The sequence below is a fragment of the Sceloporus occidentalis genome, unplaced genomic scaffold, assembly GCF_023333645.1.
Source record: "Sceloporus occidentalis isolate IW3139 unplaced genomic scaffold, rSceOcc1.0.p SCAF_30, whole genome shotgun sequence".
In the NCBI taxonomy this organism is placed as follows: domain Eukaryota; kingdom Metazoa; phylum Chordata; class Lepidosauria; order Squamata; family Phrynosomatidae; genus Sceloporus; species Sceloporus occidentalis.
Window position 1 is genome coordinate 7,559,437 of NW_028317010.1, and position 72,089 is coordinate 7,631,525.

At 37.9% G+C, this 72,089-nt stretch overlaps 1 protein-coding gene across 1 annotated transcript; it reads left to right on the forward strand.

Annotated features, from left to right (window-relative positions):
* Positions 1-6,488: 6,488 nt before the first annotated feature.
* On the forward strand, positions 6,489-40,445 carry LOC149299001 (transmembrane protein 26-like). Its single transcript, XM_089486820.1, has 8 exons — positions 6,489-6,514; positions 22,489-22,678; positions 25,852-25,961; positions 29,272-29,347; positions 35,242-35,340; positions 35,612-35,826; positions 38,002-38,078; positions 40,018-40,445. The coding sequence occupies exons 1-8, from the start codon at positions 6,489-6,491 to the stop codon at positions 40,443-40,445; spliced, it is 1,221 nt and encodes a 406-aa protein (XP_089342946.1).
* Positions 40,446-72,089: the final 31,644 nt, after the last annotated feature.

Here is a 72,089-nt window from a genome sequence, read left to right on the forward strand (position 1 = left end):
TAAATTGTGTTAACATTTTTAACTTGCCATATGCAACCTTTTAAGTATTTCAACACAGAAGAAGGTTTCAGTTTGCCCTGCATAATGCATATGTAGTGTGGAGGACTTCTTTGAACTATTAGCACTGATTCAAATAGAATTATACATGCGATATCAAAAAGCTCAAATGTTCTTCAAACTCTCTCTGTAATGAATTAACCCAAAATTTGTAATTTGTGTTTAACATCCAAGAAAATTCTCCATAAAAATGCAGTATAAATAAAAGAAGCCTTCCAGATGATTGTTGGTTTAAAAGACACTTATTTCATATCACCATCTTCCTTTTTTGTTGAAATTATAAATAGTGATGAATAGATACAAATGACATGAGAAGTGTTTCGATAATTATATACATATGTAAATATGCTCTTGCAATGTAATATTTACTCATATATCTATCTATATATATATATATATATCAAATACATAATAATATCATTATAATATTCCTCAGTAACAATATGCAATATTTGGCAAAACTTAAAAATTGGCTTTCGCTCCATAGGCACTCAGTTATTTCCTGTATATTCTGTCTGAGCCCAGCGGAATTTAAATATGTAGGAGAAGAAGAAGAAGAAGAAGAATCTGATACAGTTCAAACATCTCAATATATCACTAGATACAGTTTGAGATCGCGTTTGAAGTTTCTGTCTCTGTTCTTTTTGAACTATACTTGTTACAACATGTCCATTGGATATTTAGTGCCACAAATGTCTTCAGATTTTTGTATTAGTAACTTGTATTAGGTTTGTATTAGGTTTGGTAATTCTGATTAAAGGGGAATTTCCACAACACTTTTATATCATTGTGTTATTGTTCTATGGGTGTCCCAAGGAATAAGTATGTAATACTTGTTGCAGCAATTTGCATATATAATACATTTATCATTTGTTTGTACATTTCATGTGAATACTCACCTAATCGTTAACTTCTAGTATTTGAGAAGCTGGTTCTCGTGACCTGATCATAGCATGGCACTTATTGCATCACGCACAATGCCGAGTTCAACATAATATTTATGCTGAAAATGATGTCAGAAGATCTTAAAAAAAGTATTTTTGCAAAATAGCAAAATGTGTTTTTGTGACTATACCCTGGTCAAGTTAGTTCTGCCGCTTATTGCCCAAAGTCCAGCTAGGAAAGCCAGCGCACAGCTGCAGCAGACACTGTCTTTAGTATTACCACAGGAACTAGGGGACATCAATGCAAAACTTCATATAAGTTTTTCCTGCTCTTTTGCTTCAGTTGCTAGGTACCATACTGACAAAAATGCCACATACGAGGGGAAAAAACACTCCTTTAAACCAACTCTATTACATAGAGAGTTTCCTATCTAATTAATATTCTGCAATGTTGTTGATAATCAAAGCAAAACCAAGTAGTTATAGCACCATAGCATTGTCCAAAATGTCTTGGTATGTCCCCTTTTAGCTATTCCAGCATGACTGTGCCCCAGTGCAAAAAGCAAGGTTCATAAAGACATGGTTGAATGAGTTTGGTGTGGAAGAACTTGACTGGCTGCGCACAGCCCTGACTTCAACTCTATCAAACACCTTTGGGATGAACTGGAATGTAGATTGCGAATCAGGCCTTCCCGCCCAACATCAGTGTCTGACCTCACAAATGCTCTACTGCATGAATGGGCAAAAATTCCCACAAAAACACTTCAAAATCTCATGGAAAGCCTTCACAAAAGAACGGAAGCTGTTATAGCTGCAAAAGAGGGGGCAACTACATATGAATGTCTATGTATTTAAAAAGCAATTTCATAAAAGTCCCTGTTGGTGTAATGGGCAAGTGTCCCAATACTTTTGTCCCTATAGTGTACATTAGCATTCATAGCAAAATGAATACAGGCATAACATAGGGATCATGACTTATAATTGAGGAGCTTGTGATGGTTTTCACAGTTCTCTTGAGGAATCGCTCTGATTCCTGCTCCAAAAAGGCAGGAACAACAAGTCTAAATGTAACTCCTAGGACACAGTGATAAAGAAATCTGTCCAGAAGGCCAGCAACAAGAATAGACATTGATGAGGCACAGCAGGATGAAGATTATTTTTCTACTTAATGAAACAAGTAAAATATGATCTGTGTATTCATGAAGGCAGGTAAAACCTGCACTATTTAGATGTTTATATATATATATATAATATATGGTGTGAAAATACAACTTGTGGCTGATATGCACACAAATAGAACATATAATTCAATGTTTTTATCTGTATTCTACTCTTAATGTTGTTTGACACAGATTATTGTTTTCACATTATATGCTTCTTTATTAGGATGTAGCTCCTAATAGTTTGTTATGTAACTCCATGATGATATGTAGCATGAACTATTCTAAGTCCTGACATTTATGCAGGATGAAGGGAACAACCTTATTTAGAAGCACATAAAAAAAAGGTCACGCTAGGGCAGGAAAAACGGGCAGGTGTAATGAGTCATCTTCTCGGCCATTGCTATACTACTAATTTACCTTATTGTTTGGGTGCACTTTATTTAGACAAAATCAATTGATTACTCATAAGTCCTATTATAGACTGTCTCTTAAAGGGATCATATAATGTCTGAGGCAGCCTCCTCAAAAAGGAAAGCTCAGCTCTTCTGCACTTGCACTGGGGGCTGAGCTAGCACTGGAGTTGACTAGTGGTAAGTATATCATAATGTAGTGGTGGTTTATATGGAGGATTCTGTAGAGTGTCCATTTGAGAACTTTGAAAAATAAATCACCTTATTCCTGATATATAGCTATCACATATTTATGTGTGCAGTGTATATGTTTCTTAAGAAAAATTGTGAATAAGCACATCTGGTCTGCCCAACTAGATTTTGAACACCATTTGAACACAGGAAACAAGGAACAGGAACACAGAGCAAGGCATACAGCAAAGCACACAGAGAGCATCAGAATAACGGAACGTCACTTTCAGGGAACTGGGAGGTTATATAGGGTTGCTGGGGGCGACCTCACATATGATGCTGCTGACCCCACCCCCTTGGACTTTTTACTGGATACCGTTGTCAAGGAGCAGTGCAGCATGATTGGCTGTAGGCCATTTTATTCAGATTAAATATCTGATATATAGTCTAATTTTGGACTGTATGTTTTCAATGGAGAGTATGTTACAGTTTTTCTAATTTGGGCAATACATTTTTAGTAAATTAAATTTTTAATGTTTTGGGGTTGTAGCGGTAGTCGTTTTGCGCATGGAGGGGTTCAACGAATAAACCTGCAGGCTGTTTTTTCTGTTAACCATTTCACGCCTACGTCCTCTTCAACGTGGAGCAAACAGGTAGTGGCTCCCTCCTGTGGGTCTCTGTGACAACCTATGTTCCCATGTCACCTCTGTATGAAGACCCCTCCATTAACCTGCAACATTTTTCCTCTCCCCAACAAATATCACACTACAACTCTATGGCTAAATTAAGTTCTCTTGAGATAGTTCTGAGCCTAGGTGGCCACTGCAAGTAATTTGTAGAGTTATTAAACTAAAAAAAAATTAAACAGACTTGACATTTCGGATATTGAAATAAATCCATTATTATGTTTCTAAGATTATTTATTTACAGACCAAGCAACCACAAACACATAAAACAGGATTCCCGGGATCATAACTATATTCCTCCTCTTATTTAAGCAATGTGTAAGACCCACTGGTGGGTAAGTAGGGTTTTGTTATTTTGTAACTGAACTCTCCCACAGGGCACAGCATGGGGTTTACCCTATTTTTAACCCCACTCACCCTAATGAGCAGAGGGTGGAGGGGGACAGGTGTCATCTTAATGGTAATTTATTTTGGTTTAAACACCCATCCCACCACAAAAATTATTGGGGTTAGGGGGAGAGGCATGCTTGGGATCGTTGCCTCAGATAGCATTTTTTTATTATTAAATTGTCCATCCCCATGAGAAGGGGCTGTGGAGAGGGGTATGTAGCATAATATATCCTTTAATTACCCTTCACACCACCAAGATTATGTTGAGGAAGGGGGGGCAATTTTCAGCTCTCTTAGTTAATAGGGGGTCCTAGGGACCACTGTTTATTTTTATTTATTGAATTCTAGTAGTGGAGAGGTGTAATTTTATAAACTTTGAGACAAGGCATGTGAGTTCACATTGAAATTGGATGCCCTTGTCTGTAACTCACAAAATTTAAAGTCACATGCCTTTGCAAGCAACTCAAATGTTGCCTTTAAGTCAGGATCTCTTGGGCAAAGGAGGGAGCAACATCAAATCAGTAAATGATAATATCAAATACATTGTTAATATTATTAAATGCAGTTAAGTTGAAATGTGAAATCATAGTGTTGTTTTGGAACTGTGGCTTTTATCTATAGTTGTAATGTGAAGAAAAAGGAGACAAGAGTGGTTTTCCATTTTCCTTTACAGAATTCTTCACATTAAATCTTAGTAATCTCTTGTCCAGGATGGGAGTCAATCTGTTTCTATTTCTAGCTATCAATAAGAAACATGGAAAATTCTGTGAGAACAGTATGTATACATAATCCCAACATTTCATTTTGTTCACATCATACTTCACAGATTTTTATATCAAACTAATTGAAAAGTAAAGAACAAAAGGCTAAATAACGTATATGTTACTTTTTTCACCAATATACTGTATATTTTACAGTTACTTAACATATCTTGGATGATTACAAGAAGGTTTGCAAGTTAAGACACAGGACTCTGAACCTTTTCAGAGCTAGATGAAAAACATTTAAGTGTAACAATAAATATTAAAAATTATTTTTAACTGCATAAAGCCAGAGGTCAAGTGTAGGCATCACACTGGAGAAGCATGCAAGCACACAACAATAAGTCTCCAGGTGGTTACAGAGTAAAATGTTGAACATACATTTTGATTTGAGATGTAGGGTTATTGATTAAATACTATATAAATTGAAACCACCGTTTCCCATACAGGGATTTATATAAGAATGTATACAGGAGGCTGAGTACTGCAAATATATCATTACAAAGTCATATGTAAAAGCTACAATGGACAATGTTATACATACAGCCATGAACTTAAAAGCTCTAATTATTTAATCAGGATAGCTTTGAATATATCATATTTATGAAAATAGCGAGAACATTGATTATATATGCTCAGACTTCTTAATGCAGGGGCAATATGGCACTTTACGCCAGTTTGAGGTGTAGCCTGTAAATTACATTTTGTATGTTATGTGAGATGTATCATAAGTTAGTTTCATGTTACAATACACACTTTTAATGATGTTAATAAAGTTTATATTTATAAATAAATATTTAAGAGCAGAATCATCTCTAAGTTGCTTTTGCTTTAAAAGAAAATGTGGACCATGAAATCACTTCTAGTTTTTTTCTCCTCTTGCAAGTGCTGAAACACATGGCAGGGTGTGGACTGATTTAGTTTAACCTCGGGAGATTTGTTTATTAATATTTTTTTTGCATGAAAATCTGAGATTCGAGATATTCTGATGAAAAACATACACTCAATTCTATTAAATACGTTGCTTATTTTTAGGTTAGCTTTATGTTATGTTTTTATGCAGGTTACTGCATACTGAGCCTTCGTAAGTTTTACATGCCTAGGGAACTTAACTGGCAAGGGGCATTGACATGAGATTGTCTTTTACTTTAGCAAACAAGTTCTTGCAAGAGGGACATCAGAAATATAGTTTACTTAGGGCAGTCAGACCAACTAGCCTAACATCCATCAAATAGGAGGAGCAGGGCTTATGTTACCTAAATAGAGTTTCACATAAAAGCACTCTACAGAGAAGTGGATGATGGTCTGTGAGCTATTAGATTATTGCAAACAGAACAGTCATGTCCAAAGAAAATGGCATGATTGTTATTATTATTATTTATTAATTAATATAGCTCCATCATATTCTGCTTTAAACCTTTGAGTGCCATGGGTCGACATTTTATAAAGTTTCTATTGTCATAGGTGACAATTTTATGATTTGTTTACCTTTTACATAGGGAAATATGGCCAAAAGTATGTGTACTTATAATAATAATAATAGTAATAATACTCTTAATTATTGTGTTTAGGTGGTTCAGCCATACCCAGTACTAGAAGGTGTATAAAATAAAGCACATAAGCTTGCCATCTGCATAGACAATCTTTGGCAGTAGAATGGGTGTAGAGCTAATTTACATAAAATTTGGCAGTAGAGCTCATTTACATTAAATGTGGCACCGTCATAGGATTCCACTAACAAGCCAGTTCATGAAATTTCTGCCCTGCTAGATCTGCTCCAGTCCCCTGTAAGTGCCATTATTAAGAAGTGGAAGTGTGTAGGAGTAACAACAGCTCAGGTGTGATGTGGTAGACCATATACACTCACAGATGTTTACAGGGGTCAAAATCAATGTATTTATTTAATATGGATTGGGTAGAGGCCAGTCTAAATAAGGGAAAAAGAGCAAAGAAATTATTTAAAGTCATGTCGGGGTTTATTGACCTGCTCCGGTAAGTTAATAGGACTGACGAAGTCTGATTTTCAGCTAGGTTTTATTTTTGTTCTGGTTTTGTTGGGTTCAATGTATTGAATGTTAAAAGGTTTCTATCATGAAGACATAGGCTCAAAGGAGGATGATGTGTTTCAATCACACATAACTGGCCTTGACATCTGTTCCTACATTCGAGTTGCAGAAGACCTGCAAGTGAAAGGAAAGCAGCAGTAAATATTATGGGACTATGGAACAAATTGTAGGCCATGATCTGTTTTTTGTGTAATAACCATTTTCTTAAACAAAAGACATGGTGTGATGTGTTTGGGGTGGAGGAACCTAAGTGGCCTGATCCTTACCTCCAATGAACACCTTTAGGATGTAGTGTGTACAATATTTACAGTATATACCACTAATCACCTGATTAATGTCAAATAGGTGATAAAGGAAACATTACTGAACCAACAGACAGGTTTACCATACAAACAAACCATTCTAGTGTGTTTGGTCACATAATTGCTTCACCTCTTTCTCTATAGCAGAGGCAATATCCTTTATATGTTTTATAAATAATTATCACATTTCAGTAAAAGGTCCCTTAGTGACCAGAGCTTCTTAAGTGTCGTGCAGGGGATTGTGTTGTGGAGAGCACCTTGAGGACTACAGGATAACTTCCCGCATAGCCTGCATCAGAATCTACCACTCTACCACAACCAAACCATTGTCAGCACATGGTGTGGCCCTTTCTTCATTTTGTGCTTCAAAAAGATTAAGATTTTCTTCAGCAGGGTCTCATCGATATTAGTAATACATATTGCTGTAGGAACACTTTTGTAATCTATCATACTCAAAGATTCAGAGCTATGTGTTCATGCTGTTCCACATCCAGGTCATCTAACCCATTCTCTAAATTATTTAACGAAATAGTTGTTTTTTTAACATTCTTGCCTAATACAATTGAATACTTAAAATCGTATCTTCTCCCAAGTTTGGGTTTAAACACTTTCTGCAGTGTTGTTTGTCAAAAAAAATCATTATCACTTAAATTTACTTTGTATATAACATATATTTTCTCAGCACTCTTAGTAGAGTTAGTTTTTTGTGCATCCTTTTAGTTCCTCAAAGTATTCAAAAGAAATCAATTTAGACTTCAGCTAAACAGCAGGATAAACACATAGTAAAAAAACATTTTGTGACCTTCAGAGATATGTGTAATTTCCCTTAATGTTTAGGAATTTTCTTATGTGTTTGAGTTTATGTACGTGAGTCAAATTCATTGCATGTTTCTGAATCAATTGTGTCCATTCACCAAACATTAGGCTGTGGAGGATGAAACATTTCCTGTCAGTGGTTTAATAATGCATGTCCGTGGAGCCCTTCTAAATGTGTGGTTAATGCTGTGGGATAAAATATCTCACAAATCAAGGGTGCAATGAATCCACTGTTGTTCCTCAGGTCTTAGTTTCACTGTGGCAGCTTGTCATTTTTTTCACAAACCAGATAGTTCTGTGAAAGCTTACTGTATTTCTATTCAGTATCCAAAAATATAACTGGTCAGTTGGCACAAGTCAGGCTCAAGAGCACTGGCATTGAACCAGTGTAAGCTCTTCCTCTAATTGAGTGCTTTAGCGTTTTTCTCAAGTGGCTTATATGTGGCCCGACAAGCCAGTTCTGGGTTCTAGTTTACCCCTGGATCAGTTTGTGCTGTGTGACACAGGCAGTGGTGTATTTATCTTTGGGCCGCCCTAGGCCTGACCTTTGAGAAATGAGACTTCGAGATATGACATCATCTCTTGGCGTGACATATCTTTAATGAGGTCTATGGAGGCTGTGCTGAGCGTAAGTAGGCCAGTTGGAGAGCTGAAAGATTTCCCTTGTAATCGGCTTGATTGCCCGAGAGGGAAGTCTGCTCCCCAGTTTTGAACTCAGTTAGCCTAGGCTGGAATTCGTCACAGGCTGCTGGACTTCTAAAGAATGTAATAGGGCTCCAGCAGCTGCTGTGATGCCATGAAAAGGCTCTCCACAACTTGCACTGAGGAAACATTTTCCTCAAATTGCTTTAAAATGTACATATATCCACTATACCAACTTTAGCCATCTCCAGACCGCCACGGGATATTCTTTGTACACAGCAATAAATATAATGTCATATCTCAATGCTCCTACAGAAAAGATGCAAAGGAGGTCTGCAGCATAAATGGCCCTGTTTCACTTGAGCTTTTTGATTGCTTTAACCTGCTCGTTGAAAGCTGCTACAGTCTGGTGGGGCTTATCATCCATATGGAAATCGGCACAAGTCAACCTGTCGCCATAAATCTAACTGGCCTGAGCCAGAATATGCCACTGCCTCCTTCATATGTGGAAATGTTTTATGATGATTGTACAGTTTAAGCTTCATGTACATGTAAACATATTTTAAGATAGCTCTGCTTTACTCCTTGAAACGAGGTTCTTATATCTGCATTTATTAAAGTTCTTCTATAATAAAAACACATAACAGGAGTGATCTGAGGATACCTATTATATTATATATAACTTTGAAAATCGCAGCTTATACACTCAATTGCAGCAACCATAGAGACAGAGTGGGAGATGTTGTTATACATGTTTTAATGTACTTAACTTTACTAATCCATGCCATGTTTACACTTGGACTATTGAATTGGATTCTTGCCATGTCTAGTTAAATCCCAACAGACAGACTAGACACTCTAGGGGTTTTCTGAGAGGCCAAACGCTTGTAGAAATTGGTTAATAGCTAAACTGTCATACAATTCTACTTCCAATAAATAGGACAAATGAGTTACTAGAACATTACCAAATATTATCTCCATATAAATACTCATCTGCAGTCATCATATTTGGTGCACATGGGTACACATGATATTCTCAGAAGTTAAGTTCCTCTGTGGCAGATAGTATAGTATACATTTTGAAACATATTTACTCTTGCTTCCCTATTTACTGTATAACCTCCTCAGTATAAATTAGAAAGCCTATATTGGCTTATTTAGGATAATTCACTGCCAGGCCCTCATTCATTTCCAGGTCCTCACAGTTACTGTGACCGAGGGAAGTTTAATTATAACATTGCTAGTGATGGAAATAACTCATTTTGAAAAACCAATAGACACAGAAGTGCATTGGTATCAGAACATTCTGAGTTTACATATATACCGAGTATATTAAAATATAATGGTTTTCATAATATGTAACATATACAAACCAGCTATTTTTTTCATTAGATACGTTAAATATAACACTTATTATACATGATTACTGATTTCCTCTGTCTTCCAAATTTACTCTTACGACATTAATTATAATGGGTTATCTACCTTTCCTTGAACAGGCAAAATAGAAATGAAAACAGGAAACATGGAGGAAGTATGAGCAGGAAATAGGGCTTTATCACTGGTTTTAACAATCTCTACAGCATCATAACAGTACTTTCAACGAAGATGAATGTGATCATTGTACAGCAATAGGAAAGGTAAAATACTTAGGTTGGTTATTATAATAATCATCAAGTAAAGTGATTTGGAGGACCATTTGGTGTCAGTGAAAAATCCTAAATTGTAAAATCAAATTTACATTTTCTTACTACAAATGTTAAAAAAGAAAAAGATAAAAGATTTGCATTTTATATAAACCTGCCTGTTACGTCTAGAGTGAACATTGCAGAAGCTAAACGATATAGAAACTAAATATTTAATTGTAAGTTGCCCTTTGTGTGTCAGGATTGGGTTTGGAGCATAAGAGGATAGTCCAAAACAATATCAGGAACAGTCCAATAGGTCAGGGGCTGGCAGCAACGGTAGTCCAAGCTTGGGTCAGGAAACAGACAAGCGGGGTAGTCCAATAGGAGAGCCAAAGGTCAAATAACAGAATTCAAAAAGGGTCTTTAGCAAGGCGAGCAGAGAAGAGAAGAACAGGAATCTGGAGTCCAAGGACATACAGGAACCAAAGTTGTTGAACACTGGAGTAAAGGGGTTTTTATAGTGCTGCAGGTATCTACTCCTCCCCTGTGTTGAACAAGCTTCTCACTGGATTGGTTGTCAGAGAGGAGGGATTCCACAGCACCTGGTTCACTGTGTGAACATTATTGGTGGATAGTTGATGGTGGAGAAAGACTTCACCTACCCTCCACAGGTGTGCAACAATATGCTGATGTCTAGGCAACACCTGGAAGTCCTCCCTGGAACTTAAGGCCGCGGTTTTGGGCCTACCGCACTACCGCGATCACTGCCTGCAGTGACAGAGGACAGCTGGGGAGAGCAGGTAAGGGGGAGAGGGACTTGACACTTTAGGAGATATGTTTGGTCTTCTAGTAAACATCACATGCATCCGGTAATCAGTTGACCGACAATTCTTTAAATAGATTTAAAAGTTTTCACTTGTGTCACACAGGACCAGTCAGTCACACCAGACAAAGGCCAGTGGGCTGTGCCCAATGGCAACTGCCACATATCTTTCATGTGTCCTGATGTTTTTGGACCATTTGGACATTTGAAATGTTGGGGGTCTATGCACTGGCCTATCAGTGTGTTTAGGAGACAGATATACTCCTTTAGCTTGTATTCTGCAAATGTGTTCAAAGCTAATATAAAAGTGTAGCCTTCAGCTGTGTGTATTCAGCAATCAGCCACACAGCTGTGATTTATGGGCTTTTGGCATTAAAGTGCCAAGGATTTTTACTGCCAGACCGGTGCTCGTGTCACCCAAACAGGGTGAATATATTAATGGTTGCACAATGGGCAGTGGTATGTGGTTTAACCATATCAACAGATTAAGTCCTGATTAGATTAAAGTGCCTCCTCCCTGAATAAAATGAAGAAACCTATATATGTGTGACAGAAAGTTCCAGTACACAATTATACTCTTTTTCAGACAAACTTGAGATAATTAAGGATTTTGTTTCTTGGTATGTGCATAACTGTTGATTTGGTAGATGGGGCCAGAGCCATCAGGGAATAGAACATGAGTGAAACCAAGGCAAGTTTCACATTAAAGAAGCGCCCTAACCCTACATAAAGAACAATGTTATTAATCAGTAATCAGCTATTTTCTTCTATGAGAACAGTCCTTACATTGCATAAATATAGTAATATCACACCAGGTTTTACTTAAATGAGTATTAGTTAAAGGGGAAGTTCCATGGAAAAAAAGATTTCACTGACCAGAAAAAACAGTGCTCTATACAGTAATGTAGGTTAGCATTTCTCACTTTGTTCCAAGAAAGTTTATCTGCAGACCTGGAGTCTCCCATTGTTGTCAGTCATAGGGTACACCACGTTGAGCTTATTCTTTATGGCAACGCTAACTAATGGCGACCGCATGCTAGTGTATTTAAGCATGAGAAATGTTCAGTTAGTTTTTTTCTTATCTGTAATAACAAATAAAGTGTCATAGTTCAGAAAACAAGTACTTGGAAGGGAGAGGCTTTTCAAGTGGGCTTCAACTCTTTGGGGATGATGAGCAGCAGTTAACCCTCCAGCTGTTGTTGAAGTAGAGATCCCATGATAGCCTCCCCTATGCCAAAGACCTGCTAGGGTTAATGAACACTAATTCAACAACATATGAAGGGCTTCTTTGTGGTTACTGTAATGGCATCAGATCTTGAAACTGCTGAACACTGTGTTTGGAGTTCTACCCAGATACCACATAAAGACATCTCTGTATACTTACTGGTTTTTAGAGCCACTATATAGTGTGAAGCTTAAGCATATCACTTAGAGTCAAAAACCCCTTCCTACCAACTGCTAAAACATTCTTACAAGTAAATCAATCAGGAATATTTCCAGTGTTGTCTAGAAGTATATTTCCCTTAATGAATTATTCAAATACAAAAATGTATTAGATGTTTGCTTTATGGAAGTGGAAATACAGGCTGCTGGTGAATGAATATCTTGCCAGATCTGTGTATAACATATTTGATTTCTTCCTAGAACACAACTGTTTTGTATGTGAAAGAATTCTATAGCTTAGTGGCATGCAGTGGAGTTTTAGGATAATGTGCTGCTAGGGACACATGCAGCAGAGGGTCAGGAAGTTTGGGGGGAGGTGCATACCGAAAACTGCTATATGCTTCTTTGTTGCAGAAGTAGGAAAGTGCATTCACAGATCTGGATCTCACATCCCAGCATCAACTTTCTCTCTGGATAGTAGAAAAAAACCCAAAACAGAAATCAAAGCAGAAAGAGCACAGCCAAGAAACCATGGAACTTAAAGTATTTTTAAGTGCTGTAATTACAAGGCTGTTTTTCATCCTTCATTCTATAGTGGGAGTCTGGAGAGTTACAGATATTAAGAAGGACAGGACGTATTGGCTGCTGGCACTTCTGAACCTCTTTTTGTGCACAGAGATGGTGCTGACATTTAAATTTAAGAAAGGCAGGAGTTTAAAATGGTAAGTACTCTGTATCATTGCATGAGGCTTTGGAAGACATCATCATTTCTTGTTTGTTATCCTTAATATACTTCTTAGACTATTTTATGCTATGCATCAGTTCAGTGATACAGGAACTTACAGAACTTAGCATCCCAATGCATAAGTTGACGTGTTTATATAAATCAGTGGTAAATCAATTTTGAAATATCTTCTATATTATGCCCAGATGCTATTATTTTATTATAGAAATCAATGTTTTGCATTTAAGACAATCTTTTTTTATATACTATAGGAATTTATGTTGCGCACTGCATTGTTTTTATAAGGTCCTAATATAACATGGTCTTGTATCATCAATATTGATACAGGATCATGTTGTAACATTGCTGTTACAATTAAGTTGCATGCAAATACAGAAAAATATATTTTTTATCAAAATATCACTATATACAATTATGGCATGTGTACTTGTATTTGGGAACAATGTTAACCTCTTGATTTCATAGAGATGTGCAATGCAGGGTTTTTCACTGTGCTCTGTGTCACACCCCCTATGACACTCAGAACTTTAGTAAGTTTATCTGAATCACACTGGAAACAGGGTAAAACTTTTCTAAAGACAAGAGCTATTAAGTAGACAAGTGATTAAATAAGGAAAATAGTCCATGCTGTAGAAAGAAACCACTGGTTACTTCCTAAACAGCAGGCTTAGCTAATTTTATTACACCTGTTGCTGTATAAGATTGTACAAAACAGAGTACAAACTTCTGGCTTTACTTAAATAGGTATGGTTGTGTTTAAGCATTGCACTGGCTGCATAATCCAGAATATTAGGAATTATTGTTTAGAAGGATCTTTGATTTACCCAAGTTATCTTAAATTTAGTCTCCATTACTTCCAAACAGGTTCAACCCAGAAGCTCAATTTGTAACTTCAATTGAAGTAATAAAGGTCTGAGATTGCAAGAGACCATAGCAAGTTAATGTCATGTTATCCTTTTAAACACTTTTTAAATTATAAAAGATTAAAATAATCTTGGGATGATCCCTTGGCCAACTCAGTTGTCAGTGAATGAAGCCCAAGTGATCTGGTGCAATGGTACCTACAAATTGTTAAGTTTGATTACATTGAGGTGGAATCAGAGTATGTAATGATTTTGTATGAAGACGCTAAAATTATTTTTCATTAATACTGTGCTTTAAGAAATTCTGACTCAAAAAAAGATTAGTATTAACACCCTTTTTGTTTATCAGCTTAAGGTTTTTTTCCATTTAGGACAGAAGCTTTGATGACCAAAACATCATTAAGGCTTATATTTGTAAGAAGTGCAACCTGCTAACTTATGCACCAGGGAACATTACAAATTAACATTACAAATTAACATTAAACACAGCAGAGTGTATGAAGGAAGCTATTCAGCATATGTGTTGATCTAGCCTGATCAACTTTAACTATGTTCAATATACTGTAAGTGTACAGTGAAACACTAATATGTAGTCCTGTCATGCACTGATCAATAACTTAGTGTTTTTGAGAATTTTAAGTTTGAAGAAACAACTCATTTTGCACTTAGCTATTCAGTATAAATGGCCAACTATTCCCTTCTCAGTAGGATTCAGTTCGACTGAAGAGGCTTGACTTTTGTCACTAACACTAGCAAAACAACTTGTATATCCACTAATGTATGAGTTGTATATAAGGACAGTCAAGTGTGTGATTACATTTTGCCAGCTTTGGTAAATGGTATGAATGGGCGTTTTTGCATGGAGCACAAAAGAAAAGGAAAGATTTATGTCAACACTGCAAAGTGGCATATCTTTGTTCACCATTGATGATAGAGACTATGATACCTGATGATGTAGCTATAATAGGTAATCCAAAAAAAAATTTTAAGTAAGTTTCTGAGTCTTGAGTTATAGATTTGGCATCCTACAAAAAACAGCTTTCAGACCACCAGAGACTTGCCACTGTACTTCAACTTGGAGAGAAGGAGTAAATAGATTTTATAAGATATAAGAGTAATAGTTAATGCCAAATAGTTTCATAAGCTCTCCAAGGAAGAGGGTGTAGCGAGAAAAGAGGAGCAGACTCAAAACACATTGAGGAACTCTAACAGATAAAGGAAAAGGAGTGGAGCAAATTTTAACATAGGATACAGGGAAAGAATTGTCCCTGCTGCTGGAAAAGGTCACCTAAAGGAACTTGTTAGTCTGGAATTGTATGTTATAAGAGGGGAAAAAAGACAAAAATATAGAAAGCACAACATATTCTGATGGAGAAATAAAAAAAAAATGCTTTGGGAAACTCAATCGACTTGCCTCCGCTGTACTATCTGCAATGATGCTGATCTCTGCCTACCCTCAGCTGCTGCTATCACTTGGCCATATTTGTTTGCAGACTGCACTGAAGTTTGTTAGTATCTTATTTTTGTTGCACCTGTGTGTGCACCTTTGTTGCAACCTAATCTCATTGCATTCAGTTCAATAACCCCCACAATGTTAGATCCCATGAGGTTATTGCAGGATGCGGTGGAAGCTCAAGAGTATCAGTGTGGTGGAGATATGTGCTGGGCAATCACTTCCAGCCCCAGGATGAGCACCGTGTGTGACTGTGATACAGAACCATTACAGTGTCCAAAGAAAACTAAGTCCAATCAGTCGGCAAAAGACTAAGTTAGAATTCTGAGTCTGGGTAAGTTAGTACCTTTCCTGAGAAGTCAGGGATAATAGAGAAGTATCTGGTATGTCAGGACAAGCCAATGTTACTATGGGGATCAATGATCAATGAGAGTACAGAGGCATATTTGTATTTAAATGTATTTAAAGATAGATAGATAGATAGATAGATAGATAGATAGATAGATAGATACAGTAAATTGCCTAAATATGACTAATACATATTCAGTAATTAGGAAGTGTTTATACAGTTGAAAAAGATGACGTAGAAAGAGTTCTCAGAAAATACTCTAGAGATTTGCAGGGATTATTATTATTTATGATTAACCAGTCATGTCACCTATTTTGTTGGTTTTTTAATTTGTAAAATGGCCATATGTATTGAGACATGTCATCAGCCTAATTAGTTATTCCAGTGTAGTAAAAATTGAACCTATGTTTAAAAGGTCATGTAATATTGTATGTATATATAATTCCTTTGTTGAGAGATGAGAGGTATGAGAGATGGTGGATCAATTCTGTACTCACTATGCATTAAAGGTAGACAGACAAAACTGTAATTATACTCACTAGTATGTTAGCACATAAAACCTAGAAGATCTTTTGTTTTATTCTTTTCTCTGAAGGTTTAATTGCATAAAATCAATACAAGAACTTCTAAGAAGCTTGTTTCAGTTTCTGTAGCAACAACAGAAAATAATTAAGTGTTCCTAGGAAAGTGATTAACAAGACAAAAATTTGCATGATTATAGAATTATTTCTGGGATGGGTTTGTGTATTCAGCACTATTAGGAATGATGTTATTAATGTTGTATTTCTTTATAAAAGTGTTGCATTCAATAGAGAAACCTTTAACCCCTTAAGGACCGGGCTCATTTTTCGTTTTGTACCCTGTGGGACCGAGGCTGTTTTGACACTTTTGTGGTGCTTGTGTTCAGCTGTAATTTTCTCCTCACCCATTTAGTGTACCCACATAAGTTATATATTGTTTTTTTCAGGACAAGATGGGCTTTCTTCAGATACCATTTGATCGTATCATCTTATTTACTATAAAAAAAATAAAAAAAACATGGTGCAAAATTGAAAAAAAAACACATTTTATGACTTTTATATGAAAAATCTTTTACTCACCTAAAAAAGCAAGTAAAAAAACTAGCTAAATAGATTCTTCTACTTGTCCTGAGTTTAGAAATACCCAATGTTTTTATGTTTTTTTGCTGTTTTTTGTAAGTTATAGGGCAATAAGTACAAGCAGCGTTTTATGATTTCCAAATCTTTTTTAACAAATCTGGTCAGTCTGCCTCCATCTCCTCTTTGGAACATCTTTGAAGCCGGTTAACTCAATTTAACCCATTCAAACCATATATTTTTGAAAACTAGACACCCCAGGGTATTCCAAATGCTGTTATTTTAACCCTTTCCATGCACCAATTATACAACTACACTTTGTCAAACTTTGTAATAGTAATTTTTTTTATTTTTTTTCCCACACAAATTGTACTTTAGTTATAGATATACAGGTGCTGGTATATGTCACTGTCAAACAACACCCCAATATGTGTTCAGCAACATCTCCTGAGTACAGCGATACCCCACATGCATGGGTTTGTCAGATTGTTTGGCTGGTAAAAGGCTACTTTTGGGGCATGCGTAATTCAGGTGGTCATTTGGTCATTGTGCCTCCCTCTCCTCTTTGGAATATCTTTGAAGCCGGTTAACTCAATTTAACCCATTCAAACCATATATTTTTGAAAACTAGACACCCCAGGGTATTCCAAATGCTGTTATTTTAACCCTTTCCATGCACCAATTATAGAACTACACTTTGTCAAACTTTGTAATAGTAATTTTTTTTATTTTTTTTCCCACACAAATTGTACTTTAGTTATAAATATACAGGTGCTGGTATATGTCACTGTCAAACAACACCCCAATATGTGTTCAGCAACATCTCCTGAGTACAGCGATACCCCACATGCATGGGTTTGTCAGATTGTTTGGCTGGTAAAAGGCTACTTTTGGGGCATGCGTAATTCAGGTGGTCATTTGGTCATTGTGCCTCCCTCTCCTCTTTGGAATATCTTTGAAGCCGGTTAACTCAATTTAACCCATTCAAACCATATATTTTTGAAAACTAGACACCCCAGGGTATTCCAAATGCTGTTATTTTAACCCTTTCCATGCACCAATTATACAACTACACTTTGTCAAACTTTGTAATAGTAATTTTTTTTATTTTTTTTTCACACAAATTGTACTTTAGTTATAGATATACAGGTCCTGGTATATGCCACTGTCAAACAACACACCAATGTGTGTTCAGGAACATCTCCTGAGTGCAGTGATACCCGACATGCATGGGTTTGTCGGGTTGTTTCAGATTTAAAATGCCACATTTGGGAAGTGCGCTTTTTTTCTCCATTTTGGTCAGTCTGTACCTATGCCCTATCTTTGAGCTAGGCCACTCCAATTTACCCCATCAGCCATTTTTTTTATATATTAGACACCCCTTGGGTATTTGAAGTGCTTTTATTTTAACTCTTTGTTGAGATTTTTGAGAAATTTTAGCACTTGCTCAAAATAATAAACTTTATTTTTTAATTTTATTTTATTTTTTTAATACTTTTTTTATATTTTTTTTACACATTTTGCTGGTACTGGATGGTTCATCTAGTGACATCACTGCATAATTATTTTTAAATGTTAGCACATTTTTTTTAAATTTTTTTTTCCATTTTTTATTTATTTTATTTTTTTTGAATATTTTACTAATCACATAGTGATTAGAAAGCTGGGCTCCATTGACTTGCATGGTTGAATGCAGTACCTGTATTCAACCAGCAAGTGGAGCCAGTTCTCTAGAGGGTCTGGAGACCCTCTAGCGAACTTTTTCGTCTTTATTGTTTTATTTCCCGGGCCGCCGCCATCTTGCTTGATGGCGAAGATCACCGGCAGCGGCGGCTGTGACCGCTCTCCGGAGCGGTCACAGCCCACCCAGAGGTAAGTGTTTGGTGTCGCTGGATGCCTCCTGATCGAGGCATTCCAGCGACACCATTTAAGTTTAGGAGGCGATCGTTGATCGCCTCCTGAACGCTTTTAAAACGGGCGTCCGCCGCCATACAATGTATGGCGGCTGTTGACGCCCCGGGGAGGGGCCAGACATGGCCCCCGATGCCGATCTCGGCCTTGCTGAATGCCTCGACATCGAGGCATTGCAGCAAGGCCGTTTAAGCGAAGAAAGTGATCCTTGATCACTTTCTAAGCTTATTTAATTTTTTGACGGTTCAGGACCGTCAAAGGTCATTTAGTGACCTTCTTGTTATGACGGTCCTGAACCGGCAAAGGTCGCGAAGGGGTTAAAGACAAGGTCACTGTAGGATTGCCAAATTAAAAAAAAAAACAAACCCCCCCCCCCCAATCTCTTACTTAATATTAGTAACACCACTTCAGTCTCTCACATCACAGCCATTGGTTTGCACTACATTATTGAATCATTCACATGCACATTTCTCTCCAGCACCAAAGAGGTTAACTGCACCCCTATTAACCCCCCTATGGATGTACAAGAATGTCAAAATGTGCCATGATGCCATTTAGGACATACCTGTACATCCTGCAGTGGTAGGGACACCTACAAAAGGTGGTCTTATTACAGCCTGGACTCTCCCAAGAGAACAGAAGTGTCAGGAAGCTGGGTCCATACGGACGACTGTAATGACCCAGCGCGCCCGAAGATGGAGTTCAGGAGTTCAGTATGCAGTAGCGGAGTCTCAGGACAGGGCCTGGTGCGGGACAATCGGCACTCACCCAGGAGTTGAGCATCTAGGGTTGTGCAGACAGATACCAGCGCCCTAATATAGCAGTGGATATAAACCAGAATGAAGGTAAATCCTGCAGGCACCCTGGAACAGGCATGAGACATAGCACAAGACTCATGTGTGGGATGCTGCAGGCTGGGAGTGTGGAAGCTAAGCAGAGAATATGGCTGAAACATAACAAGCAAGGGATAGGGAGACCAGGCAAGAAACATAAGAGACAGACAAACATGAATACAAGAACTAGCCTAGAACTATGAGATAACAATTGGAGATTCCATCACATCATATGGCCATAGTATGCTTAGCCCACCACTACGCCAAAGTACTCCAATGATGGTGGGTCCTAACGCTAATCCCTGCTGACAGTGGTACAAAACAAACCAAACATGTAATCTAAACACATAACCCTAAGACGTACCTTAGACTGCAGACTGAGACAAACAGAACTCACGGGGCACACCTTATAAAGGAAACAGAGCTGAAGCAAAGAGCTGAAGCAGAAGCAAGGAATGGAAGATCAGAACAGAGCAACAGGAAATCCAGGAATGGATCGAAGTAAAAGAGGGAAACTGAAACAAGACAGGTATGCAGCTCCGCAGCCTGGGTAGGATCATTACAAGAAGCCAGAATCACTGGCTTATTGCCAACGGATAGGGTGTAACAACCAGTAACAATAAGGATGCTTCTTCCTGCAGATTTGCCTTTTGTGGTCACTGGGCATTTCACAGACAGTAGAACATGAGAATATATGATTGCATCTTGCACTCTTAGCTGAGTGAGCATATGATAGAAGAGACACACGTCCTATGGATGGAAGGAAGGAATAAACAACATTTCAGTGGAAGACGTTTGTTGTGGGAAGTGATTTAGCCAATGGCAGCTCCACCAGCCAACCCCTCAGCCAGTCATCCTTATTTTGAGCAGCAGTATACAATATCATACCGCAATGCCTTTTAGCAACCATTACTATATTATGTCTGTCAGTGAGAAGCCATCTATGCTTACATCTACACTACTCTAGAAAAGGGAGACCAGACAGTCAGAATACTTCGCCCTGCAACCTGCTATCTGTAGAGCCTATGCAACCAGCAACTGTCTTGACCTTTTATGAAACAGTCAACCCAATTAAAAAGAGGCCACCTGTTAGCCGTATATTGCTAATTTTTTTTTCTAATATAGTGGGCCTTTGAGACCTTTGTAGTGCAGCTATGAATTGGAAACTATTATAAATAAAAGCACTATAAAGCAAAGAGCATCATATATCATAATATGCAAGATCTGTTTTACATAGAGAAAAGTAAACTAGGTATGGCAACATATTTTACCTTAAACCAGGTACCTATGCATAACGTATATTGGAGGAACCATATGGTCACCCTAAAACTGACATTAATAAAATCATTCATAAAGACAATTTATTTTTTTTTCATCAATATGAGATTTCTCATTAAGGACAAAGGGCATTACATGGCAGCAACACACATCTTATATTTATTAGGGCTTTGACCCTGCTGATTAGGCAACTTCCTCATTCAAATAGTGCCAGATTAAAACCTCTGGAGTCCCCTAGACTGGCACACACAACACACACACATACGCAAGGACATTTCATATTCCATAATACTAGAATACGTAATGTAACCCCACTTCCCAGCTACAGCAGTATAGTAAGAAATTGATATTATCTAAAATATAAAATTATGAGCGATGGCAAATGTTGCATTTATATAGTAACTTTAAAAAAATGAAGTATGACTTTTGTATTTGGGTGAGAAATGCTAAAGATTGTAATGAGAAATGATGTTCAATTGTATTTTGACTTCCTTGAGGTAAGTATAAGTCTATAGTTTATGAATTGATTTATTAAATATGAACACAATCTTTAATAAAAATGATTTATTTGTTTATTTGAAATGACAGAATATATTTTAAAGATATGTTTCAAGAGAGATGAACCATTCTTTATGTCATGCAGTAGAGATCACATATTTTGATAGACCAAATAAAAAAGCCATTGTCTCTTACTAGAGAATACATTTATTTCTGGAGAGTTTCACTGTATGGCTAGAGCTAAAATAATCTATTTTAGGAATTGGTTTTTGAGTTTGATAGAGGCAGATATTACATTGATTTATACAGCATATATTTTTTGTTTCCCTAGATATTTTCTGAACTTAGGGTACCATCTAAAGGACAGCAACTGTCTCCTAAAAACGTCAGTTTTGCATTGCATTGACACAAAATAGTGAACATATCCATGAAAAAAGTCACCTCCAAATGTCAAAACTGGTTCTTGGGATTTTCACCAATATAGGTTTCATTTTTTTAATGTATTGATTTATAAAATGACATCAACTTCTGCACCACTGCACAATGGACAAAAACAAAAAGAGAGGACCTGTTGAAATTAAAATTAAATTAAAAATTGAACGTTAAATTTACATTTAGGACGTCTCAAGGACATGTTGGGTCGTAGGTGCAAGGTACTGTTCTACCAACTGTTACACACTTTTCCAAGGCGGCATTAGAAGCATCATTCCTAGTACTGTTGAATATCAACAATAATAGTTATCATTCATATTTTGCAGGGAATATGTGACACAAAAGCAGGCACAGATTATTTGCTATAGAAAAAAAGGCTCCTTAAAGATTTCCATGTTGTTTTATGTGAGTAGACCTTTAGATAAAGGAATCAAAATTACAGATCTGCTACTGTTTATTTGATCAGCATACTGATGAGTGCAATTAATGTTTTGTCTACATGGAATCGACAAGCAGGTGTGTTTAAGGAGGAAATGGGAGAGGAGTGAAGCGTGTCAGAAGGCCGCTCCTGTGACCTGGAGAAGTGGGTTCCCAGGTATTTCTGGTTACCACTTTCCCTGGTTGTCTTGTGGGGTAGCAGAAAGTTCTGCCTGCACTGTACAAATCTCTACTCTGTTTACCAAGAGTGCAGCTGCACAGTGGGAGCACGGGGTACTGGTATCTTACACCATAAAGAAATGAATAAAGAGTATAAAGCCTGCTCTCCAGTGAACAAATGTGAAATCTCTCTGCCCTATTTAAATACACAGAGACAATGGTCCCTTGATTCCCACCCTTAACGCTGCAGGTTATTCATCGCTAGAGGAGAAGAAGAACAGCCATTGGTGAGGGCTTCAAAACCTTCAGGACACCGGGTGCATCACAACATAGACATCCCACTTACGCTACACTGTGCCATGTATTATTATTATGCAGAACGGCTCTCGGTAACTACAGCTTCACCTGGAATGTGGGTAGTTGGTACAGCGCATCTAAAAGTAAAAGTTGCCCCAGAACGCCTTTGCTATTGTACATAATATACTACTACAAATTTCTTTTTTATCACTTGGATTTTGTTTAAATTTTTACTACTTTCCATATGTTCAGTGCGATTTTATTAAGGGGGAAATGGCAAAACATATTTTTTTAATTGACGCAAATGGAAAATGTAAAAAAAGAAAATGATGTATACATGTATGACTGCACTTGGCTAGGGCACAAGTTTAATAAACTATACATATTCGAAATGTTCAGTTTTAAATCATTTAAGGGTCATTATAACGCCAGAACATTTGTTTTACTTATAGTTAGGAAGAATATTTCTTGCAAAGAATTCAAGGTATTACTCTATCCATGTTAGCTAACCATAATAAAATTTCCCCATGTCTCCAAGGACTTCATCAACTGTTTGGAGAGTTGGAAATATTCCATTTCATGACTACATCTGTAGGTCTCCAAATAAGTTCTTCTACCTGAATGGTTTTGAGGACAATAGAAATGCTATATGTGATTTTGACATAAGTCCAAGTAAAACAATGCTCAAGCAACGCACACTGGAGTAACACACATGCACAACACCATATCGACACATTACATTAATAAAGAGTGCAGTATTCATTTGAGAGTTCCTACCATCAACTAAAAATGTTTCTTTATTAGGTTGTAAAAATAGTATTTTTAGTTAGTAGACAATATCGTTTCTCGCTAGCTGTCATCAAAGAAGCATTATGCAGCAATTTTTTATGGTTTTGAGCAAATAACAACCTTAGCAATCAATTTATTTAGGCCAGTTTTGCCTTTTTATAAATATGTTTTTAATATGTTTTATAAATAGGTCATTAATTTCTTGTAGTGAGAAAAATAGGCACAGTTGTAATTTTAGCTTCTACTGCTATATATATATCTATATATATATCTATCTATAGATAGATATATATATAGATCTATATATATATATATATATATACTCTGTATACATAGCACAGGAAAAAAGCTACTGTGTGGGGAATGGGGCAAATACATATGATACTTCAGAATCCCCCCATACATTTGCAAGGCAGACCTCAGGGAACCTTATAGGTAGGGCCCTGTTTGAATCACTACTATCAGTTTAAATGCCATTTCAAATGTCTTCAAAGATTAAATACTTTAACATCTCATGGGTGGCTTCCTCACTCCATTGATCAGTCCCTCTGCACACAGTAAATACATGGAGGTAGAGAATGATAGAAATGAGTGCAGCGCTCTCCCATCAGGCAATGCTCAGTCCCAGCATGCAGACAGTGAGTGAGGACAATGAGGGAACGGCAGAAGAGAGATGTCACCGGCTGCTGGATGAGCCTTTCTTAAAAAATATTAGGTGTGTGATTGTGATTTTGTGTATGTAACTTGTGCTATGTGACTGTGTGTAATTGTGTGTATGTGACGGTGTGTGTTAGTGATTGTGTGTTTGTGTCACTGTATGTGTGACTGTGCCTGTGTTTGTGACTGTGTAGATATGCGAATAAAATATAAGTGTGAGACTTATAAATTGAGTTATGGGTCCCTGGGCTGGATCCAGAATAGCAGGGTGGGCTGGCGCTCCAACATGTGACTCTACATAAAGCTCCTACCTGCTTAGGAGCTTGGTGCAATTCAGTCCCCTTCTTATCCCAGCTAGAAGACAACTTGGTCTTACAAACTCATTGTGCTTTAAATTCACTATATATATATATATAAGATTAGATTCAAATTTGCGGTTAAGATTTGATTCGACCAAAAAGATTCTATTTCAAGAGACCTCTCTGATATCATATGCTTTAAAATGCATAGGTTGGTGGGAGTGGTCCTTTAGAATCACCAAAAGAAATTTGGCTATTGAAGTCAGTGCTTGTTAGACATAGACGTGACCTTTAGCACTGGCCATTTTGGCACTATTTTGCAGATTTTAGCAGATTTTGCTCTGAATATAGTTATAAACTTACTGTACATATATATGACACCAAGAAGATAGCCTGCTCTTCTAACATATGCATGTGATTAGTGCCGTAAACAACACCAAACTGATCCAGACAGATCATCACAACAGAAACAATTGAAATTAAGTGATAGAATTTACTAATAATGAAAGAGACAGCATTACCCAACAAATTCATCTGTTTAGTAAATTGGTTTTAGCTTATTGGTTCTTCATTCTGATTCATGAGTGAGTGATTTATATTGCGTGTTTCAATGCCACATGGGAACCTGGATCAAGTCCTACACACTGGCGCATTGATTACTCATCAGACAGGAACATATTTAATGAGAGAGAGAGAGAGAGAGAGAGAGAGAAACAGGAAAAGAAATACTGTTACACTTTTAGTAACTAATTCTCCCTGTGTCATATTTTCACATGTGAGACAAAATGATTTTAAGATATCATGATGCATAAATGAAAATAACATCTAGGCTGTGTTGGCACCTAATCCACTTCTTACTCCTAAGGGTTTGGAAAGCTAAGCCACTTAGCCTCTCAAACTTAAAGTCACGTTCACTTTGATCTTCACGCAGCGTTGCATAAATCTTCACAGCTGCCCTATGCCTCAGCACATTACAGGCATTACAAACTATACAAGCAGGTACTTGGTATAGAAGCTAATTACACAAAAGGAAAAGGACGAGCTCAAATGGGAAAAGGTGGAGTTTACAGAGGAAGGGGTAGAAGAGTTATGGCCTGGACATGAAGGGGTGGGGCAAATTAAGATTAGGGGTGCATACATTTCGTCAGGCCTAGGGCAGCACAACATCTAAATACATCAAAGGGGCAGTGCCACTAGCTACCCCCTCCATGCTGCCATCCTTCACCTGATGCCATATCATGGCTGACTCAGCAAAGTACTCCATAGTGTTATTGGACTGGTTGACAAGATCAGTGATCTTCTTTTTAAACAACCCAATTATGCAGTGGGCCTACAGGCAACCTTTTTGATCAAAATGATCATTGGTTCTGTGTTATGCTGCAGAGGGGCTGCTACTTCCCTTGACCTGCCACTCTAGGCCTAGAGCAGACTACATCACTGCCTTTACATCAATTTTCTGTCCTTCCTTCCTTAAAACCAAACTCAATTCTAGCGTCACTCTATGCCCTGGTAGCCCCATAGTCTCTAATTTCCATACAAGATTCACAGTTCCCCTCATGCTGCTGTTTTAGGATCAGCTGATCGCTGGGTCTTGCTGTGTCAATCCTCCAAAACCTAGTCGAGGCCACAAACATGTTCTCAGCAGTCAAGCACTGACACTGAGCATGTCTGCATTAGTCAGGTATAAACAGTGATTAGAAGACAGACAGCATTCCTTGTTATACATAAGTGCAATTTATGTCTAACAGCAAGATGTATATGTTGCTAAATATAAGTTTGGTATGTGATGGAACCCTCCATCACTGGGGCCACTGAAGAGGCCTGAGAGCCAGCCTCCTCCCTATTGACTATGGTCCCTGGCTTTGTAAAGACTTCTGTGTCAACCCCCAGCAGTATATCATCTCATCACTTGCTGAGGAGATTATCTCTGGCAGACAGCCAGGATATGCAACCAGGGAGTTACTGCCATTGTTTTAGTTTAATGTCAGACTCCCCCCACCCCATGGTGAACTACTATGTGGTATAAGTCAGCCCCCCCCATGGTCTACTAACATGTTGTCTAACATGTAGACTAACATTAGTCTACTAACTAATAAGTCAGTCCCCCCCCCTCCAGCTACAGACATTTTCCCCTGGCCAAATCTTGGAACTGATTTCGACCAGTAAAAGTGAAGGTTGGGACCCTATTGTATTGTTAATTCGTTTACTCACCCCGTTGTCTCTAGGAGGCAGATTAACGGGTAGTTGTGTACTTAGTGTATCACAATATCTTGATTTATGTTAATGTGTGATTTGCTGGCTATATCCAGCCATGTGTTTATACCCTCGGCTAGTGACTGGGAAACTGGGGAAAGAGTGTGTTGTGCCAGGCTAAGGGAGCACAAGTCAGTGGAGGTAGTCGGTCAGACTATCCAGCTCCGTGACAGGGTGTATGCAGGAAAGTACACACATTTTCTTTGTAAATACTGTGGAGCTGATACCAATATACAAAAAGATGGAATATTACATACGGTTTACTTCAAAGTAAATAAAGAATAGATCTCTAACGTCCCAAAAACATATGTAACTTTACCTCTTTTCGCATGTTGATCTTATAAAAGTTAAGCCTTCAACTGAGGTCTTCTTTGAAGTACTAGGGTATTTTATACAATCAGGCCCATATTGACTGGTGACAAATAGCACCTTTCACTCTTAGTCTGGCTGCTTAGGCTACATATGTACTCTGTAAAGTGCGTCTATCAGGTGGCCTCACAAACAGGCAGGAAACCTCTAGCAGACAGATGAGTCATGGGTCAGTGGGTCATAAAAACAAAGCAGATGAGCAAGCACTAAATACCGTATTGGCTCGAATATAGGCCGCACTTTCCCCCCCCACTTTAAGTCTTTAAAGTGGGGGTGCGGCCTATATTCGGGGTCTCACGCCCGACGCCCGAGACATGCAGTTCCGGGCACCGGGCAGGCATCAGAGTTAGGATACAGATCCCCCGCAGCGGTGCAGGGGACCTGCATCCTACTCTCTGATACGCTCAGACAGCCTCCCCTGCCAGCACTTCCCACGGGGGGGTGCCGGCACGGGAGGTTGTCTAAGCGCATCGTGCAGACGTTCACCGGCAGCAGCGATGCGCGTAAACAGCCCCCGCTGCCGGAACGTCTGCACGATGTGCTTTAACAATCTCCCTTGCCGGGAATTCCCAGCAGCATATCTCGGGGGGAGGAGGACAGTGGCAGCATATCTCGGGGGGGGAGGACAGTGGCACCATATCTCGGGGGGGGGGAGGACAGTGGCAGCATATCTCGGGGGGGGAGGACAGTGGCAGCATATCTCGGGGGGGGAGGAGGAGGACAGTGGCAGCATATATCTCGGGGGGGAGGACAGTGGCAGCATATCTCGGGGGGGAGGAGGAGGACAATGGCAGCATATCTCGGGGGGGAGGACAGTGGCAGTATATCTCGGGGGGGGAAGTGGCATCATATCTCGGGGGGGGCCGAGTGGCAGCATATCTCGGGGGGACACAGAGTGGCAGCATGTCTATGAAAAAAACTTTTAGGGTGCAGCCTAAATAGGGGGTGGCCTATATCCGAGCCAATACGGTATTAGAAGTTAGAAGAAGGCAGAAATACAACACCGCTCTTATATAATTTTGTCAAGAACCCCCTTAGAAGAAAATCTGCCTAATTAGTCATTTTTAATAGGTGGTAGATATATTTAACAGGGATAAAGATGTGCTAGTTGGCCAACAGGTAGGTCTTCAGGGGTTGCTGAACCACTGGTATGCACAGTGTTGCTAATTCCAGTGAGTCTGAATGTCCCCAGACCAAGTTGTACAAGTAATGATTTTGATTACATGCTAAGGTGCAAAATATGTCAAGTGTATATCTCCCGCTCTGCTTCATTAAGCATATGGCACTTCAATAAATATACTTCTCACCAAGATTGTATTACAGTGATTCATTGATTTGGTTTGATTGATGTTGTTCACTGCCATGTGCACTTCTCGGCCAATGTTGGAGGTGATATCCTGGTACCTGTATTGTATTTCCTCCCTCTGAGTTTTGTTTCTCAGGTAAAGACAGCCAATACAAGGAATGCTGATTTTTTTATTCCCTTGGCAAAAGTGTTTTTCTCTGAAATGTCAAGTAAAGACCATTTTATTAGCACCTGCACTTGTATATTTATTGTTGTGTTTATGTGGTATCTTTGTATACTATTTATATATTTTTTTACAATATATTTTGGGTGCAATACTGGTTGTTGACCTTTCTTTATACTTTGAGTTATTGATTGGGTTGAATTGTAGGCAAGCAACCTGATTCTATTGGGTTTTTTCTTCTCATTGTTGTGACTTACTTTATTGAACTGAAAAAAATATTATAAAATATTGTTTTATAACCTCGTATCTTTATTAACATTCAAGATGAGAGATGACATATGCACTTTTAAAGCCGTGAAAATGCTTGTGATTATTTTTCTTTTATGTTTTTTTTTGTAATTCATGTTTTTATGTTTCATGTGATACTTCTCAATTTGCTTAAACAGGAACTTTCATACAGAGGTGCCGGAAATCAAATCTGATTATGGGGCCTGGGGGTCATTGTGCTAAAACTCTGGGCAGCTCTGATTGACCATGCCCACTCCCTGCCTATATTACTCGCCCCTTTAAGACTACGTAAGGCATAACCGGCCCTATATGTGACTAGCCATACCACCTTATCATGGTCACACAACCCTTTCCTAAGGAGGGCTACAAGTAGGAATCTCCCTGGTACAGTATGTGTATGTGTAACATATGATTTTGTATAATAATAAGCATAAAAGGCAAAAATTATATCAGTTTAATAATCCATGCTTCAATCTTAAAAGTAAATTAATAAATAGAAATTATTAAAAAACAATAGATTTTTTTGCATGATCTAGCTAAATAGTCAGTGCATCACTTATTTTTGATAACCAGTAGAATTTTGTTATATAAAAATATAATTTTTCTCTGCAGGTTTTCACCAGCAATCTTCTGCTACTTGATTAGCATAGTACCTTCTCTCTGGCTCCTTGAAATGAACCACTCCGAGGTAATGTACACAGCCTCAGATATGATACAAATACTGTTCAAGTGTATATACATTCCTGGGAACTTCCCAGGGTTTGCTGCTTGTAGCTTCCCCTCTCCTTTGAGGGGGTAGCTGTGACCAGTTGTGGTTCCAGCCCTAGTGGGAAGTGGTTGGGAAGTAAAATATATATGCATGTGGTTGTTTGTTAAGAGGTACTCTGCTGGAAAGGCAATCATTACATCTGTCTGATAACGAAGACGAATACAAGTAAGATTGGAGGACTATATAAACATATATAGATGCTTTGTTCACATTTTGTAAAATTAATTTTACAGATACTTTTGAGACCAGTTTAAACAAGGCAGATGGCTCCCTGTTAGGGGTTAATACCGTATTTGCTCGATTATAAGACAAGGTTTTTTACAGAGCAAATCGGGGTCGTCTTATAATCGGACCTCAAATAGGTCTGACTATGAGACTAAGATCCAGATCCCCCGCAGCGATGTCCCCGGTGTGGGGAACTCTGATCTCTGACAGCAGAGGAGGTCTGCGCGATGGACGCAGACAACCCCCGCTGCTAACCGCACCTCCTTCCGGCTGCAGCGAATCGCGTAGAGCTCTACACACTGCCCGGACTACACACAGGGGACTCAGAAGCACCAGTAAGTTGGGAGGAGGGAGGGGAGGGGAGCGTTAAATGGGGGGCATAAGGCATTTCTGTAGGCAGAGTGCTCTATGAAATGTCTTTTAACCCCCTTAATGCCTCTGCCTCCAGAAATGCCTTTTAACCCTCTATACGCCACTTTGCCTCCTGAAATGCCTTATAGCTCCCTATATACCACTCTGCCCCATAATATGCCTTTTAACCCCCTAAATGCCAGAGTGGCACATAGGGGTTGAAAAGGCATATCATGGGGCACAGTGGCATTTAGAGGGTTAAAATGCATTTCATGGGGCACAGTGGCATATAGGGGGTATAAGGCATTTCTGGGGAAGAGTGGCAAGCCTGGGGGCAGATGTGCATAACTGGGGGGGGGGCAGGATGGAAAAAAAGGAAATAAAAACAAAATATTTTTCTCAATCATAGCTTTTATTTAAAAAAAATAGTTCACTTAGTTTACATGAATTAACATTTACTGGTAAAACTTGTTTCCTAAAGGGTCGTCTTATATTCAGGGTTTTTCTTTTTTTCATAAATTAATATTCAGATTTTGGGGGGTCGTCTTATAATCAGGGTCGACATAATCGAGCAAATATGGTAATAGCTTTTTACACATCCCCTAATGTGTTGTCTATGAAAATACGGTATTTATGGAAGTAGAAAGAAAGTATAAGGTAGGAAAACAAGATTGAAATTAGGATCACCTTTTATACATTGAGTTCTCCAGGTTACACCATGGATAAAATGTCTATATGAGTTTTCCCATCTGTAAAGTTGTGTTGAATTTTTTCCATAAATGTTTCAACTGTATCTGATAAAACAGAACACTTAGTACTTTTACTACTAACAGGAGGACCATTGTGAGAAACCAAAAGTATCTCAGAATGGAATGTTGGCAAATCTAAAAGTTAACATTTGTATGTTCAAAATGTAGCAACTATTAATGTGTGTGACTCACATCTATGCTATTTGCCAATGTGGACATTTTTCTGTAGTAAAACCTAAGAATTACTGCAATTGGTTGGGTTCTATACTTGTTGCATTTGGTTTGTCCTATTTTCTTTGTAATTCTACTTAGTTGAACAGTATTTGCATTGGTGTTGTTTCTCATATTAAAATAAGATAGGTGCCAAGGTCAAGTATTTTCTTTAATGATGTTCTACATGAGATACCATGCCCTTGGTGATCCTTTTAATACCATTTAAATAATTGCCTTGGACTTAGTAGCCATTGCTACTTCATGAATTCCAATAATAATCATGCACAGAGCCTTCATTAAGGCTTTTCTACTCGCATGTGAGGGAAGGTGCTATGGGGCCCAGACAGCCTTTAATAGGGGGGGGGGGGGTGTTGTATTTATAAGACATTTATTTTTTACCCCTTTGGGACCCTTAGGACATACTATTACAACCTATAAAACAGGCCGTAATAGTACGTCATTTGGTTTTTCATACCTTCATGCTGACTGATCCAACAGTAGAAGCACTGGTTACACTGGAACAATGTTGCATGCTGTAATCAGCAGCAGTAGGGATCAAAGTGTAAAGAGTTTATCCCCCTTTAAGAAAATAAAAAATAATGAACTAATTAAAGTTAGCTAAAAACATAAAAACTAATACATAAAATTAATAAATCAACAGACTATAGTGATGCCACCATGGCATTATAAGGGATGCTATCCAGCTCTGAGATCCTTAGAGTCCTTAAAAAACAAATAATACTAATAATAACAACAACAATAATAACAATAATAAATACAAAATATATATTAAAAATATACATTAAGAATAACCTCTTTGCCTCCAATCCAAAGTTCATGTACTATATATAGTATAATGTATTATGCAAGTGAGCACAGGATATAATTCTACTCAGGGAATGTTGTTGGACATAAATAAAGGGTATTTTTGTGAAATTATTTTTGGCATATTATTCATACTAAATGAAAGACTAAAAGTGTGATTTGTGTGGGTACACTCAACATGGAAAAGGGGAATCATAGTTGAGCAATGATATGGTAAAAATTGCAAAAAAGCTTCAGTCACTAATGGTAGTAAAATCCCTGATTGCAAAGGAGTTAAATACCCCTATCTGTTCACTTTGCTCCATATACTGTAGAGTTTCAAAACTGAGTTACTGAAAAAGGAGTTGAGAACCGAGTACAACATGTGCTGCTTAATGTTTACTTCTCATATAGTTTCTTTGTGTCTGGTTCTGATTTTAAGAGGCTATGAATTTCAGTTCTGAGAGGCCTCTGGTACATGTTCCTCAAACATTTGCTTAAATGGTTATGCTATCTAAGCCTGTGTTATACATGTGCCTGTTTCCTGGATTCATTCATAATACCATTTTGTAATTTATCAGCTTGATGATGAGACTTGACTGCGTAAACTGGTAGTGGTGAGTTTGCTGTTATGGTTTTTATTTTGTAGGAAATCAGACTCCAAATGAAAAATGTATGTTTTCAAGTTTGGCTTTAAATGAGTCATGATGAATTTAATCTGGTTTATTTCATATCAGCATAGTGGGATTATATGGTGACTGTTGAAATAATTCTGTATGTTTCCATCATAGTGCCTCATAGCTGGTGGTATGTCTCACCGGCCTCATAAGTAGCCAAGAACATGAGTAGTTGAATACAACAAGTATTCATGCCGATTGGCATTTATTTACCGTATTGGCTCGAATATAGGCCGCACCCCCCCCCACTTTAAGTCTTTAAAGTGGGGGTGCGGCCTATATTCGGGGTCTAGCGCATGCAGGCAGCAGCAGGGTTAGGATACAGATCCCCCGCAGCGGTGCAGGGGACCTGCATCCTACTCTCTGATACTCTTAGACAGCCTCCCCTGCAACTCTGCCCCCCCGAGATATGTTGCCACTCTATCCCCCCCTGAGATATGCACTCTGCCCCCGAGATGTGCCCCCCCCCGAGATATGCTGCCACTCTATCCCCCCCGAGATATGCCGCCACTCTGCCCCCAAGAGGGTCCCCCCCTAGACTTACCGGTGCAGACTCCCCGGGGTTTTGCAGGTCCGGTGGGGGATAGCTACGCAGTACGCGTATTCAACTTCAGGTGCCGCCGTGGGAAGTGCCGGCAAGGAAGATTGTTAGCGTACATTGCGCAGACGTTCACTGGCAGCGGCGATGTGCGTAAACAGCCCACGCTGCCGGCACATCTGCACGATGTGCTTTAACAATCTCCCTTGCCGGGAATTCCCACGGGGGGAGTCCCGGCAAGGGAGATTGTTAAAGCACATCGTTCAGACGTGCCAGCAGCGAGAGGTTGTTAACGCTTGCATCGCCGCAGCCGGTGAACGTCTGCGCGATGTACGCTAACAATCTTCCTTGCCGGCACTTCCCACGGCGGAAGTGCCAGCACCTGAAGTTGAATACGCTCGCGGATTGCCGCTAGAATGTGACATTTTCCCGGTATACCTCCAGTCCGGCCCTGACCTTCCGCGACCCACTGAAGACAGCAACCCATGAGTTGAGAACCACTGCCTTATATGTTTGGTCAACTGAAATGTCTATGTAGAGGTTTCAGTACAAATGACAGCTTAAAAATGATTTATGATAAGATTGTACTATGAAATCCAACATCTATAAAACTCTATTGATTTTATTTGTATCATGCTTATGAATACTATTTACTTTGCTTCATTTCGTTAACCCCTGCTATACTACAAAGACTTTGTATAGGCTAGAGTGACTTGTATGGGGGGAAGGGACCAGGGAGATATGTAGGGATTTTTTCTAACTAATAGGCTAGCCTAGTATATATACGAAGACAAACCTAAAGAAATTAAGATTCTTTGTTTTCTGTATCTTCGTGTACGTTTATCGTCCACCATATTAGTTTATTCTGTATTTGGTTCGAACAAGGAAAAATAACGCAAGATTGAGTTCGTTTTCATGTTCTCCTGAATACAAATGCAAAAGTCTAGTTTTAAGTCTCTTAAACTTGGCAGGTATGCCTCACATATACATTCAGTTAGGTAAAAACATAATTTAAATCCAAGGGTTATTGCTGAACTTTTGTTAGGAGAAGGATTGTGGATAGTGATATCGTATCAACCATGACTGAACATACTAGGTTGTGTTACCAATTTTAGGAATTTCATTGGGTTTTACTCATACATTCCCATTTTGTCTTCAATCTAGGCATAAAAACTGCTCACACATTTAGGGTAATCAAATATGCTTTTACCCTAGTCTTTTGCATGACCAAATCTCTGTTATAAAAAGCTTACCATCCTTACCAAACAGTCTTTATGCAGGCTTGCTTTTTCACAAGACAAAAAAAAAAAGGAAAACTGCCCAATATTCAGCACTTCCATGGAAGGCTTTTGGTTAACCCAATAAATGGTCTGGACAAATGCCAGACAATTTCTTGATGAACATGATGTGTACAATTCCCTAAGAGGCTTACTGGGGTTAACTCTAAAAACTGTATAGTGATATCAGGAGTTATAAATGTTCAACTTCTGTGTAAATTCCCTAATTAGTAATCTACACTTTTGTGGGGGTAGCTAGAACAACACGTAGACTGAATGTCAGTTTTTCTTGTGCTGCTGTATAATTGGAATACTCTGCTCCCTTGTTTCTCTTTTTCTTAAACTTGGCATTTAAACATAATTTGAAGGAATATTGTCTGTGAAGCATGATTACAAACACAATTAGAAAACATCTGGACGTGTGCAGATGGTTAATGCCTGGGAACAGAAGATTTTTATGATACTGTGATAAAGTCTTTGAACATCTACATAAAATGCACAGGAATTTCTATAAAAAATAAAATAAGTCAACTACTAAAAATGAGTACATAAAAGGGACGTAAAATAATATTACATTTATAGTACCATTGCAAGTCTATAAAATATTTTCTCCCTAATCGTACAACCTAATCCTGAAATGTTATTTTTTGACTGCAGGAAATGTCTCATTTGTCCCTGCTACCCAATTTTTAATGCCTTTTCTCTTATATTACATATATATTGAATTAAATAGCCTCTCCTTGATTTATTGTAATATGAGTATTTCTCTAAAAATACAGTTTATTTTTCCTTACTTATGTATTTTGTACATGGGTGGCAGTTTAAATTTTTTGTTTTAGGTTTTAAAAATGTGTATCTGCTTACAGAAAAACTGATGGGGGTGTTTCATGTGCATCCATATAACAGCAAATTATAATCCTGAAATATTCTTCTTATCCTGGTTAACAGGTTGTATTATTTCTATGTATTTATTTTGCAGTCATGTCGTGAAAGTAATTCGTCTGAAAGTACACAGGGCATATTAAACTATACAGTTGCCAGTAATACTGGTGTCCTTCCTCCTGATGTCGTAAAAATGGTAAGCTATATAATACCTTTAAAACGCTAGCTTATATTTTTAGCATGTTATGGTGTGCATAATATTAAATATAAAGCGGCTTTAAATAATTCATAGAAAAAACGTTATTTGTTATAAAAAATATATTCAAGCTTTCATATTTTAATAGAAATAAGGAAATATCAAATCAGAAAACAAAATCTAAAAAAAAACAAAAAACTTGACTGTTGATTTGAATTTGCTCCTGTGAATTGAACAAATAATTAAATGAATCTAATTTATTTTAATACAGGCGGTGAAAATAGTGAATAAATTGAGCAGCATATGTGAAAGTACTTGGACTCTAGCACTTCACCAGACTTTTCTGTTGCTTCTAATAATTGGAAAGTGGTTCCTCCCGATTGGAGTGGGAATTACCCGCGACCAGCTTTCTCAGCTTCTTCTCATGTTTGTGGGAACTGCAGCGGACATTCTAGAATTCACTAGTGAAACTCTGGAGCATGTAAGGTAATGTCAAATCACCAGCGATAGCTGCTTTCCGTAAACACTAAGGAACTTCACTGTGAATGTAAGATAATGTCAGACTGCAAAATAAAATGAATACCAATAAAGTATAAGGCAACATTGGAACTCAGTTAGTGGCAAATGTTTATGTAGAAAACCAACCAAGTGGAAAAAAATACCTAGAAGTATATTAACTGTAGCTGTGAAGAAAACCCATTTGAAAGCAGAAGTGTAGAGGGAGGTTGCGTGTCATGCATTGGGGTCATAAGCAAAAACAACAACATGCAATTTTTCCAAGTTTTAATTAGACGTTTTACAGCTTTCAGTCTAAAGCAGGCCAGGACTGGCCATCGGGCACACCGGGCATTTTCCCGGTGGGCCGGATTGACGTAGGGGCTGATGGAGCTGCAGCCGGGGCTGGCCTTAGTGGTGCGCGGCCGCACAGGGCTTAAATTAAAACATCGGGTTTTGTTTTTTTTGTGTACTTTGTTTAGCATCCTTCATGTTAAATAAAGTTTGTTTAACTTTATTTAACATGGAGGATGTTAAATAAAGTAAAAAAAAAAAAACAACAAAAAAACCCCGATGTTTTAATTTAAGCCCTGTGCGGCCGCACACCCCTAAGGCCGGCCCTGGTGGGGGCTGCCCGGCCCCCTAGAGTGGCGGACCTGGTCGCAGTTGCTGCTTACTCCGGCAACAAGGTAAGTAGGGTAAGGGCAGTGGGTGCAGTGAGAAGGGGCAGAGGGGGGAGAGGGGATAGATAGAAAGGGGTAGAGGAGATAGTGAGAGGGGGTACATACTGAGAAATGGGGAAGGGGGTACATAGTGATAAGGGGAACATAGAAGGGGCAGATAAGAAGGGAATGGGGAGAGGGGGTAGTGTGAATGCGTACAAGAATGAATGAGTAAATGTGTGGATGAAGTGTGTGAATGTGTATGAGAATTAATGAATTCATGTGTGGATGAATTGCTTGAATGATTTGTGAGACTGCATTAATGAATATGTGTTAATGATTTGTGTGAATGAGTGAGTAAGTGTTTGTGTCTGTCATGAATGTTTAAGTGATTTGGGGAAATGCAAAGATGGTATTTAACAATAAATAAATAAATAAATAAAAATGGGCTGCTCAGTCTTAAATGCCCGGGCCTATTTTTTGTCCCAGTCCGGGCCTGGTCTAAAGTGCCTTTGGTGCACACAACTTCCACAGGAAGCTGAGCTTGTGAACCCTGGGTTATGACATCATATACTAGAGATAAGTCTCGGGGTGGGAAGTTGCCTTGGTCAAGCCTAAGACATTGTCTACATTGATTGTCTACATGTTCAATGTTCTAAGTCTCCAGTAGTTAAATAGATGTGAGCACATCTTTAACTACTCTTTAAATAAAACACTTTTTATAATTTGCGCTCTGCATCTTGTATTATGATTTACTCAGGCCTGATTTGGTTATTATATAAAAATAAAATAATGCAATGTTTCTCAATGGCAAATATCAAATAATTACAGGTCCAGCTCTGGGTTTACCTATAATATACTTATTCATTAGACCACATAAACGTTAAGATATTGTTCTCAAAAGTATTCTTGTAACATAAAGGATATGAGTGTTGATTTAAGTCTAGAAATTAAACAATGGGATCATGAACTTCATATGTTCTTATGTCTTCCTGTAATCGGGATTTAATGTGAATGCTGCACTTTGAAGTTTCAAATAAATTACCCCAGCAGCCAAACATCTTATGTCTACATCATTGCCCACTGAGATCCAGCCACTGTTTATATTTCAGAAAAATAAGCTATTTAAGGCCACACAATAAAATGTTATCTGACTATTGGAAAGAAGCCACTATAAAAATTATTCTTCTGCTTAACTAGACAAGTTATAAACAATATAATATATTATGGTAAAGGCTAATGTAATGTTTTGTAGACATTGTTTTTAAATAAAGTAAACAGACATATTTGACACTTATTACAAAAGTCAAAATTCGGCAGATACTCCTTATAGCATAAGTAGTATAATAATTTGTGCATTGATGTATCCTAAAAAGATCATCAACATGAAAATATTTTAAAGAAGGGTTACCATCTACTAGAAATGCATTGCTCTTAAAATATTAAAAAGAAATATGATACACCTTACCAACTCATTACCAAACTACTCCATTTACTTTTTCAGGAGTAACATGATTCTAGTTTACTCAATCCTAGCTGTATGGACCTGGAGCATGATACAGTTTCCTCTTGACCTTGCTGGTAAGTGTCAAGTCTAGTAAACTATCAATATTTCAGCCACAGATTAAAGGAAAATAAACATGCGCTTGCCTATCCCAAGCATGGTTAAATTCCCTCACTGTATTAGCCCCTATCACTTATACAGTGAAAGACTGTTCCACTTATCAACTAGACTTGTGGATTCTGTTTCGTACAAATTAGAATTTTAATGAAATTTGGCAATTTTGGCAATTTATATGAAACCCTGAAAATTATGAGGGCTCACAATGAAACAAATGAAAACGAAGTTAAGAGCTCAAAATTTTTGTTTGAATTTCATTGCTGCTTTCACTCTCACATGTTCACCCACTCACTCATTCATGCCCTCTCATTCACTCTCTCATGCTCTCTTGGTGTGTTCTTCGTTTACCGCTTTCTGTCTCCATGTAGTGCAGTTCTGCTTCTTATGTGGCATCTTAGTGGTCTTCTGGCTTTTGTCTTACATAGTAACATAGTAATTTAGGTTGACAAAAAAACTTAAGTCCATCAAGTTGAACCCTTCTACCTATCCTTAATGCTTTTGGTTCAAAGGAAGGCAAAAAATGAATTTTCCCACTTAGAGGGTAAAAAGACCTAGAGTGGTTGAAACATGTCTGTCCCTGGGGTGAAATGAAAATCATCAAGTTTGTCTGCCAACCGCCAGTGTGCTGGGTGCATTACGTGTTCCTGGTTTTTAAGGCTGACCCCATAGTGTTGCTTGTACCCCTCGCATAGTATCTCTCACATGTAAAATAGTTTTTAACCCCATGCAGGCCCAGGGGCTTTTATAACCTAAGCACCAAATGTTTTTGTTTCACCTTTTCCATGAACCCGTGCAAATTATACATAATTTTGTTTGGGAAAAGCAAGGCCTTCTTTTAAAACCATACAAATACAAAAAATTAAACTTATTAGTGAAAATAAATAAAAAAAAAAACTTATTAAATTTTTTCTTGCTTAAATTTTCTTCTATAGCTGAACAATTACCCAATTTATGTTCAGCAACGTTTCCTGATTATGGTCATATCTCACATACATTTTTTTTTTATGTTCATATTGTATATTTTTATACTATTGGCCTAATAGGTTTGAGGTAGTAATTTATTTTATTCATATGTCTTTTTTCCCCTCATTTTTGTATTTATTTAGTTTTGTTTTCCTTATCTTTTGGAAGGAGGAGAAACATTTTTTCCCCCTCTTTTCCTCCTGATCTGTAAGTGCTCAGCAAATAGGGCACTTAGCCCTGCTTTGCCAGTTGCAATATATGTGATCAACCAGCAGAGGGAGTAATGAGCGAGCCCAGCAGGGTCTAGAACAGGGGCGTCCAACCTTCGTCCCTCCAGCTGCTGCAGGACTACATCTCCCATCCTCCTCAGCCAGCCCCTTAGCTGAAAGAGCATTATGGGAGATGTAGTCCTGCAACAGCTGGAGGGCCACAGGTTGGACGCCCCTGGTCTAGAAAGATGCTGGTCAGGCTCTCCTGCTCTCTCCTGCCCCGTGGGTGTCAGCAGTGCCATCTATTGGCCCGCAGAATGCCCGATTGTGATTTAAATAATGATGATCTAGTCCTCAAAATTAAATTTTTATTTTTAGTGTATCTTTGCCTCCATTTCACATGTACTTCTTTGCATTTTAATGTATGTAAACCAGACACATACAATCTTTACAAAATTAGGCTTCTGTCTCCTATTCTCCCTCTTCTGGCTGTGTCTGCTGAATCCAGAAACTATTAGTATGTAAACACATGCTTGGTAGTTACCTACTGAAGTCAACAACGCAGCAGCCATTCATGTGTGCTAGCAAAACACTAGTGTAAAAGTATACAAGTGATTGGTTGCTTCTAATTGTATTGATTTATTTTTACATAAATTATTACATTTTCTATTGTTTTAACTGTTGTTGTTTTTTTATTTGTTTTTATTATTTTCTCCTTTCTCTATAGTGCAAAATATTGGATGTCAGCCAACAAAGTCATCCAAGAGACCTGTGTGTTTATTGCTCCACAGATACAGTGCTGACCTTTGGAATATAGGAATAAGCCTGTTGATTCAAGATGGCCCGTTTTTTATATGTAGACTGATTCTTATGGCCCATTTTGATGTCATCAACCAAATGCTGGTGTTTTTCACAGCAAAGAATATTTTAGTGGTGTTATTACAACTTTACCGACTAGTAGTATTGTTAATAGACTTTTATAACTCTTTGGGGAGTCAGGAAGATAAGACAAATGGAACACAGGGTTATTGTGCATGTGGACCCACAGATGAAGACCAAAACCAAGCAGTTAGTGATGGTGAAAGTGAAACAAAGAGTACGGAAGATAACAGCCCAGTCATTCCACTACAGGATACTCACATAGAAGACCTATGAACAATGTTTTCTTGAGTACTTCATATGTATGTCTATTGTTTTCTCTGTTTAATTTTATAAAAGTAAGGATGACCTAGAGGGAGGGAAGCACAAAACTGTTGCGGGTGCATTATGGGTTCAAAGCCTAAAACCGCACTTGTGGTATAATGATACTGAGCTAAAAAAAGGGAAAAGGTTTTTACATAAGATGTTTTCAGACAGCTGAATGTTAGTCATTTGTAAATATACTAGCTTTGTCATGTTTAAGCGGGGAACGTCACCTAAATATCGCCAACACTAAACAATTTTACTGCAAACAGCACTACATTTAATGTTCAAAGAAAAATATTAATTTTTCTATGGGACTTTCCCATTAAAATACAACTATCACTTTTTATTGAAACTGTCATCTTTTGCGATCTTTTATATTTGTCACTACAAAGTTACCGTTATAGTCTATAGTTTTATTTTGAAAACAGTGTAACAGTGTTAGAGATGTCAGAGCAATGGAGTATTTTATCTCCGCAAAAAATCATTTCTTTTTGCATCTTTTTGTAAACATAGCTTAATTATTAACTTACCTGACTATGATTCCCATATACTCTTCTCCTCTTGAGCTGCCTTGACATATAGTTTTCATCAAAGGAATGAAGTAAAGTAATGATAGAATAATCATGTCATCACTGATGTTTCCACAGTTTTGGGGAAATGTGTGTGCAAGCTTTTGAATAATATCATACATTTACATTTTGGATAGTTTTTGTTTTTAGGAGCAGAATGAACAACAAACATTTTTTGTATTTACAAAGAAAGGACTTGTTATGCTAATTTGCATATCCTCAATTTTGGAGCCTAATCTGTAATCATGAAATAAATATGTATCTTGGTTTGTACTGTATACATTCAGAAGAAGAGTGTTATTGTATTCAATGAGAAACGTATTTAATATTATCACAGGGGTAATAATTAAGCTGCACACTTGTGTGTATAAAACAATTTGTTTTGGATACAACTGTTAGTAGTTATTTGCAGTTTTTTAGACCCTATGTTTATTTAAATTCACTTGAAAATGTCATACTTAGAATAGTTTTTTTACATTATTCAGAGTATACTGGTGCTCTCCAGGTTGGCCCGAACGCATTACATGATGTCATCGGGCCACAGTGATATTACAAACTGTGTGTTTTCACATCCATCTTATATATGTGCTCTTCAAATATACTTTAAAAATGCATGGTTTGTCCCTATTCTGAACAAAAAAAATGGGGGCTTTACAGATGTGCTGTGTTCTCAATAATGGCACCATGACATAAAGGACTGGTATTTAATTATTCTCAGGACTCGTTTTTAATTATTTCAAGGGCTGGCCCTGCTTCTTATCAACTCAAAAGCTCCTATGCCATGGGCCTAGGGTCCATCCAAGTAAACCGAGCATGTACCTTTATAACATCATATATCTGATAATGCCTCCATATTTTAGCAACTATAACAGATGCAGTTCCTCTTTTGCACTTTATAGGCAAAACATTGAAAGTGTGGTAAACCAATTAGACATTGCCTCTATTACTAATTAACACATACATACTAACACACTTACAAGCAAACACACACACGCACACACGCACACACACACATACTGGCAAACAGACCAACACCACACTCTTAACACACACACACTCTAACACAGACACACACTCTAACAGAGACACACACACAAGCCATGTAATGTAACCATACATGACCCCATGAGTGGACTGGCTGAATTTGGACTGAGCTTGGCCCAGTGCCTGGGAGGCAAGAGAGCCCCATCCCCCAGGCCAGCAAAAATCATTTGTCACAAAGTATGAGGCCTTTGTCTAGGTGCTAAGTACATTTTGATAAAGCAATGAGTGCAAAAAAAAGTACCTTAAATAAAATATATCACCATGTTGCATTTTCTGTTAAAGAGATTTCATTAAATACAACGTACAACTAAAACAGCTTAAACATTTAAGATGGGAAGTACAAGAAAAAAAAGAAAACTTGGCAGAATCTGTAATGCTTTTCGTAGGAAAGAATATGTTAGAATCAGCCAAGAAATAATTGTTCTTGGTCGTGTTATAGTTTTATCTTAAATGCTGTTTCTTTCTAAACATTCTGAAACAAAAGGAATGAGACTTGGCTTTATAAAATAATGTGTAACTAATTTATTCTTATTTTACATTTATTATGCATTTTTACAACGTTCTTACAGAACCCTTTTCACGCATTCAACAAAGTACCACTGTGTCTTATATAATATAACACTTTGTGTAGTGATAGGCTGGCAAGTTTTTTTTCTGCAAGTTAACCCTTTTAAAGATAACAATCTGCCATGCTTGTTTTTGGAACAAATTTGTTATTTATTGAGATACAAATCCCTAAAGCTTGTTCTGAGTTGGAAAAGCCACTAATGATCATGGAAAAACATAGATCTCAAACTACAGCTCATGATGTTTTGTTTTTACTGAGATTATCTTTTCTCTGCGTAAAATAAACAGAAATAAAATGTGAAAATCATGCAATTTAATAAGACATTATTTTATTCCTTTCTAAAACAGACGGAAATATGTAAACTATTTTTTTAAGTTATGTTATGCACCTTTGCAGTATTTAACAGTAAAGTGGTATTTTCTGTCTAACTGAATACAACTCTAATTGGTCTTTATTGCCTGTAAATAGAGTTTCTTGTGTTATTAGATGGTCTTGTATGCAAATTGGTTTATAATATAGTATCCTGCTGTTTAACCATGCTCAAATGCTATACTTTTATAAAATGTACGTATTTATAATGCAAACATTTGTTTAGCGCATGCTTTTACAAAATACAAAGAGTTCATGTAAAACGATTCTGTGGTTTGAGCCTATGGCAGCATTAAGAGAACGTTACATGTTTTGTTAGATACTCACACTATCAGTATATCACAACAGTACCATATTTATCGTCAACGCTGCCCTAGGGCCACTGCTAGGCCCACGCCATCGTCCATACTCCAGTCCTGAGTGCTGGGATAGGACATCATATCCCGGTGCTCCCCGGTGTTTTTAATGACATGTGAAGCCGGGCAGAAGAAAATTATGGAGGCTATGCCTTTTGGCAGCATGGAGTCTTAACTGAAATTGGAACTTTTATTGGGCCCACATGGAAATAGATGTAAAGTTACATAAGTTTTTGGACTTCAAGAGCCTCTTCTTGAGATGGAAAAATAGTTTAATCCATGTAACGGCTAGAAGATTTAGATTTGTTCTTCATGGTGCAAATATTGCTTTAAGAAATATACACCTACAAGTCTGGATCTATCACTGTGAAGCCCCTTGAAGCATATTAAAGCAACGCTGCATAGGAATATATTTTCCGCTGTATTATGGGTATGCGTTATATAAGCCATAGATCTTGCCAAATTCAGCTGTTTAACATCTATAGAGACATTACTCCACTTGATTCAAGGCAACACAAGGTGTTGATTTATAAAATACAGGGACGTTTTATTCTTGTAGAGAAACTGGTTGACATATACAGGGAAAAATTGTTTTAAATGGAACCTTTTGGAATTTTTGTAAGGATTTGTAATATCTTCCACCAATCCTTAATAAAAATTCAAAGCTTGCATGTGCAGTGCTACAAAAACATTTACTTTAAAACTATGTGGCTTCAGATTAATAGATACATTACTTTGCAGAGGAAATAAGACTTTGGACACTGAGTGGCAGAGAAGCCGGTAATGAAGCTAGTACATCAGAAAGAACTATTTAGGTTTTATTCCTACCACCTACAGGTAGGCAAGCCAAAATAAATGAAGCTAAAGCCAGATATGAACCAGAATCCAGTACATGGCACTATATTCATGCCAATTTAAATGCCCCATAACAACTCCTACTTACAATTTTTCTACTTTCATTAGGTCTGATCCATTGCTTTACTGTGCAGTCACCAGGTGGATACATGCTGTAAAAGTGTAAGAGTATAGCATGCAGATTTGTGCATACAGATATGAGTACAAAGCAGACAACAAAATGCATGTCAATTATGTCAACTTAAGACGTATGTGAAAGTCTTACAAAACTGGGGAAGGAATATAGGGGTGACCCAGTTCACCCAGTTCTTTCACAACCTAGGAAAACTTATTGTAAGGTAGTTAAATTGGCTTTTTATAAGAACTGGTTGAAGGAAATGTTCTTGCAAGATTAGCTGAAGTGACGTTTTGTTTTATTTCACCTGCTTCCATTGTAAACCACCAGTTTTGACTTGCTGATGTTACTTTTGCTTACGTGTAGTCCCACGACGTAAAGCATTCAATTGTGTTTCCAAGGGTTTCAGGAAACGTGCAGACATCCAGGTAGAGACAGAAGCGAGACAGTTAGTTACACAATCTAAGACAGAAGGAGAGAGATCAGGAGAGGATAGATAAATCTGGGTGCCATCAGCATACAGGTGGTATTGAAAGCCAAATTGTTTGCTGCCTGCCTTGATCCCTGGACCTTGACCCCAACTTCTCTTTTGGATTCTCCCTTTGGCTTGGACATTTGTGGATGCTCCAAACCCCGGCCTGACAACAGCACAGGAGCAGGAACCACTACCTACCAGCTCTCAACGTGATGTTGAGGAGTAAGATGGACGTGAAAGGTTTAATGGTAAAAACTAGACTTGGGCACTGGCCGACTCTTTGTGTTCGTCTTCGTAGGGGAAACAAATCTTTTGTATTTCACAAATATTCGCCTATTCCTGTGTTCGGTTTGGGTTAATATTTGTTTACATTCTTTGTGGGGGTTTTACAGGATTAAGACGGTACACACTACGCAGCAGCTTTGCGCCAGGATTTTAAAGGTCCGTACGAGCAACTCTCATTTGCCATCAACCATTGGTTGATGGCAGAGGAGGCCCCTGCCAGGGACCAATAGAGTTGCTCATACAGACTTTTAAAATCCTGGTGCCGAAACTCGGCCTGCAGACACATCGTACAGACCTTTAACTCTCGGAAACAATGGTCTCCCCAGGCCAAGTTCGGAAATCCGTAGATTCGCCGTCAGGAGTCCATAAGAGCGACTCTATTGGTTGCCAGCAGGGGCCTACTCTAGCGTCAAACAATTGGCAGGCGACCAGTTGAGTCGCTCGCACGGACCTTAACCCCTAACGGCGAACCTACGGATTTCCAATCCAGTTAACCCCTGCAATGCTGCATAGAGGTAGGCTAGATGGGGAAGGGACCAGTGAGATTAGTAAACGAAGACGAAGATGAACACGAAGATTCTTTGTGTTGTGTGTCTTCATCTTTATATACGTTTTTTGCCGCCGCCATGTTAGCTTCTTCAGTGGGAATCTCTTGATGTAATGGTCCCTTGAACAAAATATAAAGAAATTACCTCTGATATTCTCCAAGACCCATATTATATAAAGAACCCACAGTTGTTTCAAAGAGGCCAGACCCGGAGGCTTGACAGTTTTTGGCCCACTCAATCAGAACTGTGAGGGACACTAGTAAAGATTTGACATGAAAATACATAAGGCTTCCCCAGATATGCAATTTATAGTACATTTCTATAATTTTGTCTTAATCACATTCTTCTTTAGACATCAAATACGCTGGTTTTAAGTGCTTGCAAAGTAGCTAACTCATGACAGAAACACAACTAATGCCTTGGCATGACAAGTGCCATCTTTGTGCCCAAAAAGCTTAACAGTGCCATATTTGTTTCCAACCAGCTTAACAGTGCCATCTCGTGCCCAAACAGCTTAACAGTGCCATCTTTGTCACCAAACAGCTTCCCAGTGCCATCTTTGTCCCATGACAGCTTGTTGGAGCTTGGGTCTCTGCTGATACATTTAATTGTGTGTGATTTATATGATGCATGTAGTTCTATTATTTTGTTCTTGGGTTCTGTATTATTTTACCAGTTAAGAACAATAAGAATGTTTTGTTTCTAAACCTCCCACATTGTTAGATTAAATCAGTCTTACTGTAACATGGATAATTCTCAAGACAATTCACCAAGGTTTATTTGCTTAGGCAGAATCTTGACCTTCAATATTCTTTGGCCCATGAGCATACACTAGCTATTCTTTGTCATTATGTAATATGAAAAATAACACAACGCAGAAACAGTTTACCTTTTAAACATAATAGAATCTTGCAGATAAATGAATAGAGTCTTGCTGCCAGCACACACAATTTAAATATATCAGGTTGTTTTGGGAGTGTAAGCATGCAATGGTATGCTCAAGGCAACACTGGGAATTAAAACCAGCCCTGGAAATAATTCAATACCAGCCTCGTATTTCATGGTGCCATTTTTGGGCACACTGCACATGTCGGGTTTTGGGCCCATTTTTTTGTTTACAACAGGGACAAACCTTGCATTTTCAAAGCATATTTGAAAAAACATAGAAACATAGAATTTGACTGCAGTTAAGAACTATTCCACTCATCTAGTCTGCCCATTTTTCCTGATGCACAACTCAGATCTTAATCATAGCTTGATCTTGTCTTAGATTTAGGATAGCTTAATGTCTATTCATTTTCTGTTGTAACCTCTATCACTTCTGAATATGTTTATAATTGAATGAATTAACTGGGAGCTGCCACATTTTGTAGGGATATATTTTTAGTGCATATTGGCTATAATGGGACACAGGTACCTAAATACTGCCCATATTTTATCGGGGGCAAAAAATATTAAGCCAGACTGAGTCCCTTTAGCTAAGTAGTTAGTGATTAGTTAGAGAGATTGGTCCTGTTAAGTGGATTTTCTACACAATCAGATTTCTTAATATTTTATGAAAATATAATGTATAAATTCATCCCTTACCAAAAAATGTTTCTAAAACATTGTTATTGTTTATGATAAATATAAGAGTCTTACAATGACTAATGTTCTAATAATGGATATTTTACGTAAACCATATGGATATGTTTAAACCTAAAAATTCACTATTTCAGCCAAACACATGTGTGTTTAAATTAGCTGTTACTTTTGTTGGGCAGAACGATTCAGATTCTGCTAAAGGTTATGATCTGACAACATTAAGGTAATCTCTCAGGAGATATTTTGTATACGTTTTTTTGTGTAGATCAGAGTTTGGTGTGAATGCTTTCAGTATTTATTATTTTTTTTCTGAAAAAAACAGAATTTTGGGCCAAGTAATACCAGCTGTTATATATTTTGCAAGTCTTTCCTGCAATAGATCCATAATGCTATATCACTAAGTGTTAAGCCTTTCAACAGGGGGTGTTCTAATCCAAATCAAAACATTAATTAAAAGTCATAATCCCGTATTTTAAACTGTATGATTTAATAACCAGTCAAGGATTTTAAACACATTACTCTAGAAAGTGTCAACTCTTGTTCTAGTATTTGGCCTTTAAAATGTAAGAAAACAACAAAGTATAGTTTCAGAATAAAATAAACACTGTTTGATAGGATTCAATTGTGTTCACAATTAGCTATGGATAATGGATTGTGAGGACAATTCCTTGTCAGAATTAAAAGAACCGTAGTAGAATGTAGAATGTATCCCCCAAGTCATTACCACCCGGCTGAGGGACTTTTGGATTGTGTCATGTGTCATCTGGTGTTTAATACCTTTTCATTTTTTATTTTATTAGAAATAAAATGGTTTTTCATCTTGTAACTCCCATGGATGACATTTTTGCACAGTCTCTTACTTATTGTTGAATCATGAACATAAACCTTAACTGAGGCAAGTGATACCTGCAGTTCTTTACATTTTGGTAGGCTAGCTACCCTTGGGAAGGTTCACCACAGGTTTCTCCATTTGTAGATAATGGGTCCCGCTGTGGTTCGCAGGAGTCACAGAGCCTCAGAAATTACTTTATAACCCTTTCCAGACTGATAAATGCTAATGACTTTGTTGTTTATCTGTTCTTAATTTTCTTTAAATCGTGTCACGTGCTGCTTTTTGAAACCATTTAGCCTACTTAAGTTTGGAAGACAGGTTCATTTTAATTGATGTTGAGATGTAACATGACTGCCAGTAATCAAGCCTGGGTGTGTATTGTGCAATAGAAAATAATTATCAATTAAATGTTAATTGGTTGATTTAGTAACTAAGAGTACACTAACTTTTTTCACATAATGCCACGTAGCATCATGTAAAATAATTTGTGCTTACTGTGTTTTTTTTTGTTTAATATTAAAATTAGTTTGGCGATCTGAATGTGGGATAGGCAACAGACAAGGTAAGGTAAGCTGTAATTGTGTGAGTGTGTATGAGTGGTAGTGTGTGTGCAAGTGAGAGGGCGTGTGTGAGTATGTAGACGTAGATTAGCTCGCGGGGGCTGATATACAGTGGTGAGGGGCAGGGGGCACTTGCCTAACCAGGCCAGTACTATATTGGGCTTTATACTGGAGGTATTTTTACATTGCATAGAAATTCTTACATAGATTGCAATGGAAAGAACTAGAACAAAATATAACTTTCCAACAGGTATCACTGCATTCAATGCAGACTTTTTCTGAGAGTGTTATGAAATGACTGGAAAAGTTAAAAATCAAATATCATCTACCTAAAATTATAAGACTATTCAAGGCTTCTGGTTATTCTCATGGATAAGATTCCCCAGAGATCCATCAAAGTTCAGTCCTTTTCATTCTGACCATACAGAAAAAGACATCTGGATATACTTACCCTTACAGCTTATGTTACTTATGCTACACAATATGGGACATTGCCATATTTATTCACAAGATGCAATAATTGTTTAATTTAAATGTATCACATGGTTAACATGGTATATGTATTAGAATATGGAAAACGGTTGCTAAATATACAATAAGTCAAAGCCTGATATTTTTCATACACAATCAATTAACAAACTTAGAAAATTCTAATTGGAAATACAATTCTAACAGTCAAAAGTTTAGGCTACTGTCCAACATAAAGAGCATATATGTGTACAATTCTACAATGTTTTATATTTGTATGTAAGTTGGCCGAGTAAACAAAAAGTCCCAAACAGGGATACATAACGGTGGTGGTTTTATATGTAAGGCAAAAAGTCATTCTATAAATAAGGTAATACTGAGATGATCCCCTCCAATGCATTCTGTGTTTCAATTTGAAGTTCATGGTAAACTTAATCTCAATTTAATCAAAGCCAACCAGCTACACCAGCCAATTGGTTAGCTTTATTAGTTTAATAGACCATTTATCATTAAAAAGCTTAGGAAAGGGGGAATGGATATATATTACTTATATACTCTTTGATATTTTCAGACTGGCTATAAAAAAAGCTTGGAAGGGTACATCAAAAATATATGGTTTATCTCTTGACTTTAATTCCTGTGTGAGTTTGCCTAATGACGTACTGGAACATTTGAGAATTTGAACAACCTACAGCGCAGCAACAAGTGACATCAACCTTACAAACTAAGCAGCACAGAATCTGCAATGAGGCGGCAGCAACTGAGCATCAAAGTCAGGCATAGGCACAGGTTCAGGGTGGAGATTTCTAAAGTTACCTGACTTGTTAGTTAAATATGTTCAAATGAATCATTCTATTTCTTTTTAAGCCAAAAACAAAAGTAGTAATACATGGTCAAGATACACACATACACAACTTGCCCTTACACGTGTCTGCCCATACACACACATGTATTCACCCTTGCCCTTACACACAAAGCATACACTTGCCATTACACATTTACTTGCCCTTACACAGACACACTTGAAATTAACAGACATTTTACTTATGACAAACACTTTCCAAACACACACTCTCATTCTCATTCTCTTCCCTTTCCCTTTTTTCTTGCTCTTTCCTTTTCCTCTATCATTCCCGTTGCTCCCTATGCCACATTTGTCCATATATCTCTAACCTTTTTCTCCTTCTCCTCTTTTTCCCTATCTCTTCTCTCTTCTCTCTCTCTCTAAAAATATGCTGATCTGAAACTACAGTATATGCAGTGTTTGCATTGCCTTAACTTGCAATATTACTATGCCAGACATCAGATGTGTGACACAAACTTCCTTTTAACTGTTTCAATATTCTTATCACATTTCCCCTATAAAAAGGAAACATCTGAAAGCACTTATTTTTCTAGGGAACCATGATGTCTGGCAACTGATTGCAAGGAGATTTGTATGATGTTTCAAGACTTCCAGATGTGGGCTGGATACTTTGTATTGCACCCATTTCAAACTGGTTTCTCCTCAGGATACACAGAAAATGTACAGGAAAAGTATTATTTCAGTTTATGTATAGTATAAAATTGTATAAAATTCTGTGAAGGCACAAATTAAAATCTTACAAAATATGAATTTGGACACAATCAGCTGTGTTTCTGGAGTTTAACATGCTGCCTAGCAACTTTTCACATTCATTTTCTATTAACGTTAGATAATTTAGGATTCTTACACTTATAATCAAGATTTTTTTATTTTTACATTGATTTGGACAATGCATGATTGGCTAGGAACCCACACATGTAGCATAACTACCCCTGGAACCACACGTGTGAGCCAACCCAAAAACCATAAGTAAATTTCTACCAAATGCAAAGTATATGGGAAAATTTAAAATTACATGAAAGGTGCTGGAATATTAGATGAGTTTTTCAAGTCCCATGGTTCTAGACACATCCCAGGGCCATCATTCAGCTTGTGTCTTATTAGTAAGGTAAAAAAATAATCAATTTCAAAATATTAACTACTGAGGAATTTTCCTAACTTTCATAACATCCACACAGGCTCATGGAATTCTAAAAAACTCTGTCCCCTGGATATCAAATGACCATCTTTTAATGTGAGAGAATAGCAAAATTTAGATTCAGTAAGAACCTTTATGGATCCAGTAGCATGAAAAAGTTTCTCTTTCATTTGATTTTTACAATATATGTAGAAATTAATCACTTAAACAGCCTAATTCATATGGTTAATAATCTAATCAAATCCTGTTAGTGGCGTCTTACAAGATCATGTCATAAGCACATATTTGCTAACATGAGGCATATGCTCTTCATATCTGTACAAATGTAGTATAGCCATCACCTACACAAAATTTAGCTCCATTAAGTTGGATCCGACACGGTCTTAAATGCTACATTAGTATATACGGATTAGAAGCTCAAATATATATAATATATATACATATATAATCAAATATATATATATATATAGATTTCTCACCTTCATTTTATTTGATTAAGTTTGGGGAGCCACAATCATTTTTTGTTGTCAGGGGAACTTGCCCTTCAGAAATCTTGCTATTCAAGGAATGACCAAGGAACACTTATCTAGACAGGACAGAATCAAAGTTTGCAAACACAGATTTCCTTACATATCCATGGTGCAAGACAAGTCAGGAGCTAAAAATGAAATATAGAAGTGCCAATAATATAAATGCGTTTTTGAGTGCTCAGTAACACGGGAACAAAAACCATTAGAAACAGTCTATTACAACCAATATTTTACAAAGAATGGGCTGAAAAATATTGAACAGAAAGAATGAATATTTATGAAGCTGTCATTGAGCTTAGCTGAACCAGACAGTTCATGCATAGATCATTACCAACAAAAATGTAATAAAGCAAAAATCCAAATATTCAAAAGAGAACAGCCGGGGACTTATTTTAATTTTTTTTCCAGTAGCCTACATTAAACTGACACACGATTCTCATAACTGCTCAGAATATGCCTTGATTATGATAAAAATATCTCAAACTGATATATTTACAACTAAAGCCTTCAAACATCAATCAAATGAGGCTCCAGTCACGGTGCGTAGAAAAGCTTGTGTGTCTGGTCTGTAAAGTATTAAAAAATGTACAGACCTGTTGTGCTAACATTCTGCAGGGACTAACTATTAATTAGACTTCCGTTTTCTTAACTTTATCAAAGCCATATTTTGATTGAAGCCAAAGGGACCTCTATTGTCAAATCCCTCCATGGAGTTCTTTGTTGATCTTCCCTGTAATATAAAAGATTTAAAAGAATCTAAAATACCTTCATAACATTACCTTCTTTGGAAAAAATATTGTTTTGTGATATCTTCCTCTATAATGTCCCCATTGACTAAAGATCTCTTTGAAATTGCTCTGTGAGCACGAGTAATTTGAGAGAATAGGCTGTTGAGATAAAGAAAGGCCCAGGTTAGGAGATGATCAGACGCACAATATATTATGTTTTTGTTAAAAGCAAACTGTCTTTAATTCAAGTAATAAACATTCAATATCTGACATTTTAAAGAAAAATTAAATGATCAGAGGAAAATCTAAATTTTGCTACTCTTCTCTACCTCTTCCATTGGACAACTGGTATATTCCTTTGGCTTCCAATACCAGCTATACACACCCAATACATTTCCTCTCCTTAGCTTTCACTCTCTCTCTTCTAACTCACCTCACCGACTGTCTTTCTGGAATTGCATCATGGCGTCCAATTACCTGAAGCTCAACATCTCTGAGACTAAAGTTATGGTTTCCTGCCATCGCCTCTACCCACAATTCCTGACATCTCAACTACTGTTGACAACTCCACTATCCTATCAACAGACCAAGTTCCTTGTGTCACACTTGACTTTGCTCTCTCCTTCATCCCTCACATCATCCAGTCCCTCTCCATCCTGCCACTTTCACCTGTAAAACATCTCTGTCACACAAAAAACAAAACATTTTCACCATCAAGAGTTAAAGGTCGGTACGAGCGACTCTATTGCTCGTTCTTACGAACCTTTAACTCCTGGAGCAGGGAGACCATCAAAGCCTCCCCAGGCTGTCAGGAGTTAAAGGTTGGTACGAGTGACTCTATTGCTCGTTCGTACGAACCTTTAACTCCTGGAGCAGGGAGACCATTGGCCTCCCCAGGCTGTCAGGAGTTAAAGGTTGATTCGAGCGACTCTATTGCTCGCTCGTACGGACCTTTAACTCCTGGAGCAGGTCCCCCGGCCGAGTTTTGGCACCAGGATTTTAAAAGTCTATACGAGCGCCAGCAGGGGGCTGGTCTGCCATCATCTAATGAAGTGCAGGTGTTTTATTGTTGCAGAAGTGTTATTATTTTTCAATTGTAATGGTCTGTTTGACAATGGCTTTGGTAGTTGGAAATCTTCATTAAAGTTGTGGACAAATATATTTTCAATTTACTAAACATGTTTATCTCGTTATTGGGGAACTCAGGGGTTTGGGTTCTGGTTATCCTGGGCACCTTTGACTATGCTCCTGTCAAAGGCTCTTTCAGTTGTGACCAAGGACTGTTATCTATTTCTACCTCCACACTGCAAAGTTCTGATCCTTGTTCGGAGGCAGTATATTATCCCAAAATCCTACTGCCAGAACATGTGACAGGTCCACTGATTATGGCCAAACTTGAATGCATTTTTATTATTCTGTTTTAGTAGCACCAGAAATGTTTGCAGCGCCCTTTATGATACATAAATTCAGAGGGTACAACAAACTAGAACTGACAAACTAACACAAACTGATATATAAGGTAAAGAGAGGCCTGCTGACAAGCTTACAATCAAAAGGGATCACCTTACATTGGAGACATAGTTTGCCTAGGGTAAGAAAACCTAGGACTGGCCCTGATCCTGCATCATCCTAATAATAATAATTTATTATAAACATCTTAGAAAATGCCCAAGTAAAAATTTATTATTTATTTTGTGAACATCCGTTTTGGATATGAAATATCTATGTTCCCCTGTACAGGAATTAACACATTAAAATTTGCGCTCATCTTCCAAAATATTGAGATTTCTAATGACTAATTTATTTCACTGGTCATTTGATAAATCACTGAACTTCACTTATAAAAGCTTATTTAGCAGTAATTATTTAGTGTGCTTCTTGTACATGGAATTCTTGATTGCTCTTGATGGTGTCATGATAAAAGAGGAGAAAGTGAATTGGATATATTAATCAATTACCTAGATGTTTGGGATTTATTTAAACATTATTCATTCTGGTCAATAAGCATTCAAGGTTATTAAAATGAAAAGCTGTCGACATATATCACAGTAGAGACTGAAATCTCACGGCAAAAAATCAATTTTCGAGATAAAGTGTTTTAGTGTAAATTATTTTTAGTCCTTACTTTGCTTGTTTAGGCACGTTGGTAGGTTTCTTTGCAGATGAAAATTAGTTGAGACTATTGATCTCTGTGCAAATACATCTTATTCAATTAGTCAGAAGCTGTTATACTTTCTAGAACATAATTTTCATTGTTGATATTGCCAGAAAATGTTCTTATCTAGCAATCAATTAAACATTTTAAATTAGTATAATTGTAAGAAAAATAACTAAACCACAAATAAACAACTTGAAAATATTAGTATTTAGTCATGCATATTCTGCTCATGTTGGATAGCGTCCATAGGGAAAAAAATTATTAAAATACTTAATCACATCCACAGTTTATATAGAGGATTATTAATACTAGAAGTTGGCATTTAAAGTGTATTTGTTATTTATCTAAAATCATACACTTCTATAGTTCTACATACTAAATATATTTATATAATAGTGTTTGCAGATTAACGAAACAATATTATATATATATATATATATATATATATACCTTATTTGCGCAAATATAGTATAGGCTGCACTCCTCCCCCACACTTTAAGTCTTTAAAGTTGGCGTGTGGCATATATTTGAGGTTTAGCACAGGGGTGCACAATTCCTATCTCCCGACGCCCGGGAAATGCAGTTCCGGGCACCAGACAGGTATTTTTTTATTTTTCTTTCATTTAGCCCTGCTGTGGGAAAGCAGGCTTTCCCACAGCAGGGTTAGGATCCAGATCCCCCGCAGCACTGCAGCGGACCTGGATCCTTCTCTCCGGCAGCCGGTGGACATCTGCAAAAATGCGCGTAGACAACCTCCGCTGCCGGCTCTTCCGCCGGGGCTTCTATGGGTATTTCTAGGGGGGCAGAGTGGCATTTCTAGGGGGCATAAAGCATATCTGGGGGCAGATTGGCATATCTGGGAGGAAAGTGTGGCATATCTGGGGCAGAATGGCATTTCTAGGGGGCATAAAGCATATCTGTGGGGCAGAGGGGAATATCTATAAGTAATGTGCATTATGAATTAAGGAGGGACCTTAAAATGGTTATTGGTTTTGTATGTATATAGGATATGCTGACTAACTGCATAATAGGTACCAAAAATGTTAAAATACATGTATTCCTGTAGGTTGAGGAGAAGGTAGAAAACCTTAGGATATGAAATTGATTGGCTCTGCCACAGGCTGCAGTTGATCTCAGGTTCCATTCGGTGAAGTTTTCAACACATTATATCTATTGTTTGGGATTTCTCCAGATGTAATTCTTCTCGAAAACACAATAGCATTCCCCACAATTAACAATCCCCCCACAATGAAATGCAAATATGTTTGAATTTATGTCTATATTCAAAAACAACTCCTCTGCATGTCCATATACTAAGCTGTAAGTGTGATTTTATCAAGTGTGGTTACATGCAAACAACCTTTTATTGTACCCGCTTATGTGAAAAATGTATCTAATTAGCATAATTAATTGAAGTATAATATATATTTTATTATATATATGTGTGGTGATATTGTTAATTATATGCAGTGTTTATTGTGATAAGTGAATGTAGGAATATACTGGCCCCTGTCCTTTGTCACAGCTCACGTTATCTATAGGAATATCACTAGATGGCAGTATGTGCCCCTGTATATATATTAATTATACTGTCTATGTCACTTGTGTATATCTATGTATATTATATACAGTATAAATAGATGCAAAGTGGGCGCAACTAACATATATGACATAATAAGTATAAATGCAGGCTTGTTTTATATATGACACTTACATATTTACGTTTGCTATATATGGCAGGCACCTGGCTAATATATATATAACCCATTACAACTGACTTTGAAATCCTAGAAGTGGTATAAGATAAGTTTGTAGCCGATATAGGTTTTGCATTTTTCAACAGTGGAGGCTAGAAGGAAAAGAGGATGAGAGGGAATAGGACAGAATGCTTGCATGATTTCATTCTAGGCAGGTAGATGTGGACATCTTGATTGTGGGAAAGGTGTCCTCTGGATAAAGATTGAATATCTATGTTTTTAGTGAGCATTTAAAATTAGAGTAAGTAAGCGTATGACTCTATGATTAGGGAATTTTAGAAAACATTGCCCCCCCTAGACTATTCCTTGCCCCCCCTTTTGGAATCCCACCCCAGCTGCAGGACCAAATGGCACAGTGCCATTTAAACGTATTAGCACACTGGGTAGTTGCCCAAGGTTCCTGCATTCTGGGGGCCCCATGGTGAATCACATCGCTGCCAGCAATGTGATTTACCATGAAACCCTAAAACAGTAGCGCATCTATAGGGGAGGGGGTGAGCAGTGAAGCTCAACATTAGGGAGCGCGAGGTCTGTCACTTCAAACCCCGGCTTTCGTGCTCCCTAATCACTACGCGCCGGCAACTGATGCCGAGCACCCGGATATGACATAGCTCTGCATCAATAGCCGGCGCATAGTTATTAGGGAGCCCTAAAGCAGAGGTCTGAAATGACAGACCTCGTGCTCCCACCACAGTATGGAGGATGGAAGATGGGAAAGAAAAAAGATGGGAGAAAAGTGTGTAGGGGCAGTGTATGTGTATATGTGTGTTTATGGACAGGTGTGTGTAAGGCCAGTTGTGACAGGAGGTCTGTTCCCTGACTGGTTACTCCAGCCAAACGTTGTTTCCTCCTGCCAGGACACCACGATTAATAATTTCAGCGCCAGACAGAGTCAGCGTTGTAGAGAGAAGGCGGGACGCCTCTGCGCTGGCACTGTGGCTAGCCGAAGCTTAGCTACACAGTGAAAAGGACAACAGAGTATCATAGCAAAGTATCAAGTGTCCTAAAAAGGACAATAAAGTATCATAGCAGCCTACTCCAAGCATCAGACAGCACTAATGTTGAGGTTTAAACAGGTTTATTTGGAAACACAGGGGTATTTAAACAGTACAAGGGGGTTATTTACATACAATAGACACAACAAGCCACACCTCGTGCATTAAAGGAGCCACCTACAGCTCTGCATATGTATGTTTATGGACAGGTATGTGTAAAGGCAGCATGTATCTGCAGTTGTCTGTAAGGGCAGTGTATGTGTATATACATGTTAATGGGCAGGTGTATATGTAAAGGTAGCATCTATGGGCAGGTGTGTGTAAGGGAAGTGTATGTATATATGTGTGTTTATGGGCAGGTATATGTAAAGGCTGCGTGTGTGGGCAGTCGTGTGTAAGGGCAGTGTATGTGTATATGTGTGTATGGGCAGTCATGTGTAAGGGCAGTGTATGTGTATGTGTGTGTTTATGGGCAGGTGTGTGTAAAGGCAGTATGGAAGGGCAGTGTCAATAAAATAACCTCTGTAAGAAAAATAGCTGAGGGGGCACAATTCTCCATTCTTGCCTTGTGCGCTAAAGGAGTCAGCTACAGCTCTGCTCACAACAACCAAGCAGTGTCTGGGAGGCCGTGGTTGCTGCTGTACAAAAAGTTGACCGTCAACAGATCAAGAAACTGACATGTCACGCACTAGCAAATAGCAGATAGCAGATACACTAGCAAATAGCAGATATACCAACCAAGGGTAACACAGAAGTGGATGTCGCAGGCTTAAATAGGGAGAGATGAGATGTTTCCTGTGGGTAGAGGTCACCCGAAGTTACAAGAGGTTTATCAGGTTTTGACCATGTGGTGAAAACGCCAGACGGATAGCCGGTGCATACTGTGCACTTGCTACCCGGGAAGGTCTAGAAGCCTGTGGTGAATACGTCGCGGGAGTCCTTACAACATCTCTATGACATGTACAATATCAATTTTGTCATTCATATACTATATTAAAGTAATACATTAAAAGACAAAGAGGCATGGAGATAAAAGACCATAGAGTTCCAGATATGCCTATAACTAATAAACAATTCTATCGTGAGCCATTGCATTAATGGTTAATTACAGAACTGTTCTTGACAAGGTTACGTCAAATAGAATCTAAAAAAAATAGATTGTAATAAATTATCTTAGTATTAGAATATATACTATTTTTTTATAATATTTACCTTTTTGACAGAGCCTAGTAGAGTTATAGTTTACAATAATTTCATTTCTGGTGGGATGACAATTTGTAGGATGAACTTGTGAACAGACCCTAGTTTGATATGCCCTTACATGTAATGGATTGAGTTATAGTCTTGTGTCCAGATCCACTTGGGAAAGACATTCCAGGGAGAGAACTGTCTGAAATGCATATGTTTTTTGTTGATCCTCGCCATTACCTCTGTCCTGGTGTTACATCAGTGATTGCTTTTAATTGGTTCAGGCAGCCTTTGTAATGATGGGGCGAGGAGAAGGAAGAGAACTCCAGGACAGCAGATTAAGTAGCCCTGCCACCTTGCAACAATGATCTTAACTTCCATATGGTTAATCTTTAAACAAAATATTCCAAACCAATTACAGTATTTTAAATGGACAAAAAAAAGTAGGTTGTTTAAATTGATGAATTTAGAAATGCTATTAAATATAGTATTAAAGCATTAAATATAGTTTATTGCCAGTTATCAGTAACTGTTATATTTTGCATTAACGCCTACCAAACAGTGGTATGGCTATAAGTAATGTGCTTGTAATAGTTTATTTTTTAATCTCAATTTAGTACTTTTGTTTTTTTTTCCAAATGTAATTTTCCTTAAAACATCTGCCATTAGCGAAAACCGCATGAAGTCAGGAAGTGTAATTTTATGTAAAGAAAAGAACTCTTAAGATTAGTCTAAAATTTCCCAGCCAAGATAGTTAATTTAGTGAATGGCACAGAGCCAACCCTCACTCCTCTTAATAGCATGAGTGGGGAAAATTCTCACTATACCCATAGTTTTTAAAATTTCATTAAAAAGGCAAGTAAGGGTAATCAGGAAATGCTGTGCTTCCTACTGGAGATGTTTATTAGTCAATTAACGGTCTTGTTTTTGAAGTACCCATAGTATCTTAAAACACTGATGTTCCAATAAAAGGTATGCTATTTGTGTTAAATGCAATGCTTCAGTATGAGTGTAATTAAAATCAAATGTTCCTAAATTCATTAAGCCCTGCACTTTTCAAAACAAAGTATTATAACTAGGTTTTACATGAATTGCAATTTTTTTTTAATGAAAAGTGTATCATAATTACACAACACAAGCAAACAAACATCTGCAGAGATCCCATACTGTGATAGGTTATATGATGTTCATGCAATGTTAGTGGTTAGTGAACAGAAGGGAAAAAAAAATAAAATCAATATTTGGTGTGACCACCCTTTGCCTTCAAAACAGCATCAATTATTCTAGGTACATTGACACATAGTCAGGGATTGTGTAGGAATATAGTCAGGTGTATGATAAAACAATTATACCAAACCTGGTGCTAATGATCATCAACTTCATCATTAGCTGAAACAGAAATCATTGTGTCACGGAAGCCCCTGAACACACAGCAACGGGAGCAGCAAGCATCACCCTCTGCCTTGTCTCACGTGACATTAAGGCGGGACATGGGTGTGAAAGGGTTAATGGTAAAAATCAGCCCACAGGCTAACTCACCACTCTCCCGCAGAGCCCAGAGCAACTACACCTTAACTCCAAATCTCTTCATCCAAACGACCCCCAAACTTTCTTCTCTCCCACCACTAAGTTCTATTTATGGTCTTAATAAATACCTAAGGAGGCTTCGGTAACCCCTAGAGCTGCTCAAACTCAAAAGTGCTCAAAACTGTAGTGAAAGAGACAATGAGCTCTATATGTAATGTGGAGCTGCGTATATACTTGTGGATTGGACCACCTGGTCCTATAAACGGCAAGCGATCCTGAATGCAAAGGAATAGCGGACAAAATGTAAGGTATAAAAAAATTTCACACAATGGTACAGTCAAACGGTCATAAAAGGACCGCACGGAAGGAATTGGTAATGATGCGTGTAGTCCCTCAATTCAATCTGCTGAGAGTACCCCAACTTCCAGGATCATACACAGCAATAATAGCCGTAATAGCAGGCCAGACTACAGTAGAACCAAACAACCACCAATGCCTTTCTTCAGGGTAACGTAAAGGTAACGCACACAGGTTTAAATAGATGGAAAGATTTACTGTTTCATTATATATCAGCCAGCAATTGGCCTAATTAAGTTAATTAAGATGGTATACATTACAATCATAATCTTAAAATAATAATGATAAATGTATTAGCCCACTTATGAGTCTTAATTAAAATACAAATGTATGCACTTATAAAGAATGTACATACCAATAAAAAAACATATATATCATATAACTGAACCCAGTGCATTCATACAAAATGGATAAATGTAAATATATACATATAATACATTTATATCCCAAATTCATTATTTCCATAAATATATTAAATATTTTTTAATATACTTTGTAAGTTAATATAAATGAAGAATAAAAGATTACAATATTCGGAAATATATGTTCACATACTGTATAATAATCTAAGGATCCAGGCCACAACCAAGCTATACTGAAACCTTTTTTCCTGCAGCACCCCCTAGACACAGAAATGCATATTGCTCTTATCTGAGAACTGCATTCTCAGTAATTGAATTGCATTCCAGGATTTGCTTGTCTTCAGGTGAGAGAGAAGAGAGAACCTGATGAACTGAGACTTTTCAAAAAGTCTTAGAAGTCTTCCATAAAGGTCTTCATAGTACATATAGTTTGAATACCATGGCATAACCATATTATTAATCATTGAAAAAGAACATATTCCACACTCCATATTTTTTTCAATTTTTCAAAAAAAAAACAGCTTTGGAGAAAAACAGAAAAAAATACATACAAAACAAAAGTAAAGGAAACGGATAAAACAGAGAAAACTTACATAAAACAAAAGTAAAATAATCTGTGGGAATCTCCAGATGTTTTAGTCCCCTGTCAAAAGATGTTCAATAAAGGAAATGTATGTGTTTCTCATAAACATTCTTATAAGAATCTTCTTCCTTTGCTGCCATGTGAGGAGGAGAGCGTATAGCCCAGGAACTTTACGACATTCCTAATGAGCTGGATCATAAAACCTGGCCGCAAACTTCAGCCTGATGTTTTTATACTCATGACATCATATTTTGTTGTTATGTTACCTTGTACGTTAATAATGCTGGGGTGATCACATTCCCCATGTTATTACAAGCGTACAGGTACCAAACACCCCATCTATCGGACAGCTAGGTGACCTATTCCTAGGCCACACTGTCAACACACAGAACATCTTCATGGTATGATTCTGTTATGGAAACATAACCATATTGCTCATATTATACCTCTAAAGATGCTAGGTGTTACGTCCCCTGTATGACCCCAAAGCCTGGTCCCTTGTAGGATTTTATGGCACCCAGGACCACATTTGGCATTCTTTGAAGTATGCCCTACTTGGATGCTCTTCCTGCCCCACTAACTTTATGGAGGGGTCTAGCCAGGATTCCAAATAACATTTATGGCAGGATCTGGCCTAGTAAAAAACTTGCAATTTCTGGTATTCATGCAAGATGTCTTGTTAACCCTTAAACATAACCATTATGAATGACACGCTGTGTAAGAGGAACAGCCAAACTTACTAACAAAGTAAGGTTATTGAAGGCTGAGCACAGCAACAACAAGGTAGTTATACTGTACCAGCATGGTCTCTCCCAGGCAGAAATTCCCAAAAAGAAAAACTGCTGAGGTGCCCTGGATATGCATATACTGGGAAGAAAATGCACACAGATCTTTTAAGGCACAATGCCTCTTTTTCAATGTGCTAGTGCCCCCCTAAGGGAGGGGAAACGTCTGTGAGCATTTATGCCCAGTATATGCAATCAATTGTGATATTTTCATTGTATCCGGTGCGCCTCAGCGGTCTTTCTTTTTTGCATGTTACATTGTCGCTGAGAGGGAGCAGAGTCAGCGTTTAGCTGATGGCTTCACAAAGCTGAATGGAGGCAAGAGTCCTTTACAGAGGTACAGCCCTGATATTAGGTCAACCAAGGAAACATAGTGTAGCAGATGAAAGACACATTATGCTTACTTCTCTTCTTAAAAGTAAGATGTTCAGCAGTGCCATCAGCTCAGCATTGACAGAAAACAGCTGGACCCTGGTACACCTATCTACTGTCTGCGCACATCTGGTCAGAAGTGGTCTTCATAGACGACTTGTGGCCAGGGCCGGCCTTTGGGGTGTGCGACCTGTGCGACCGCACAGGGCGCCACACTCCAGGGGGCGCCGCCGCGGGGTCCCACGCCGACGCCAGCCGACGACGACGCGGGGTCCGACGACGACGCGGGGTCCGACGACGCCACCGCGGGGTCCGCTGTCGCCCCCTCTGGACCTAGATTAAAACATCAAGGGTTTTTTTTGTTGTTTTTTTAACTTTATTTAAAATCCTCAATGTTAAATAAAGTTTTTTTAACTTTATTTAACATGGAGGATGTTAAATAAAGTTAAAACAAACAAAAAAAACCCCAATGTTTTCATTTATGACCCGGGCAGGGGCGCCGAGCGGTTGCTCGTGAAGTTCTCAGCAACCGCTCGACGCCCCTTACTCTCCGTGACTCCGTCGCGGTGCCGGCATCTCATGTTGAGCACCGGACTATTCCGGCGCTCAACATGAGATGCCGGCAGGACTCCTCAAGGTAAGTTAGGATAAGGAGAAGTAGGGAGAGGGGGGTAGTTTGAAGGGGCAGAGGGGGGGGTAGTTTGAAGGGGCAGAGGGGGGGCAGTTTGAAGGGGCAGAGGGGGGGTAGTTTGAAGGGGCAGAGGGGGGGGTAGTTTGAAGGGGCAGAGGGGGGGTAGTTTGAAGGGGCAGAGGGGGGGTAGTTTGAAGGGGCAGGGGGGGTAGTTTGAAGGGGCAGAGGGGGGGTAGTTTGAAGGGGCAGGGGGGGCAGTTTGAAGGGGCAGAGGGGGGTAGTTTGAAGGGGCAGGGGGGGTAGTTTGAAGAGACAGAGGGGGGGTCGTGAGGGGGGGCACCAGAGGAGTAGTTCGCACAGGGCGCCAGAACACCTAAGGCCGGCTCTGCTTGTGGCCAAAAAGCCATACCTTCAATGTGGAAATAAGCCCATGCTACTCAGCTATTGATGTAAACACAGAAACTCGGTTGCAGAAAAAATGGAAGCAGACCCTCTGGTCTGATGAGTCAAAATTGTACTTTTTGCCTGTAGCAGCAGGCAGTTTGTTTGCCATGGAGAACGGTGCTGAATGAGTATTTACAGGCAACAGCAAAACATGGTAAAGGTTCCTTGCAAGTTTGGGGCTGCATTTCTGTAAAGGAGTTTGGGATTTGGTCACAATTAATGGTCTCCTCAAAGAAGTAGTTATTTAAACCCATTCTTTCTAAGCCCAGTTCCACCCACTTTCTTCTCCACTCTTTTATAACAACCTACTGCATACATACATCAGGATCTAAGTAATGTGGTTACGAAAACCTATGTATGGCAGCAGCACAGACTGGAGACAGATAAAACAATATGGTTATACACTGTACATTATTTTGATCCTGATTTATGTATGCTATGTACCATTTATGTCAAATGAGTCTACTCAGTAATATGAAGTAAATGCGAATTGGCAGTCGAGTTGACTTGTGGTCGGTCCCATTGGCAAATGCAAATTCAGCAATCTCCTCTTGTCTGACGCAATGCAAGTTAACTCAAGTTATAATGGGAAGTAGATCAACTTGCAGATTCAGATGGATGTGGCTGTCATAGTGACTACATTTCAGACAGAAGCAAGTAAAACAGCACATTATTTTAAAAATCAGCAGTGCTTGTTAAATAACAACAATTCAACCTCTATAAATGAGGGAAATGGCATGGTATGTCTTATCCCCATTGAGTAGCACTTGGAAAGTACTATTCTGCTGTTATTTCTTTTTATATTCACCTGGGACCCTTTTTAAGGATTACTGCTTAACCATTGTCTCCTCTACAAAAAAGTTTCTATCACTAGGTGTCTAGGTATGACAAGTTAATTAATAAAATGTATTTATGTTAGTGTTTAATTTTTAGCATGGTACAACTGATATATATATATATACAGTATATTCACCCATCCAATACTCCTGCACTCAGTCCACCGGTTTCTTATTATTTCCCCGAGCCCAGGTGCTGTGCAGCCAATAGTAAATCAGTCTATACAAACACACACTCACAGGTCTTTTTCAATAAATAAGTGTCCACTTTATTAGTAAAAAATTTAGTCCATCGAAGTTTTGCTCCGCATCTGGGACCTTTGTCCAGATACCCAATCTACGCATTAATCTCTCAAATACCAAACTCAATACAACACACCTGTCCAGATCCCGGGGGGGGGGGGTAATTTAGGTATATCACTTACTTATTTCAGGTATGTTGAATGTTGTCTGTTATTTTGTTATTTATTAATAAGCACACTTATCATGATCCAAATTAAGTACAGGTGTGCAAGTGTTTGAAGTGAATAAAGATTTTCATCTGGATACGTGTTTTGGCTGCTTGCTTTTCATATTGGCTTTTTTAAGAGAGTGCTCTTTAGGAGAGTGCTCCTAATCTCAGGTCGTGGCCTGTATGAAAGACACCTGGGAGCCATACATCTTTCTGATTGATAGGGGTTCAAATACTTTTTTCACTGAGTAAAATGCTAATCAATGTATAACTTATTTAAAATGCATTTTTCTGGGGTTTTTTGTTGTTATTCTGTCTCTCACTGTTCAAATAAACCTACCATTAAAATTATAGACTGATCATGTCTTTGTCAGTGGGCAAACATACAAAATCAGCAGGTGACCAAATAACTTTTTCCTTCACTGTATGTGTATTTATTATTAGAGAGATAAAAGTTTAGGTCTGCCATGTGATAGCACATATCCTCCATTTGTTTCTTGAACATAATGAAATAAAGCTTAAAAAAAGAAAACAAGCAAAATAAACATTAAAATAATTTGACGATATTTCTAAATGAATATCTAAATCTTTAAATATATTGAATATTTTAATTATGGTACACTGTTTTACAGAAGCTGACCACAAAGTGGCAGTGTTCAACAAATATGCCTGCTTTTCTAAGTAATTGTTTAATTTTGCCTCTAAGAGTTCATGACATAGAAAAACAGAGTGTAACGGTCCCATTTTATACCACATTATACTCCATCATCTCATCTTGATTAAACGTTTATGTATACAATCACATTTAATGATTAGAAATTGTGCTAAACCATATTAGAATAATTATTGAAAAAAGGTAAAATATTTTTTATATCGTTGTAGGAGGTAGGGTTACATTTTGCATCAAAACAAGTGGGTCTTTTCAGCATGGACTGGAATGTTCCAGAATAGGAAAACTGCAAAAATCATTGTTATGGGGTACCGATATATGTAAAACACTTGTTCATATTAATAAATCTAAATCATATTTCTTTTAAAACTGCACAATTGCTTTAATTTTATAATGTATAATGTAAGTTATTATTTTTTACTGAAGAATGTAGAGCAATTACATGTATTGATCACATGCTCTGTCTTGGAATGTTCCTGTTTGTGAAACATCCCAAGCCCTCTGCAGACCGCTATCTGAAACCAAGCACCAAGAGTGGCCCTTGCAAGAATCAAAAAGCTTTCCTCTCATGTAGAGTGTTAAGAAGAGGTTATTCTCCACCCTAAGTGATAATTTACCAAATCTCAATTTTATACACATGGATAGGTCTCACATTCAATAAATGAAGCCGTGAGCACAATTATAAGAAAGGACTGGGCATTAAATTATATTTAATTACACCTGAGACATCCCAAACCATCTGCTAACCACTGAAACCAAGCACAAAGAGAGGGCCTTGCGAGAATCAAAAATGTATTCCACCACATTTGGACTTCGCCAGATCTGCAAGCAAGTTTACTAATTCATATTTTGTATTTTTATGTATGTTTCTTTCCTGAATATGTACCAAATATGTATTTTGGGTACATTGTTTCTTCTTTGGCCAAATGTTGTTTACTTTGAGAGAGTACATTCCTTTGTCTTGATCCTCTCCCCTTCTTATCATGATACAAATTAAGTACAGGTGTTTTTAAAGCTTTTCACCTGGAGAAGTTATTTGTGCCATGCAGCCCCTGGTAGCATTGTGAGCATTTTGCAAGCAGCGGTAACTCTAGACCTTCAGTCCTATCTCTGATCTTCTAAAACATCTAGAATAATCCACCAAGTTCACAGGTATGTAGAAAAGCTATTTCAGATTTTAAACAGAAAATTGATTATTTTTATTGGGGAACCAGGGGGTGAGGATGTACCCAGTGGCTTTGTTTTTTTTGCCTGAAGTAACCTCCCAGTGAACTTCAGCAAAATGGCAGAGCTTCTGGGCATATCCCACCCCCGATCATCCAATCAGGGGAGAGGATGTGCCCAGAAGCACTGCCATTTTGCAGACATTCACCCAGAGTTAATATCCTGGTCCCATGGACGGAATAAAAAGGAAGACTTTTTGGAGCAGTGAAGAAGACAGAAGAACAAGATGCAAGATCAGAAGCAAACAAAGACACAGTAGGCAGAGGAGGTAGGGAGACACTCCGAAAGAGCATGAGATTGAGTGAATGAGAGTGTGAATCAGAGAGTTGGTGAGTGTGTAAGTAAGAGTACCAACAAAATGTAAACCAAAGTTTACAACCAAAACCAAACCAGAGTTTTTTGCTTCGTTTTCGTTACTTTCATGGTGTTCATAAATGAATTTTAATGTGACATCAGCAATTAAACGCTTAATAATCAAACTTAATGTTTTAACATATGTAGTTACATAAATACCGATAGGTTATTATATTAGTATTACGATCTTTGCATAGAAAAGGGGTATGAAATAAACACTTATTGTTGATCGAAAGATGTTGAAATTAGTGTCTAATTACTTTAGCTTTATCCTTTTAGATCAATAGCCATGCAGACAAGACCATTGGATTTAAGTCTCTAGACAATGACATTAATCAATGTGGTTTCTCTGCCCAGTAATAGCTTTGCAGAATCTTGATTTTATCCCTTGGGTTTTCATTGAATCTGACCTGAGGTAGAAGGCTAATATCTCATTTAAATTGGTGATCATAAAAAAAAAAGACTGAAAAAAATGTTCTCTCTTGTCTTTCAGAGAAAGCATAAACTTTCCAGGGAGAGAGAATTGCTTCAATGACCTGTCTATCTGGGTTTCATTGGAAAACAGCAGACCATTGTCTTTGGGGAATGAAGAAATATATACCGGCAATAATTATGAAGACAATATCTTAACTTTCTCTTCTACACTGGGAAAATAAATAATAATAATAGCAGTGCTGTATTTATAAGACAAAGACAGCATCTCCCACCCACTCAGAAATATCTGCATAACCCACCCTAATGTTATTTTCTGAAGCTTGCTGGAGAGATCTCTGTTCATCCAGTAAAGATCTATGTGGCTTTCTTCCTCATGTGGCCTTGTTTGCCATTTGTTATGTATGCTGTGGCCTATGTTTCTGCAGCAAGCAACCTAATCACACAAAGCTAAACACACTTCATATGCAGCGCTGCAGGGGACCCGGATCCTCCTCTCTGGCAGCCGGTGGAGGTCTGTGCGATGCGCTCAGACAAACTCCGCAGCTGCCGGCAATTCCTCTATGGCTTTTATGGCGGACGTTCCGGTGCTCCACCATAGAAGCCCCAGCGGAGGTGCCGGCAGCAGCGGAGGTTGGCTGTGCGCATCCTGCAGCTGGTGAATGTGGATGCACACAGACAATCTCCGCTGCTGCCGGCACTTCTGCCTGGGCTTCTATGACAGAGCACCGGCATGACATGACCTTCCGGTGCTCAGTCATAGAAGCCCCGGCGGAAGTACCGGCCAGCAGCAGCAGAGGTTGTATGTGCGCATTGCACAGACCTCCACCGGCTGCCCCCACTAGACACCAGGGAGTCTGAAGCACGGGGAACAAGTCTAGAGATGCATCCGTAAGTCGGGGCATGTGGAGGATGAGTAAGAGTGGCATGGGGGAGTATAATGGTTTTCTGGAGGCAGAGTGGCATATACAGTAGGGGGTTAAAAGGCATATCAGGGAGGCAGAGTGGCATATAGGAGGTATATAAGGAACCAGTGTGGCAAATAGGGGGTTAAAAGGCATGTCAGGGGCAGAGTGGAATATAGTGGGTATAAGGCATATCTGGGGGGCAGAGTGGCATATAAGGGGGTATAAGGCATATCTGGGGGGCAGATGTGCATAACTTGGTGGCAAATAAAAGGACATAAAAACAAAAAAGTATTTTTCTCAATCATAGTTTTTATTAAATATGAAAAATTTTTTACATGTGAATTAGTATTTATTAGTAAACCTTTCTTCTATAGGATAGTCTTATATTCAGGCTTTTTCTTTTTTCCTTATAACGTGCTGATGTACTGTTTATTGTATTATAACTCACGTCACAAGCAGATTGCTACAAAATGACAAATCAAGTGATTTTAAAATTCTTATGAAATGACAAATCAAGTGATTTGACAATTCTTATCAAAATAACAAAAAGTAGTTAAAGACAATTCAAACAGAATAACAAGTTAATAAATTTTACAAAGAAAGAAAATATGTGAACTTATCCGCAATGATGAGCAGAGGAATAAAGAAAGAGAAAGTCGCTAATGAGATTGAGAGACATAGAAGTTAGGTTAGAATCTGTATGTAAGTATTATATTTGCAATTATACCACTCTGATTTTAGTTAGGATTTTTGTTAACTCTTTCTCTATTCTGTATTATCCTTTATCCTACAATAAACATAATTAAACATAGTCAATTCTTTCTAATCCTTCTTTTATTGTATCTTGAATTTATTGTTATTTTATAAAATAAGATCTTATCTTATATAAGATCTTATAAGTAATAGGTGCAATAAGACCCCTAGCTGGCTGCACCAGTGTCTTACTTTTTGGGCAGTGGGGACCATGGGCCAATTTGGGAAATCTCTCATCTCCACTGGCACCTAGTGGAGGTGCAGCACAGACCTCCAGAACAGCAACCTCGTGGCCATGTTGCAGCTATTATAATAATATAATATAATAACCAGGGCACCGGGGTATGACATCATAACCATATCTAGGAACTCTCCAGGCTTGATTTGGAGATTCCAGGTGAAGTGTCGCTTCTCCGGGTCACTGCAAAAATACCCTAGGTCTTGGAAGTGGGGGTTAGGCACACCCAACCCAAAGCCCAATAAGGATGGCAGCTGTAGATGTGAGCCCTGGGGATGACTGGGCAGCTGCCCTGAGTCAGATTTAAGCCAGTGCCCTACCATAGAATCAAAATGCTGCCCTGTAGTCCCAGCTATAAACTATCATAGGCAGAGCCTCTAAGGAAAATCAGGTGACCTACCAGGTATGAGAATAATATGTTTTTCATAAAACATTTGGGTTCACAAAGATATAACAAAAGAACATGTCACCATCTTTAATTGTTTTTATTTTTTTACTTTTAATGCAGAAAAGGATGTCATTTAAAAAGTCAATTATGGTTTTTGTTACAATCAAGATTAACCATCATTCTCTCACAAAGAAAATCAAGAGGAAGGGGGTGTTTAACACAATATAATCTAAGGCATTTAATTGGTTAAAACTGCAGAGGGTTGCTATAGGCAACAGTCATTTAAAAGATGGAAATGTCTGTTGCCTTGGTAACTTTTGCTTTTGAGGTGCTTCTTCACTAAAACTGAAATAATATTATTTTTAACAGATAAGTAAAGCTAACATGACTTGAAAATTAAGAGAATCAGTGAAGCATAAGTCAGCGTTCATAAAGCTTAGTATGATTTTTTTTAAAACTGGATTTTGTCCCCACTTGCTCTTATCTAAAGACCTAAAATAATGGGTATTTAAAATTGACCAAATTACTAATAACAAATTGATTTGTAGTTTATCATCACATAAAAAAATAATACTATGCTGTTTATTGTTTATTATATATTTTATATTCTGCATTATTTGCACACTGATCCCCTGATCAGAGAAGAAAGAATCTGACCTGGTGGCCTAAACAAAAAGATCAAACCCTTACACACCTGCCTATAAACATTGATATACAGATGGATACATTGTAAATACCTAAACAGATAGATGTATGGATGGATGGATAGAGATAGATCGATGGATTGATAGATAGATAGATAGATAGATAGATAGATAGATAGTGGTAGATAGATAGATAGATAGATAGATAGATAGATAGATAGATAGATAGATAGATAAATAGATAGATAGTGGTAGATAGATAGATAGATAGATAGATAGATAGATAGTGGTAGATAGATAGATAGATAGATAGATAGATAGTGGTATATAGATAGATAGATAGATAGATAGATAGATACATAGATAGATACATAGATACATAGATACATAGATAGATAGATAGATCTGCATGTAAAACATATTGAAGATATGTTCCCATATGGCTGAATATAAAAAGAGTATTCTTACATTTCTAGAAGCCAAGCAAAACTAGAAAGGTTTTAATTCAAAGAGACATGTTTAATCCCCGCAGGACATTGTCTGCTCTACTTGCAGTTCAATAGTTTATCTTAGTTACTTTACAGAAATAAGGTTGAATTCACAGGCAGATTTCTTTCTTGTATCGAAGATACAGATTCTTGAAGAACCAAAAAAGCACTGAGTTAAATCCAAATTGGCATTGATTCAACCCCGGATTAACATAGATTTTCTCTTTGTATTTATTAATTAATTACATGTCAGCTACAGTCATTATATCTTTTTAACATTTAATGTTATTTCTGTGTTTACTCCTTAACACTGTGTTGGTGAGATATGAATCTGATGAGAGTTGTCACACACAACAAGAATACCCTTGACTGACTCCAGAACGGGTCCACTGTTCTTGGCCTTAAAGTGTCCACTTGTACTTAATATACAAAGGGTTTTGAGCCTCACTCTTTGAGACATTAGCGTTGGTTTCCTGCTTGCTCAATGGCGTTCCCTGCACAATAAAGTGTTATGTAACTGGTCTGCACCCACAAATCTCTACTTGGGCTCCTTGGAGAAAATATAACATCATTCTACTTAAATCCTTTTGAATCTGGCCCTACAGGGAACCAGGTTATCAACTGTCATGACCTCCCTGAAAATACATAGTTAGCATTTTTCTACTGATGATAAGGTGACATCAGTATAACCATGGTTAGTTTTTGTTAAAAAATAGTAGTAACAATAATAATAATTAAATAAATAAAAATGTTGTTTTAACAAAGTTTGTTTATTAATTTCTTTAATACCACCATATTGACTCAATGAGAGACTCACAGACCCTCCAACCAGCCACACAGTCAACATGAAACGTTTCAGCAGAGAATTATGTGTGTGCGGTTGTATGTGTGTATATATAGGACTGTACGGCTGTAAGTGTATAGGTGTAGACGTGTGTTGGATGCCAGTTCATCCTGTTTTGCAATGGTGTTATGCCATCTTTGGCTGAACAACTTTTCACACATTTTATTACGAAATATATATATATATATATATATATATATATATATATATATACTGATCAACCATAACATTGTGACCACATGCCTAATATTCTGTAGGTCCCCCTTTTGCCGCCAAAGCTGCCCTGACCTATCGAGGCATGGACTCCAATAGACCTCTGAAAGTGCGCTGTGGTAT

Excerpts from the sequence above, each read along its gene's own strand:
- LOC149299001 (XM_089486820.1), top strand. The coding sequence starts at position 6,489 with ATGTCGGGGTTTATTGACCTGCTCCG. Across the intron at positions 6,515-22,488 it reads GGGTTTATTGACCTGCTCCG|GTTATTCATCGCTAGAGGAG; the intron begins GTAAGTTAATAG and ends TTAACGCTGCAG. Across the intron at positions 35,827-38,001 it reads GAAACTCTGGAGCATGTAAG|GAGTAACATGATTCTAGTTT; the intron begins GTAATGTCAAAT and ends TTACTTTTTCAG.